This window comes from Natrix helvetica (assembly GCF_964273705.1).
Source record: "Natrix helvetica genome assembly, chromosome: 5".
In the NCBI taxonomy this organism is placed as follows: domain Eukaryota; kingdom Metazoa; phylum Chordata; class Lepidosauria; order Squamata; family Natricidae; genus Natrix; species Natrix helvetica.
In genome coordinates this window covers 3,891,676-3,962,945 of record NC_138551.1, presented here as the reverse complement: position 1 = coordinate 3,962,945, position 71,270 = coordinate 3,891,676, and the positions used below count along the sequence as shown (strand labels likewise).

General features: G+C 44.6%; 2 protein-coding genes across 4 annotated transcripts; one reads left to right on the top strand and one right to left on the bottom strand.

Moving 5' to 3' along the window:
- Positions 1-359: 359 nt before the first annotated feature.
- NCL (nucleolin) lies at positions 360-20,206 on the top strand. Of its 2 annotated transcripts, none has more exons than XM_081956059.1 (15): positions 360-519; positions 3,299-3,409; positions 4,243-4,492; positions 5,117-5,260; positions 6,924-7,121; positions 7,366-7,443; positions 8,952-9,081; positions 11,666-11,802; positions 12,443-12,566; positions 13,767-13,918; positions 15,591-15,717; positions 15,841-15,992; positions 17,162-17,288; positions 18,240-18,463; positions 19,709-20,206. In XM_081956059.1, the coding sequence occupies exons 1-15, from the start codon at positions 502-504 to the stop codon at positions 19,789-19,791; spliced, it is 2,055 nt and encodes a 684-aa protein (XP_081812185.1). In that variant the 5' UTR covers positions 360-501; the 3' UTR covers positions 19,792-20,206. The 2 variants fall into 2 exon arrangements, with proteins under 2 accessions (XP_081812185.1, XP_081812184.1); XM_081956058.1 differs by having other exon boundaries at positions 7,366-7,449.
- Positions 20,207-31,457: 11,251 nt separating this feature from the next.
- Positions 31,458-61,569, bottom strand: B3GNT7 (UDP-GlcNAc:betaGal beta-1,3-N-acetylglucosaminyltransferase 7). Of its 2 annotated transcripts, none has more exons than XM_081956127.1 (2): positions 61,440-61,569; positions 31,458-35,696 (listed from the first exon to the last, which is right to left on the bottom strand). In XM_081956127.1, exons 1-2 carry the CDS (start codon positions 61,448-61,450, stop codon positions 34,505-34,507), a joined length of 1,203 nt encoding a protein of 400 aa, XP_081812253.1. In that variant the 5' UTR covers positions 61,451-61,569; the 3' UTR covers positions 31,458-34,504. The 2 variants fall into 2 exon arrangements, with proteins under 2 accessions (XP_081812253.1, XP_081812252.1); XM_081956126.1 differs by lacking the exon at positions 61,440-61,569 and adding an exon at positions 58,396-58,505.
- Positions 61,570-71,270: the final 9,701 nt, after the last annotated feature.

Sequence of the window (71,270 nt, the reverse complement as noted above, 5' to 3'; positions counted from 1 at the left end):
CGGCTGCGTTCACACGATCCCCTCCCCAATCTAGCCAACCACGTTTTGGCGATGCTGATCAGTGCATGGGACAGCACAGAACCCAGCGCCACGTGCAGCCTCACTTCCTCCACCCCGCCGCTTCCGCCCAAGGAGAGCGCACCAATCGGGGAGCCTCGTCTCGCCAGCTCGGTCTCTCCATTGGCTAATGTTTCCTCCGCCCGCCTCCGAAAGAGGCGCGGCTTCTGATAGGATGAGGCGGGGACGGCGCTCATTGGTCCCCCGTGCCCTGTCCGCGAAAGCTCGAACGGCGGGCTGTCCATCCTACCGAGAGGGCGGAGCCTGAGGCTGCGCGGATCCCCGATTGGCCAGAGCAGCCCAGCGGGGGCGGGGAAAAGAGCGAAGAGCTCCCTCAGCCTCCCTCTTTTCGGCTCAGGCGGAGACTCGAGCCAGGCGCTGGGAGCGTGAGGTGGGTTTTTTTTTCGCGCTGCAGCTGAACATCCGGACAACTCCGTCGCCATTATGGTGAAGCTCGCTAAGGTGAGACGCGCGGCCTAGCCTGAGAGGATGATGGCGGCGGCGGCGGCCTTAAAACAGCCAGGCTATTGAAGGGGCGGGGGGGGGCGGGTTGACGAGGGCGGGCAACACCCGCGGCCTTGCGCGCGCGCGTGGCGGTTTCTAGGCCTCCCCCGCGCGCAATCCGTGAAAGAAAGCAAAGCGGGGACGAGGGTAATTAGAAACGGTTTAAGCCCCCCCCCCTTTTTCCCCCTATTCCTTCCCTCGCGCTTTGAAGCCCTCACACGCGCTCGGCGGTCGAACGTTCGGCGGTTTCTAGGCACCCCCCCCTCGCGCGCGTTTCGGACCGGCATTGAGAGAGAGCGAGCGAGCGCGCGCGCCTGCTTGCCGCGAACGGTTTCTAGGCGCCCAGCCTGCCTCGCGCCGCCCGACGTCGCTCCTGCTGCGCGCGTGCGTAGAGAGAGAAAAAAAGACAGACAAGACCTCCCGTTCCCGGGCGCGCGGGTTTTCCCGTCGCGCGCGGGCACGCGCACCCGACCACGTGACAGCGACTCCTTTCCCGAGAGCACGTGAAGGGGGGGGAAAGAAAGCCGCGCTTCCTCGTGGATGGGTGGACGGAGCGGGATGGCGGGTTCCCACGTGGTGCCTCCGCGGTGCTTTCGCCCGGCTATGGATCTCCCCGCCCCACCTGGAACTTCGGGGGCCCTCCCGATCTGGCCTTAGGCCGGGCGGGAAGCCGGATGGCTGCCCACGAGGCCTCGAGTGGGAGATTCTCCGGTCCCTCCTGGGTGTCATAAATGGGCCTCCCAGTGGAGGGGGGGAGTTTATGCACACCCTAACCCAGTGATTCCCAATATTTTTTGGCCATGCCCCATCTAAGCACCTCTAAAATTCTGATCCCCCCCCTCTGACATATAATTTCTACTTTGCTCAAAAAGTGAACTCCACTTAGGCGGAGGAAGCCTAAAAGGCCATTGGCTTGGTTTAAACAAGGTTCCAGTTGCCCCCATTAAGAAATCAAATTGCCCCCCCCCCACCTGGGAACCACTGGCCTAACCTTAAGTCAACTCAAAAGGGGGGGGTGCCCTCAAGGGAGGCTGGATGGTAGGCTTGCCTCCAATTTTGCGATTGAAGCAGGCCCCAGAAAAGGATCCCCCTCACCCTGACCCCTAAAAACCTTTTTCTGAGGTGGTGTGTAAAGCATGTGGTCTGCCACATGTCAGGGTGATGGAACAACAGGGCTGTTGAAGGCGCCTTGGAGGTCGTCTAGTCCAACCCCCGGTTCAAGCAGGTGCTCCTACACCACTTGAGATAAATGATTGTCCAATTGCTTCTTAAAAGCCTCCAGGGATGGAGCACCCTCTAAGTTGCTTCTCTCCTTGATTTTCATCCATGGCTTCTTGTCCTGCCTTCTGGTGGTTTGAAGAATAGTTCGATTCCCTCTTCTTTGGGGCAGGCCCTCAAATATTGGAAGGCTCCTATGTCGACCCTAATCCTTCTCTTTGTTAAACTACAGATACCCAATTCCTGCAACCGTTTGCCTTCAGTCCCCTAATTATCTTTGTTGCTCTTCTAGGTCTTCTAGTCCAACCCTCTGCTCAAGCCAGGACACCTTGTACCATTTCAGACAATTGTCCAATCTTGTAAAAACCTCCAGGGTTGGATCACCCACAAGACTGCTCCCCAAGGGGGTTATTCCTTATCCTATAAATACGGTTGGCTCAAGGGAAGGTTACTCTTACCTTTAGCAGATTTCAACGCATTTGATCAAGGTTTTATTTTTTGTATCGACATTTGTGCTTTTAAAAATCGCCATCCCTGTACAGCCCCCTGAAACCATCCAAATCAGGGACTCTTGAACAGCAAAAAGTGATTTGTTTAGAAATGAACTGTAGTAAAAATGCAGAACATTTCATTTTGAGCCGTTTCAGGTGGTGAATCCTGCAAAAATCCCATTTCTAGTATGAAATTGAGTGTTTTGAGCATTTTGGGATTTGGACTTTGAAACTGAGTGTCTCGTGGAACCATTTTGAGATTAAACTTTTTCACACGTCTGCAGTGCATCGTTTTTGATTTCTAATCTTTATTTCAGCAGGTTGATTGATACACATGCTGCCAAATAGACACCCAGCTATTTTTCACTAATACTATGAAGCACTTAGGTGATTGAAAAAGAAAATAACTTCAGTGGTTTAGATTTTAAGGATGAGGCGGCCCAGCAAATTCAAATCATGAAAAGTCCTTCATGATAGTATGACAAATAAAACTACCTAATCATTGCAGAGCGAAATGCTGATGGAAGACTCATTTATGAACAAAACTCATTTGCAATTCCAAATACTTACAAATAATTATAAGATTGTGCAATAAATATACAAGTAGTCTTATCCTGGGACACACATATTTGCCTTGATTTGTGAAAACCAGTGATGCTGGCTGGAAGTTACAAATCATGGTTGCATATTACACCATGGTGATTCACTTTATGGCTGCTGCTGGAATTGACAGTAAGTGGGCCCAGTTACGTTTCGCTTACTTAATTACTCAGTAAGGACTGTAACATCTGGCTAGCTGTAGATATTTTAGATCATGTGTGTCCAACCTTTTGGCTTGCTTGGGCCTCATTGAGTCAAGAATTGCCTTGTGCTACCTATAAAATATATACTTTGTGCATATAAAAATATAAACTCTACCCAATTTTGTGTGGTTGCAGTTGTCCAGGGTTTCATGTGGGCCGTGGGCTGGAACCGCCTATTCTAGATGGTGAGAAAAATTAAGACCCCACATATTTTTTGTTTCACAGAACGTTAAAAATCAGCCCAAACAAAAGAAAATGACTACCCTTCCCCCAAAGGAAATTGATGACAGTGAAGAAGAAGAGTCATCAGAAGAAGAGGAGAGCAGCGAGGAAGAGGTGAGAACCACTGTGGTGTGGTGAAGGTGCTGTGCTGGGAGCAGAGATCTGAGTTCTGTTTCAGCCTCAGCCATGGAAGTCATTTGGGAGACTTGCTGTGTTTCCCAATTCAATCTTTTGCACAAGAGGCATTAATGTGACAATAATAAGACAGAGTGCTCTGAACACAACTTTGAGCTTCCAAACGATCTTTGCCTTAAATCATCCATTTCACATTATATTAGAAACACAGTTAGAATGGAAAGCTACTCCTGTTTTCATTGTGCCTCCTCCCCATGTAACTTGAACATATGGAATCTGATAAAAGCACATAGGTAGTTCTCAAGGATCATAAGTGGGATTGGAAGTCCAGGCATCCAAATAGCCTGAAGTAATTTTCTGGCTTTTTTTGTGATGGTCTTTAGCCCCGCCCATTCATTTGCTGGAAATTGGCAAAAGTGCCATAATTGGCAAGAAAACAAACAAACCAACATAAAACATCATGTGACCACATGCTTCCACAATGGATAACGGTGGTCACATGGTGGGGGTGATAGGGGGCTTTTCTAGCCGTAAGCCCCCATTATGTGACCATTGCAAGTTCACACTGTTGCAAAACAGGGTGTTATCATTCAAGAACTGCCTGTAAATGAAAATATTCAGTTTATACATGAGTGATGACTCTTCCCCAAATTGAATTATGACTGCACAGTAGCTTTTTCCTGCTGGGCTATAATTTTTGACTTAAAAACAATTACTGAAACTATTTCCTTAGTGGATTTTTATAGCAATTTCCCTTATATTGGGGGCTGCTAGATAGCTCTGCCTATCATAGTAATGTGTTTTCCCTGCAGATGCTTGCTCCTAAGAAAGCCGCTACCCCAGCAAAAGCAGCTACTCCCAACAAAAAGGCAGCCACTCCTGCGAAGAAGACAGTAGCTACTCCTGCCAAGAAAGCAGCTGCTCCTCCTCCTGCAAAGAAGACACCGGTCCCTGCCAAAGGAGCAAAAAATGGGAAGAATGCAAAGAAGGAAGAAAGTGAGGAGGAAGATGAGGAGGATGAGGACGAGGAGGAGGATGAGGAGGAAGATGATAGTGAGGAAGGTAAATTGGACCGGGTAAACAAGGATGTTGTAAATGTTGTATATTGCTGTATATTGCAGTTGAGTGGTTAATAGATTCATACATACATATTAAATAAATGAATGATAATACAAATAGTCCTCGACTTACAACGAGACCAGAATTTCTGTTGCTAAGTCAGACACTTGTTAAGTGAGTTTTGCCCCATTTTTTGAACCTTTTTGCCACGGTTGATAAGTGAATCTGGCTTTCCCCTTGGCTTTACATGTGAGAGGGTCGCAAAAGGGGATCACGTAACCCCCAGGGACATGGCAATTGTCGTAAATATGAAACAGTTGAGTAAGTCACATGACTATGGGAATGCTGTAATGGTCATAAGTATAAACAAAGTTCCTTTTTCCAGTGCTGTTTTAACTTTGAACAGTCACTAAACGAGCTGTTGTAAGCCGAGGACTACCTGTATCAATATTCCTTACATTTGGCACTCCAAGCTACATGGGCACGTAGAAAGGATCTTCCCCGCTCATCTCAGTAGGGCCCCCCTGTTTTTTTCTTACTCCATCATTTTTCAAAAGGAGAGTTAATTTATTAAATATAAACTGATTGGTTGATTGATTAAGAACTAACCTAAGTAAACTGCTACAGATGAATCTGAGGAGGAACCTGCTGTGCCAGTGAAGAAACGGGGTGCCCAGGCACCTCAAAAGAAGCCTACTGTAGCCCCTGTCAACCTGAAGCAACTGGACGAGGACGAGGAGGAAGAGGAAGAGGAGGACAGTGAAGATGAAGGTACGTCTCCTTGAGAGAAGTGCAGCTTTTACTTAAAAAGAAGGGCTAGGTAGCAAAAGCGTAGCGATTCTGTGAGGGTGTAGATCAGAGGTGGGTTGCTCCCAGTTTGGCCGTGATCGAGCGAACTGGTAGTGGTGGGAGGCTCCGCCCAGACGCTTCTCCCATGTGCAGAAGCGTTACGAGCGAACGAGTAGTAAAAAAAATGGAAACCCACCACTGGTGTAGATGCCTTCACTCCTTGCAACAAACTCAGGTACAACTGAGTTGGGTTTAACAAGGAGGAGAGCAGTTAAACGTAAGGAATTAGCAGAGAGGAAGCGGGCGGGGTTATTGTGAGAAGGGGTGGTAGGAAAGCATCAGCACAAATGATGAGTTTTGGGACTTAATACTGATCTGGTGATGTCTTCTGCAAGTTCTGATGTGTTGATTCCACTCCTAAGTCCAATTACAGAAGAAGAGTAGCTCTTAAACAGCATTTTTTTTAAAATGGTCTGAGTTGAGGGGGATTTTAGAATGGCAGGTGACCCTACAGGTAGTCAGTCCTCAGTTCATTTAGTGACCATTCAAAGTTACAACGGCACAGAAAAAAGTAACTTATTACCGTTTTTCACACATACGACCGTTGCAGCATCCCCATGGTCAGGTGATTAAAATCTGGGTTCTTGGCAACGGACACCATGGCTTGACCTAACAAACCATGGCGAATCCAGATTCACTTAACAACTGTGTTGCTACCTTAACCACTGCCATTTTTGCTTCAACAGCTGTGGCGAGAAAGATGGTACAAAGGGGCAAAACGCAACTCAGCAACAGAAATTGTGGGCTCAATTGTGGTCGTACGTTGAGGGCTACCTGTATGTTGTTCTGTTTATGGAGATTCCCAGTCATTCACGTCATTGGCCCAAAGGTCCTTTTTTTTTTTTTTTCAAGAGGCAACTGGACTTTTTCCATTGAAGACATTTCGCTTCTCATCCAAGGAGCTTCTTCAGCTCTGACGGGATGGTAAGGAATAGAAGGATGTATACTCCTGTAAGTATATATGGGACACAGTGGCTAAGATGCTGAGCTTGTCAATCAGAAAGGTCAGCGGTTCGAATCCCTAGCACCGTGTAACGGAGTGAGCTCCCGTGACTTGTCCCAGCTTCTGCCAACCTAGCAGTTCGAAAGCACATAAAAATGCAAGTAGAAAAATAGGCACCACCTTTGGTGGGAAGGGAACAGTTCTCCGTGCTCCTTCAGCATTGAGTCATGCCGGCCACATGACCACGGAGACATCTTCGGACAGCGCTGGCTCTTTGGCTTTGAAACAGATGAGCACCGCCTCCTAGAGTCGGGAACGACTAGCACATATGTGCAAAGGGAACCTTCACCTTTACTAAGTATAAAGGAGTATAAATCCTTCCATTTCCCACCATCCAATCAGAGTTGAAGAAGCTTGGAGAAGAAGCAAAACATCTTCAAGGAAAAACCAGAAAGTCCAGTTGCCTCTTGGAAAAAAAACACCTTTGGGACATCTCTCTTTACATTGATTAGGACTAGTAGAGCATTTTCAGTAGAGATGGGGAGAGGTGAAGAGAAGGTGCTTCTTGGGAGTTTGTCTTGGGCCAACACCTGCGGACCGCGGGAGTTAACTCAGGATGGCTATCCTGTTAATTGGCTTTAGAGTCCGAAGATGAGCCCATGGAAATCACTCCAGCAAAAGGAAAGAAAGCTGTTCCGGCTAAAGCAACCCCTGCCAAGGCAGCCCCAGCCAAGGAGGATTCGGAGGAAGAAGACGAAGACTCTGAGGAGGAGGAGGAAGACGAGGAGGAGGAGGAAGGGGATGAAGAGGAAGATGACGAGGATGACGACGAGGATGAAGGTGAGTTAACCTGTCCCGCTGCTTTTGCATTAGGTCCACCGTAGGGTCCCAACGCTGGAAATGATGATTTCTCGCTGAACTGATGTGATCCAAAATCACACATGAGCAAATCCTCAAGATAGTCAAGTCCTGATCCAGCGTTACTTTGGGGCACTCTTGTCTCGCAGGCTTTTTTCCCCTGTTATGTGCATTTTCTTTTCTTTTTTTTTTTAAAAAAAATCTGTTTCCCCTTTTAACTCCCCAGACGCTCTTCCTGGAAAACGCAAGAAGGAATTAGCCAAGCAAAAAGGTGCCCCAGATGCCAAGAAGAAGAAAACGGAAGGTGAAGGCAAGGCGTCCCAACAAAATTGCTAATAATTACTACTTCTCTCTCCATGTCCCTTAACTTGGCTTCAAATAATTTAATCATCCAATTCTGAAAATTTCAAACAGGTGATAAGATAGTCTAAGCCAGGGGTGTCCAAACTTGGGAACTTTAAGACTTGTGGACTTCAACTCCCAGAATTCCCCAGCCAGTTGAAGTCCACAAGTCTTAAAGTTCCCAAGTTTGGACACCCCTGGTCTAAGCTCAAGAATAGCAATAGCATTTTAGGCTTATATCCCGCCCCGTAGCCGTTTACAGCACCCTCTGGGCAGTTTACAATGGAGAAGCATCATTTGCTTATTGTCCCCAACAATCTGGGTCCTCATTCGACCGACCTCGGATGGTTGGAAGGCTGAGTCAACCTTAAGCCCCATCAGGATCAAACTCCTGGCAGTGGGCAGAGTCAACCTGCGACACTGCAGTATGACCACTGCGCCATCAGGGCTCCTGTAAAGGTAGCAGGGCGAAGCCAATCGTTAAGATCTTGTTAGTCTGCCCCCAGAATATGAATTGTTATCCCTAACCTGTGAGCCATGGCCCATTACCAATCCACAGCCTATTTGTAACTGGGCCCCATGAGAGATTGTTGCGTGCCCGCAAAGCCCTACTCACAAACATTGGGGGGGCTCGGGGCCCCACTTGTGCGAGCATTGCGGGCACTCACACAAAGCGACAGGGCCTCACACACGTACTTGCCCTTTCCAGAAAACCATCCCCCCCCCCTCCCGCTCCGGCCACCAACACAGAAAGGTTGGGGAACTCTGCCTTAGAGGATAATACAGGTAGTCCTTCAATTACTGCAGTTCATTTGGTGACTGTTCAGAGTTACAACAACACTGGAAAAAGTGACTTTTGGCCATTTTTCACATTTATGACCATAGCAGCATCCCCAGGGACATGTGATTTACATTCAGAGGCTTGGCAACTGACTCTCACTTATGATGGTTGTTGCACTGCCCGGGGGTGGGTGGGTCATCTGCTCCCCTTTGGTGACCTTCTGATAAGCAGAATCAATTGGGGAGCAGAGTCACTTAACAATTGCAATGAATTCACTTAATAAATGTGGTGAGAAAAATCGTAAAATGGGTCAAAATCACTCATTCTGGTCTCAGATACAGTGGTAAGTTGAGGACTACCAGTAGTTCTGCATTACTATCCTACTTTTCCCCAAAATTGCAGTTGAATAAGATAGGCCAGGGGTGTCCAAAGTTGGGGACTTTAAGACTTGTGGACTTCAACTCCCAGAATTCCCCAGCCAGCCATGCTGGCTGGGGAATTCTGGGAGTTGAAGTCCACAAGTCTTAAAGTCCCCAACTTTGGACACCCCTGAGATAGGCCAAAGTAGCAAGGAACTGAGGGTTAGGTTTGGTTTTTTTTTTAACTTTCTGTGCATCTTTCCACCAGCACTTCCTGCTGATCCTGGGAATAATTTACCAGATGTCTTCATCTCTCCTTTACCTTTGCAGAGGCTGCCTTCTCTCTCTTTATGAGTAATCTCAATTCAAGCAAGAACTTTGAAGAACTCAAGGCTGCCATCAGAGATTTCTTTGCCAAAAAGGATCTTCAAGTCCAAGAAGTCAGACTTGGCAATTCAAGGTAAGAACTTCGCTAGGTTGGAAATATGAGGTGAGGGGGAGAGGAAAGGGAGATTTTTCTTTCTAAAAAATAATAATAGAAGAATTTAACTTGAAAGCTACCTTTCCCAACCTCATGGATCCTAGAGGTGAGGGGATTGTACCTTGGGATTTGTAGACATTCAGTTGCTGAATGAAAAATTGTTTATACATTTGTAAAAGCCACAAACCTAAGGGAGATGGCTAATCCAAGCCGAAAATAAACTTGGACCTTACCAAAGAGTACAAAACTGAGCAGAATGAACTAATAAAAACGAGAAATGTGTTAGGACTGGGTTAGAGGTTAAAATGAACCTATAGTTATAGTTGATTGCAAACTGAACATGAGTGAATGGTACATTATGACTGCTTTCAAAAGCTAATATAGTTTAAGCTGTATCCATAAAATGCACCTTCCAAATAATGAGAAATAATAATTTCATTATATTCTGCAGACGGTCAGAATCATAGAATCCTAAGGCTGGAAGGGATCCTGGAGGTCTTCTAGTCCAACCCCCTTCCCAAGGCGGGAGTCCTTATACCATCCTGGCCAAATGATCGCTCAGTCTTTTCTTGAAAACCTTCAGCAATGGAATGGCCACAACTCTTGGGAGGCAAACTGTCCCATTGCTAAACCGTTCTCACTTGTTAGAAAATTCCTCTTTAGTTCCAGGTAGCATCTGATGAGCTTTTTTCACCCATTGCTTCGTGACCTGCCCTTGGGTGCTTTGGAGAATAAATCAACCACTACTTCTCTCATGCAAGCACTAGAAGACAGCGATCATGTATTCCCCCCACCCCCCCCAAATCCTTATTTTTGTTAGGGTAGACATATCTCCCTTAGCTGTTCATCACATGGTTTAGCCTCCAGATTCCTGATCATCTGGTCGCCACAATGTAAAAAAGATGTGGAGACTCTAGAAAGAGTGCAGAGAAGAAGAGCAACAAAGAGGATTAGGGGACTAGAGACTAAAACATATGAAGAACAGTTGCAGGAACTGGGTATGTCTAGTGTGATGAAAAGAAGGACTAGGGGAGACAGGATAGCAGTCTTCCAATATCTCAGGGGTTGCCACAAAGAAGAGGGAGTCAAACTATTCTCCAAAGCACCTGAACAAGAAGCAATGGGTGGAAACTAATCAAGGAGAGAAGCAACTTAGAACTGAGGAGAAACTTCCTGACAGTGAGAACAATTAATCAGTGGAACAGAAGTTGCCTCCAGAATTTGTGAATGCCCCAACACTGGAAGTCTTTAAGAAGATGTCGGATAGCCATTTGTCTGAAACGGTCTAGGGTTTCCTGCCTAGGCAGGGGGTTGGACTAGAAGACCTCCAAGGTCCCTTCCAACTCTGCTATTGTATTGTATTATCTTTGTCTCATTTCTCTGCACTCTTCCTAGAGCTTCGATATTTTTTTTGTATGATACAGTCCTGGGGCCTCATTGCAAATTCGTCTTTTATCATTGGGATGTTTCTGTGTTTATACAGATGTTATGTCCCTTTTGAAAGTGTCTACTTGTTGATGGGGTAATCTGGGAATGGAGCTTTGAGTAAAGTAGCAGGCATTGAACAAATGAGTGGGCCAATGAGAGAGCCATCCTGCAGCCCCCCCCCCTCCCCCACCACTTGTGTACAAGAGACAATAAATGATGCTGCATGTTATTGCAAAGCTGCTAAGATAATCTTGGTTTGATTGCTCTACTGAGTTTATGAATTAATGTGTGTACCTTACAGTCTTGAATCCTGCCAGCATTCAGATTTAGGAATACTGTTTTAAATGCTATGAGCTTCTACTGCTTCACAGTGCTTTTACAGCCCTCTCTAAGCGGTTTAGAGTCAGCCTCTTGCCCCCAACAATCTGGGTCCTCATTTTACCCACCTCGGAAGGATGGAAGGCTGAAAGGCTGAGTCAACCTTGAGCCTGGTGAGATTCGAACGGCCAAATTGCAAGCAGCCGTCAGTCAGCAGAAGTAGCCTGTAGTACTGCACTCTAACCACTGCACCACCGGGCTCATAATAGCTTTCTGAAGGCTTCCTGATTAGCAGTATGAGTACATGTTTTGGCTTGAAAAGCCTCGAACACTTTTTCACAAAATTTTCCGAGCTGATTACTTTCCTCGGTTTGAATGGCTGTTCAGGAATACTCTTGCTGCACTTCAGAGGGCAAAAAACAATTCCACTTGGATCAGCTTGGTTTAGTTTTGGTGGGCCCATGCTTGCATTCTGCCCAGTCTCTTGTGGGCCCCTTTTGTGGAGATGGAGTACATTTAGAAGCTTATGGTCTGGTAAGATACAGTATGTATGTGTATACCCTTGTGGGCTGTAGGTGCATATTGTGGCCTGTTGAGGATTTTTTGTGTCTATCTCTTTAGCACTTCAAGTAAAAGAACATTTCAAACAACAAGAATGATAGAACTAAATAACAAAAGGGAGGGAGGGAATCATCTCAGTAAAGATCCAGCTATCTTCGTTTCCTTGAAATTGGATGGCAGTTGAACTTGAGAAAGCAATCGTGTGCTTAATGCTTTTTGTTTTTTAAAGACTGAATTTTTTCCCTCTGTCATGCAGGAAGTTTGGCTATGTAGATTTCTCCTCTGAAGCCGAACTGGATAAAGCCCTCAAATTAAATGGGAAAAAACTGATGGGCCTGGAAATGAAACTAGAAAAAGCAAAGAGTAAAGAGAGCATGTGGGAGAATAAAAAAGGTGAGTAACATTACACTTCCACATATTTTGTTTGGCAGCACTTTATATATACACAACCATGTCCCTGATGCAGCAATTAGGCTATAGTAATTAAGGCATCAGGTGAAAAACTGGGAGAAGGTGAGTTCTAGTCCTACCTTGGTCTGGATCCCAGCTGGATGACCTTAAAGCCAATCACATTCTAGGGGGGAGGAGGGAGGCAAGGGCAACCACTTCTTATAAAACGTTGTCAAGGTAACATTCCGGGGCCATCCGGACAGTTGCTAACAGGCAAACACCAACTCAAAGGTGTGTCTACAACAGAAAGACACACACGTAAGGCTAGTTAACTCTTAAATATTCCTCCAAAAGCTTTTTATGAAAGCAAGTCCTCCCCTCGCGTGCCAGATTAGAGCTGAAGTTCTAAAAAGAACAGAGGAAAATGTATTCACCGGGCAGGAAAACTTATCTTTCCAGCTCAGTGATGCCTATTCTGATAGCTACTAAGCCCTGAAGAAATCCGTGGGTGTCCAGCTGAAGTTCTGTATGGTTGTGACCTTTCCCCCCCCCCCTCTAATCAGTTGCACTTTTGATTGACTGGTTGGCCAGCAGGGTGCAAGTGAAGTTGTAATATGTGGGCTTTTTTTCTCTCTCTCTCTAGAGAGGGAATCCAGGACCATTTTCGTGAAGAACCTTGCTTACAGTGTCACCCAGGATGAGCTGCGTGCCGCATTTGAGGATGCCGTCGAGGTCAGGCTGGTCTCCAAGGATGGGAATAGCAAAGGGTGCGTTGCTCTTAAGAACCCCAGTCTGGTTTTATTTCTTTGTCGTAAGATTTGTGCTGCTTTCCTTTTTAAACAGTTTAAGGAAATTCTCTCATTGTCATCACATCCCTGTAACAAAGAAAGTCTTTGTGTTTAAAATCTCCATGTAGGTGTCATCTATTTTGCAGTTCTTGTGCCCATTCGGCTAAAGATTAACGCTGCAAAAACAAGCTAGGAGAGAAACTACACCACCCGGCAAATTAGCCAGTCATGAATTTGTACCAAAGTGAACATTTATTTATTTAGCATATGGCAGGGGTGTCCAAACTTGGCAACTTTAAGACTTGTGGACTTCAACTTCCAGAATTCCCCAGCCAGCTGGGGAATTCTGGAAGTTGAAGTCCACAAGTCTTAAAGTTGCCAAGTTTGGACACCCCTGCCATATGGCATAGAGCACACGTATAGCAGTAATAAAATTATATGGAACGAGCACATCATAATAGGGTACATTTATGATAGAAATATATAGTCAATGTTGTAAGGTTTGGAGAATTCAAGGAATTATACATTGGTTATAGGTTACGTTTTAAAATACGTTGATTCATAAGCGTTCTATATATTCATATCTAGGCCAAAATGAACAAAAAAAAGTTCAGGGGAACCCCCCCCCCCCAAAAAAAATTACCCTTTTGGTTGAATTAGTTAATAAAAGCCAAACCTGAAGGAATGGACTGAATTAACAGCTTCTCTGGGAAGCTAGCTAGGAATACAGGTAGTCCTTGACTTATAACAGTATGCTTAGTGACCAAAGTTTTACAACGGCAGTGGAAAAAAGGGACTTTTTCATACTTGCAACTGCTGCAGCTTTCCCGTGACCGTGTGATCAAAATTCATGGTGCTTGGCAACTGACTCATACCTATGACCGTTGCGGTGTCCCCTTTTGCGACCTTCCAACAAGCAAAGTCAGTGGGGAAGCCAGATTCACTGAACGACCGTGTTACTAACTTGACAGTTGTGATGATTCACTTAACAACAGTGGCAAGGAAGGTCACGAAAGGAGGCAAAACTCCCTTAACGAATGTCTCACTTTTGAATGTTGGGCTCGGTTGTGGTCGTAAGCCGAGGACGAGCGGCATGAGCAGTCAAGTAGCTTGTCGGAACGGCTTCCCAGACAAACCTTGGGCAAAAGCCGTAACGCTGCTCCCTCCCTTTCACTCCAGGATTGCCTACATCGAATTCAAAAGCGAGGCCGATGCGGAGAAAGCTTTGGAGAAGCAGGGGATGGAGATAGACGGGCGTCCCATTGTCCTTGACTACGTAGGTGAAAAGAGCCAGCAGGATAGCAGGAAACCTGGCAAGGGAGCCCCCTCAGGTAAGGTGCCCAGGTGGATCCACTTGGGTTGACGAAAACTGCCTCTGCTGCAAAGAGGCCTCCAGAATTAACCAGGCATGGAGACTCTTTGGTTTTCATTAACACAAGGAGAACTCTTGGTTTAGCAATAGCACTTAAGACTTAAATTCCGCTCCACAGTGCTTTTACCGCCCTCTCTAAGCGGTTTACAGAATCAGCCTCTTGCCCCCAACAATCTGGGTCCTCGTTTTACTGACCTCAGAAGGATGGAGGGCTGAGTCAACCTTGAGCCAGTCAGGATCAAACTCCTGGCTGTGGGCAGAGGTAGCTCGCAATGCTTCAAACGAAGGATTAGCAATAGAACTTAGACTTATATACCACTTCACAGTGCTTTGCGATTTTACAGAGTCAGCATATTTGCCCCCAACAATCTGGGTCCTTATTTTACGGATGTGGGAAGGATGGAAGGCTGAGTCAACCTTGAGCTGGTCAGGATTGAACTCTTGACTCTGGGAAGAATCAGACTGCCTTTTAACCACTGCCTCCACGGGAGGGAGGGAGGGCAATAGCACTTAAGACTTATATACCGCTTCACAGTGCTTTCCAGCCCTTTCTAAGCGGTTTACAGGGTCAGCCTCTTGCCCCCAACAATCTGGGTCCTCATTTTACCCACCTCGGAAGGACGGAAGGCCCAGTCAACCTTGAGCCAGTCAGGATCGAACTGCTATGGTAGTTGGCAGTCAGCAGAATTAGCCTGCAGTACTGCATATCGATTCACTGTACAGTCAGTCCTCATTTAGCAACCGTTCACAGTTTCAACCATGATGAAAAAAATCCATCCAGTTCTTGCATTTATTGTATTTTTCAAAGTATAAGACGCACCAAGGTTTTGAAGAGGCAATTTTTTTTAAAAAAAGGGTTTTGCACTCTGCAGACCTCGCAAAAATGGCCCACTTTTCGTGAAAACGGGCCCATTCCCCCCCCCCCAAAAGACATAAATAGCCTTTAGGGGGCTTGCAGAGTGCTCCTGGGAGGTGCCCCCCCAAAAAACGAGCAAAAACTGGCCCATTATTTGTCAAAAATTAGGAGGTTTATAGAGTAAGACTCGTTTTTCGCTCATTTCTGCCCTCCCCAGCCCTCAGGAGCACTCTGGAAGCGTCCTAACGGCTCTGCACGGCCATTTTGATGAAGGGGACGGGGTTTTGGGAGGCAAAAAATGCTGTCCTCAGTGTATAAGATGCACCCAGATTTTCAGCCTCTTTTTTGAGGGAAAAAGGTGCATCTTATACTCCAAAGAATTCAGTAAACCTTTGCAAGTCTGTAATGCCAAAGTAAGATCAAAATGAGCCCCAGTAGTTAAACTGCGGAATGGCAGCCAAACTCTGCCCACTGCCAGGAGTTTGATCCTGACCGGCTCAAGGTTGACTCAGCCTTCCATCCTTCTCAGGTCGGTAAACTGAGGACCCAGATTGTTGGGGGGGCAAGATGCAAAACATGCTTCTGCATTGTTTAACCTTAACCACCCAGAGAGGTCTGTAAAGCGCTATGGTATATAAACCTGAGTGCTTACAAGCACGGTGGTTTCACTTAGTGACCACTTAATGAACAAAAGCGAAGATTGCCTGCATTCATTCTCAAATGCAACGACTCCGTGACGGGCCGCTCTCAATGGGAAGTGTGGTTTTTTGCACAGGGGGAGAATCCAAGACGCTGGTGGTGAACAACCTGTCTTACGATGCGACCGAGGAAAGCCTCCAGGAGGTCTTTGAGAAAGCATCGGCCATCAGGATTCCCCAGAACAACCAGGGACGGCCCAAAGGGTGAGTAGGGGCCGAGATGAGCCACCCCCAGGCGGAAGGGAGAGGCTGGCCATAGAGGGGAGAGGAGCTGGCACCCTTGCGCCCCACAGTTCCTCTGGTGACCCCCGGCTTCTCTTGGGACAGGTACGCCTTTGTCGACTTCGCCACAGCTGAGGACGCAAAGGAAGCCATGAACTCCTGCAATAACACAGAGATTGAAGGCCGCACAGTCAGACTAGAATTCAGCAACTCTGGCGGACAGAACAGAAATGCCAACGTTAAAGGAGGCTTCAGTCGTAAGTAAAGCCCTGCTAACCCACCTGGAGCATGAAGGGGGGGGGGGGGCTTCATTTCTCTCCTGGCCGGTGCTGATTATAGATGCACGCTGGCTTAAAAGACACTGGAGAAGGTCAGTTGTCCCACAGTTCAAGTCCCACTGCCTGTCCTCCCCCTGTGTCTCTGAAGGCAGGTAGTTAACCGGCCGGTCGACCAAATCCCCCAATGCCCCAGGGGCCTGGGACAGCATCGTCCTCAGCCCTGGCCTTTCTAAACATTGATAACAGATTAACAGCCTTGGAAGGGACCTTGGAAGTCATCTAGTCCAATCCCCCCCACCCAAGCAGGAGACCCTACACCATTTCTGACCGATGGCAGTCCAGTCTCTTCTCTTGAAGCCCCCACAACTTCCGAAGGCAACTTTGGTTCCATTGGTGTCAGAAAATGTCTCCTTATTTCCAGGTTGAATCTCTCCTTGATCCGTTTCCATCCATTATTCCTTGTCTGGCCTTTGGGTGCCTTTGGAAAATAGCTTGACCCCCCTCCTCTCTGTGGCAGCCCCTCCAATATTAGAAGATGCTCTCCTGTCTCCCCTGGTCCTTCTCTTCCCTAGACCAGCCATGCCCAGTTCCTGCAACCGTTCATCGTAGGTTTTAGCCTCCAGTCCCCTCATCATCCTGGTTGCTCTTCTCTGCACTCCTTTTACAGAGTCTCCACATTCTTTTTTTATAGTGTGGTGACCAAAACTGGCTGCAATATCCTAAGTGTGGCCTTACTTAGGCTTTATAGAGTGGTATTAGTACCTCTCTTGATCTTGATTCAATCCCTCTATCAATGCAACTGACCCCCTCTTCTTCTGCAGCCCCTCAAATATTGGAAGACTGCTATCCTGTCTCCCCTGGACCTTCTCTTCACTAGACTAGCCAGGCCCAGTTCCTGCAACCGTTCATCGTAGGTTTTAGCCTCCAGTCCCCTCATCATCCTGGTTGCTCTTCTCTGCACTCCTTTTACAGAGTCTCAGCATCTTTTTTAGAGTGTGTTGACATGCCAGAGGAGACGTACCATCCCCACCGGACAGTCCCGGTTCCAGCTCCTCCTCCAAACTGGGCTCCGAGGGGGCCATGACCCAGGACTCCTTTTATCTTACTTTCACCAGTACTGACTCCCGGCATTTTCTCCTGTCATTCAGAGCAGAGCAAAACCCTGTTTGTCAAAGGGCTGTCAGAGGAAACCACCGAAGAGACATTGAAAGAGTCCTTCGATAGCTGCATCGGGGCGAGAATAGTGACCGACAGGGACACCGGCTCCTCCAAAGGGTAGGTGCAGCGGGACATGCGAGGCGGGCAGAGAACACGTGACGCCAACTGCTAGCTGCCCTCAACCAAGAGGCCTCCTCCATGGCTTTTCCTTCTCAATGAGCTCCGTCCTGCCGTGCATTCAGTGGCAGACCACGGATTCGCACGAGAAGAAGAGTAAACCCACAGCCCTGATACCCACCCACCCCAAGTCTCCAACTCCTTTGGGTGAATTAACTCTCACGGCTGCGGGACAACTTTGCACGAGGGCCTCTCACCAATGCGTAGCTTGGCAGGGAAACTCTTAGGGATTTTGGCCCACAATTCTCGGGTCTGGCTGGGCCCCTGAGCTCCAATAAAGCTTCCACCTCCCTCAACAAACGGGGCCACCGGTGATGCCTACCTGGAGGTTTAGAAGATGTGGCAAGCCAGGTGCTTTGATCTCCCCATGCTTTCTGGGGAGAACTTGTTTACAGGTAGTCCTCGACTTAACGTTTCATTTAGTGTCCATTCAAAGTTAACAATGGCACTGAAAAAAGTGACTTATGACCATTTTTTTCACGCTTAAGACCATTGCAACAACCCCAAGAACGGCTGATCAAAATTTGGATCCTTGGCAACCGACTCACTTATGACGGTTTCAATCTCCCAGCCTCACGTGGTCCCCTTTTGTGACCGTCCGACAAGCAAAATCAATGGGGAAGCCAGATTCCTTTAATAACCGTGTTACTAAAAGCACTATGGCAAGAGAGGTCATAAAGCGAGGGAAAACTCACTGAAATATTTCACAGTAGAAATGCTGGGCTCAATTGTGGTCGTAAGACGAGAATTACCTGTAGTCACAGTGCCATTCTCGTTTGTCTCCATGGGTTCCTGGCCTTCAGGACAACAATTGAAGAAGAACAACAACTTGCCTCTCCTAGGGGTGTGTGTGTGTGTGTGTTTCCTGACTTGACTCTCTCTCTCTCTCAGCTTTGGCTTTGTGGACTTCAGCTCCACAGAAGATGCCAAAGCAGCCAAGGAAGCCATGGAGGACGGAGAGATTGATGGAAACAAAGTGACCCTTGATTTTGCCAAGCCCAAGGGGGGCACTCCCCGTGGGGGAGGTGGCGGTGGAGGATTCGGCCGGGGCAGCAGAGGCGGACGCGGCGGCAGAGGTGGATTTGGAGGCCGGGGAGGAGGCAGAGGCTTCGGAGGTGAGTATCCTTCACTCTTGTACGATTCAATGATACGTAGGCAGCTACCCTCAACATGTATTCATTCATTTAGCGACCGTTTAAAGTTACAGCGGTCCTGAAAAGAATGATGGACAACCAGTCCTTGCACTTCCCAACTGTTGCGCCATCCCCGTGATCACATGATCAAAATTGGGGTATTTGGTTGCCGGCCTCTGTTTACGACCGTTGCAGCGTCCTGGGTTAGTGACCACCATTTGCGACCTTCCACGGCTGCCCTCCAACAAGCTCCATGGGGGAAGTTGTATTCACTTTGATAGACTTCATGATTCACTTAACAATTGCAGTGACCCACTTAACAACCGTGGCTGTTAGATTCAACTGATAGTTAGGACTGCAGGAAAAAAAGCAATTGGGACCACCTGCCTCCCACTGAGGACCTTCATAGAGTCGGTCAGAAGGAGGGCAGAGAAAATATCTACAGATCCCTTCGCACCCAGGACATAAACTCTTTCAGCTCCTCCCCTCTGGACACACCACCCCTAGGGCCCTGCACACCAAAACAACTAGACACAGGGACAGTTTTTTCCCCTTTGAGCCATCACTGCCGAACGCCTAATTCCCACAGCTCTAGCCTTACCCTAAGGATACCTACCCATGTAGTAGAGCCGTGTTATTGTTATCCTTCTCATCTTCCCTATTAAACTTTTTCCTCCTGGTCTCTGATGATTATATCACTTTTGTTGTTTGTATCTACACCGAGAGCTTCTGCACTGGAGACAAATTCCTTGTGTGTCCAATCAAGGCCAATAAAGAATGTTCAATATACTATTCTTTTCTATTTTCTGTTCTTTGTGTTCTATGCTTTCGTTTCCATTCTTTCATTTCTCTTACAATTTGTTCTTTTCTATTCATCCTATTCTATTCGTTCTGTTCTTTCTGTTCTATTCTTTCTATTTGTTCTGTTCTATATTTTCTGTTCTATTTGTCCTGTTCTTCTATTTCATTTCCATTCTATTTCTATTTATGCTTTCTGTTCTATTTCGCTTCTATTCTATTCATATTCTATGCTTTCTGTTCTTTCATTTCTATTATTTCTATTTGTTCTGTTCTTTCTGGTCTAATCTACATTCTAATGGGTCACAATTCTCTTTAACACCCACTTTGCTCAGCGACAGAAATCGTGGTCCTAATTCGAGCACCACCTGTAGCTTTGAAGGTTTGCCAAAATTTAATCCACCCTCCTTTCTTCCTTCGTCCTTCCAGGCAGAGGAGGCGGCTTCAGGGGAGGCCGAGGAGGAGGCGGTGACCACAAACCACAAGGGAAAAAGATCAAATTTGACGACTGAAGCGGCGTGCGTTCCTTTGCATCCGAAAGGACTCTGGGGTTTTAATTGGGTCACCTTGAAATGACAGAGCCTTCCGAGGACATTCCAAGACACGCCACAGTCCCCGGGGGGCTCCTCCGAGGGGCCCCCTCCACAAAGAAAACAGCCAATCGACTGCCTGTGGCCGCGCATAAGAACTTTTTAAAAAGCAACAAGAAATGTGGGAGTTGACCCTGTGTCCATGTATTTCCCCCCTGAATTTATAACGTTTTACCCATGTACAAAAATTTAACTTCCTTATACATTTCTGTAGGCTTTTTCTTGGTTTTTTTTTTCCAACCCCCCCCCCAACCCCCCCTTGCTGTAAAAATGCAAAAATGTTTTATCATTTGTGTCTCGGCAAACTGTCTAGGACAGATTAAAGGGCCTAAATGGAGTCTGGTGTGTGTTTGTATCCTGGGCTCGTGTGATTTCAGCTGAGCCTCTTGGGCAATTTTAAAGCAACGGGTGCGGTGCAATCGTGCTCTGCCTACTTCAGATTTACTCCCACAAAGGAGAAGAGTTGTAGCTCAGGGTTGAGAGGAGGGGTCCTTGGTGGTCTCTCTGAGCTGGGTGGTTTTCTTGCAGACCTTTCGTTGCCCATCTAGGTAACATCATCAGGGCCAGAAAGGATGGAGATTTGCAAAGAGGAGGAGAGAGAACTCTGCGGTCCTTGGTGCGCGCTCGTGGTTTTTTTGCAGACGTTTCATTACCCAACTAGGTAACACATTCATCATACTGGCCTGATGTTACCTAGTTTGCGTAATGAAACATCTGGAAAACTTCTCCAGAAAAAAAATTACAGACTAAAGGAACCATTTGCACCACTCAGGTGTCCCTGAGGACACAGGTAAAACAGTTGGCCTCAAGGGCCCTCTGAAAGGATGGAAATGACCAGCTGTCTGCAAGGAATGTCAACCCTTCCGTTCCCCTCCAGCTGGTCAGAGCTGAAGAAGCTGCTTGGATAAGAAGCAAAACGTCTTCAAAGGAAAAGCAGAAACTCCAGTTGCTTCCTAAAAAAGGACAACTCCGATCTGGATGACCGAGAACCTCCGTAGACTTCCACCTCCTAAAAGTCCAAGGACCTCTTCGGATATTCGTCTTTATTCTACGACCAGAGAATAACAGGAAAACAGCTTTAAAGATTGCTAGTACCTTGTAATGCCTCTGTCCTTTTAAGATTCCAACTACAGGTAGTCCTCGACTTAACAACACTTCATTTAGTGACCGTTCAAAATTGCAATGGCACCCAAAAAAGCAACGTGACCGTTTTTCACACAACTGCTGCATTATCCCCATAGTTGCGTGATCAAAATCCTGCCATTTGGCAACTGGCTCATATTTATGACTCGCAGTGTCCTGACAAGCAAAGTTGATGGGGAAGCCGGATTTTCTTTTAACAACCAGGTTACTAACAACAACGGTGGCACGAAAGGTGGTAAAATGGGGCGAAGTTCCCTTAACGAATGTTTCACTTGCCAACAAAAAAAATGGCTTCAATTGTCCGACGTCAAGGATTACCCGTAGTTCTTGAGTTATGACCTGTAACGGATCCTGCCCACTAGGGTCAAAGCAGCTATAAAACGGATCAGTCCTGCGACTGATTTGCTTTTATGACATTTTTGTGGTGGTTAAGGAAAGCCATGGTTTACTATGGCATGGTTTTGGTGAAAACTGGACAAAAATGCTGGTCTTTTCACCATAAATCTCATGTTTAGCATGTAGCTAAGCAACCAGTTGTAGATAAGGTAAGTAAGCAAGAAGCGAAGAGAATCTAGAATAGAAATTAGAAGAGCAAGAAAGAGGATTAGACTGGAGACTAAAACATATGAAGAACGGTTGCAGGAACTGGGTATGTCTAGTTTAATGAAAAGAAGGACTAGGGGAGACATGATAGCAGTCTTCCAATATCTCAGGGGTTGCCCCAAAGAAGAGGGAGTCAAGCTGTTCTCCAAGGCACCTGAGGGTAGAACAAGAAGCAATGGGTGGAAACTAATCTAGGAGAGAAGCAACTTAGAACTGAGGAGAAACTTCCTGACAGTTAGAACAATTAATCAGTGGAACAGAAATTGCCTCCAGAAGTTGTGAATGCCCCAACACTGGAAGTCTTTAAGAAGATGTTGGATAGACATTTGTCTGAAACGGTATAGGGTTTCCTGCCTAGGCTGAGGGTTGGACTAGAAGACCTCCAAGGTCCCTTCCAACTCTGCTATTGTATTAAATTCTACAGAATAGAAATTAGAATACAATAGGGTAGAGTAGAATAGAATAGAATTAATAGAACAGAAATTAGAATACAATAGGTAGAATAGAATAGAACAGATAGAATAGAATTAATAGAATCGAACATTTAGAATACAATAGAATAACAGAGTTTGAAGGGACCTTGGAGGTCTCCTAGTCCAACCCCCTGCTTAGGCAGGAAACCCTACATCATTTCAGACAAATCTCTGAAAAACTTCCTGTGTTGGAGCATCCACAACTTCTGGAGGGAAGGACAGAGGTGGGTTTTTCCCTGTTTGGCCCGGATCGAGAGAACCGGTAGTGGTGGCGGAGGGAGGCTGAGTGCCTGCGCAGAAGCATCGTGGGCGCACGAGCGAACCGGCAGTAAAAAATAAATGGAAACCCATCACTTGTCAAATTGTTCCACTGCTTAATTGTTCTAACTCCGGAAATTCCTCCTTAATTCCAGGTTGCTTCTCTCCTTGGTTAGTTTCCATCCGTTGCTTCTTGTCCTGCCCTCCGGTGCTTTGGGGGAGAATATGTGTAGCTCAGGGTTGAAATGAGGGGTCCCTAGGTGCTCTTTGAGCTTGGTGGTTTTTTGCAGACGTTTCATTGCCCAACTACATAACATCATCAGTGTTAGAAGGGAGTGTTGTGTGTGGAAAGGAGGAAGGAGAAGAGGAGGAGGAAAACTCTGAGGTCCTTGGTGCTCTCTGAGCTTTATCCTTTTCTTTTAACATACTAAACTAGGGGGAAAATATTAATCCAGATTAATATTTTAATTCTGTCTAGTTTGATCCATCCTGTGAAATCAGCCAATATAAAAAGCCGGCTGTCTGTGAAAGAAATGAGAAATGCATGCAGTGGTTTCTTCTCTGGTTCGTGTCTCCAGAGGTTGGTGCCTCCATTCCTTCAGCAACTGGCTGGGAATCATGGCGGTTGTAGTTGAATTCTGGAGAGAGAGAAAAGGTTTAGTGAAAAGTCAGCTTTATGTGGACGGTGCAGAAAAATGCTCTATTTCCCCACAAGGTGGCAGCAGAGCACTGAGGAAGCAATGGCCCTGAGCTGCAGCGCCTCCTGGTGGTTCTCAGTGTAAGAGAAAAACAGATTTGGAGTCCACATTTATCTCGTTCACTCTTTAGAGAATGGAAGGAAGGAAGGAGGGAGGGAAGAGAAAGAAAGGAAGGGAGGAAAGAAGAAAGGAAGAAAAAAGAAAAGGAGGCGAAGGAAGAATAATAGGAAGAAGGAGAAGAAAAGAAAAGATCAGAAAAAGATGAAAAGAAAAGAAAATGAATATTCTAAAGATTAGATTCATGTATACGCCAACATTCCATTACATCATTATTGATCTATTTAGTAATAATATGTCTTTATAGTATCACCTATCTCATTCTATTGTTCTTACCATATGAAAAAATTCTCCAACATTTTATACTTGGGCATCACCATTTTCAATTGTATATAAAGTCACGAATTGTCCATCAAATATTGTTTTTTCTTTGGAAGACGTTTCGCTTCTCATCCAAGCAGCTTCTTCAGCTCTGACAGGATAGTGGAGAACGGAATCCTGCCAGAGTTGAAGAAGCTTTTTGAGGAGAAGCGAAATGTCTTCCAAAGAAAAAAAACACAAGAAAGTCCATTTGCCTCCCGAGAAAAGCACTACTGGGACAGCCAGGAAGTGGATGACTGTGAATCTCTACAGACTTGAAGAAGGAAAAGAAAGAAGAGAAGAAATAAAAAAAATAGAAAAGAAAAGAATAGGAAGGAGGCGGAGGAAAAAAGAAGAAAAGAAGAAGAAGGAAGAGGAGAAGGAAGAAGAATAGAAAGAAGGTGAAGAAAACAGAAGAAAAAGAAAGAAAAAATTTGAAAAGAAGAAGGAGAAAAAGTAGTAGTGTGTTTTCGCGAAAATAAGACAGGGTCTTATTTTATTTTGGCCCCCGAAATAAGTGCTTGGACTTATTTTCAAAAATATTATTTTTGAGGTGCAGGAAGCGGGGAGCGTGGTCACTTCATGGCTGCTGCTTTGTTGCAATATTTTTGGGAGGGCTTATTTTTGGGGGAGGGGTTATTAGCCCATGCGCTCAAAAGCCCATTTGTGCACATTATCCAGGGAGGTCTTATTTTGGGGAAAATCAGATAGTAGTAGTAGCAGTAGCAGTAGGGAGGAGGAGAAGGAGAAGGAGAAGGAGGACAAGAGGAGGAGAAGGAGGAGGAAGAAAGAGCTGGAAGTTGCAAAATGTGTCAGAAGAAAACTCTAGTAAACTTGAATGAGGGCCTGGGGAAGGCTTCCTTTATGGGGCAGCCCATCCTTCTGAGCCATAGGAGGTAGTCAACTTATGACTGGTCACCTAGCAACCATTCAAAGTTATAATGGATTCCTCCCCCGCCCCCCACGATCCACCTGATTTCAAAACCTGCATCCAGAGTCTAAAAGGGCCAGCATCTTTCCCTGGGCTCCAGTTGAGGGTACTTTTAATTCTACTGGGATGATATCCTTTCTGAAGGAGGGCCGAATGTCAGCCTCTACTTTCAGTGCTTGCTGTCGGCTGCCATAGAAATGGGGAGGGAGGAGGCTTGAGATATTTGGGAGGGGGAATTACTGGTCCTGGAGAAGTTATGGACAAGGGAGTTTTGTTCTCACCATCTTCTGCGCATGCTGATGGCCTGTGTTTGGACTTGGTCAAGGCCAACCGCCTCGCTTACCAACTTGATGAGGCCTTTTGAAGATGCACCCCACATGACACCTTAGGGAGTTGCAAATTGGACATTGGGTTGGGGAATTGGGGGGAGGGTGCTGGGTAAACGTTTGATATGTACTTGTTCGTGCCTTTTTGGCTCAGATCTTGCTTTTCTTTTCGCTGCTTTCAATTCATATCTAGTAAAAGTACTTTATGTCTATTCAAATGGAGTTGAGGTTTTTCTTTCTTGGATACTGAAGGAGGCATGCCTGATACCAGGTTTCAGAATGCCAATAAGGCAGCTCCTTGGGGATGCCCTGGCTCACTCCACCATCCTAGGGCCATGATTTAGAATTGGTTTCATATGAACTGGAAGGGACTGTTGTGTGACTAACTTAACAACTTCAGTGACTCACTTAACAAGCTGGGGCAAGAAAGATCGTAAAACGCGGCAAAAACTCACTTGACAAATGTCACACTTTGCAACAGAAATGTTGTGCTCGGTTGTAAGTTGAGGGCTACCTATAATATGATACAACCACCTTATCTCTCAATATCTGTGCTCAGAATCTGTTCTTGCACACTCCAATATTTTTCTTGCTTTGCCTAATAGATTGAATCATAGATTACTCAGCGCTAGGAGACTAGAATGAATGAGATGGAAGGGACTTTGGAGGTCTTCTAGTCCAGCCCCCTGCTCAAGCAGGGGATCCTGTACCATTTCAGGTAAAGAATATAATATAATATAATGGAATGGAATGGAAAATAGATTAGAAAATAGAATAGAATAGAAAATAGAATAGAATAGAAAATAGAATAGAATAGAAAATAGAATGGAATGGAATAGGAAATAGAAAAGAATGGAATGGAATAGGAATAGAATAGGAAATAGAAAAGAATGGAATGGAATGGAATAGAAAATAGAATAGAATAGAATAGAATGGAATGGAATAGAAAATAGAATAGAATAAGGAATGGAATGGAAAATAGAATAGAATGGAATGGAATAGAAAATAGAATAGAATAGAATAGAATGGAATGGAATAGAAAATAGAATAGAATAAGGAATGGAATGGAAAATAGAATAGAATGGAATGGAATAGAAAAGAAAAGAAAATAGAATGGAATGGAATAGGAAATAGAATAGAAAATAAAATAAGAATAGAATGGGAAATAGACAAGAATGGAATGGAATAGGAAATAGAATAGGAAATAGAATAGAATGGAATGGAATAGAAAATAGAATGGAATGGAATAGAAAAGAAAAGAAAATAGAATAGAATAGAATAAGGAATGGAATGGAATAGAAAACAGAATAGAATAGAAAATGGAATGGAATGGAATAGGAAATAGAATAGGAAATAGAATGGAATGGAATGGAATAGGAAATAGAATAGGAAATAGAATGGAATGGAGTGGAATAGAAAATAGAATAGAATGGAGTGGAGTGGAGTGGAATGGAATGGAATAGGAAATAGAATAGAATAAAATAAAATGGAATGGAAAATAGAATAGAATAAGGAATGGAATGGAATAGAAAGAATAGAATAGAATGGAATGGAATAGAAAATAGAATAGAATAACAGAGTTGGAAGAGACCTTGGAGGTCTTCTAGTCCAATCCCCTGCTTAAGCAGTATCCCCCTTGCAGAAAAGTGACTGTCTAGACTCTCCTTAAAAACCTCCAGTGATGAAGCACCCACAACGTCTTGTGGCAAGTTCCACTGGTTAATTGTCCTGACTGTTAGCAAGTTTCTCCTTAATTCCAGGTTGCTTCTCTCCTTGATTTTCAAACCATGGCTTCTTGTCCTACCCTCAGGTGCTTTGGAGATTAGCTTGGCCCCCTCTTCTTTGTAGCTGCAGATGCCAATACCAACTGGGAAACAAGAAACAAAAACCCACCTAATATAGTCAAACGTGTGGAAATACAGCTGCATAATGCAGGAATTCTCCAGCCATGATCATTTTAATATTCTCATCTTTCTCTTTCTTTCTTTCTTTCTTTCTTTCTTTCTTTCTTTCTTTCTTTCTTTCTTTCTTTCTTCTTTCTTTCTTTCTTTCTCTCTCTCTCTCTCTTTCTCTCTCTCTCTCCCTTCCTTCCTTCCTTCCTTCCTTCCTTCCTTCCTTCCTGGTGGATTGAAACAAGCAACTTCTTGTTTCTTTAAAGTAAAAGAAAGAACTGAGGTTTATCTAGCATGCTATTCCGACTCTCTGGAGTTTGTCAAATGGTTTGCTGAATAGAAAACCGCTTCTGCTCACCATAGAATCCATTTTTGCCATCAAGCTCGAAATTTTGGGCCTGGACAATCTGGAACTGCACTGGCTGCAGTCTGACCTAAGCAGAGTACACAGAATTATCTGCTATAACGTCCTACCTGTCAACGACTACTTCAGCTTCAACCACAATAATACCGGGGCAAACAATAGATGCAAACTCAAGGTAAATTGCTCCAAACTCGATTGCAGAAAATGCGACTTCAGCCACAGAGTGGTCAACGCCTGGAATGCTCTACCCGACTCCGTTGTTACACCCCCAAACCCCCAAAACTTCAACCTTAAACTGCCTAATGTGGACCTCACCCCTTAAGAGGTCCGTAAAGGGGGCCTGCATAAGTGCACCAGGGTGCCTACCGTCCCTGTCCTACTGTCCCCAATTATTTGTACCCATGTCCTGTGTTCTTGTCCATGTTTATACTCATAGCTGTTATCTCGTACATATTTGACAAACTAAATAAATAAAGTAAATCAAGACGTATTACTTCTCCGCAATACCCCTGATCTACTAAGGAAATGGTTCAGAACAGCGGAGGGAGGAAGTCTGGTAAAACTTGTTCTTGACAAATTCATAACGGCACCTGGTAATTAAGTGTGATTGTGGAAAGGTTTACACTCGTCCACCTCATCATCTGCCCTGCAATCTTTCCTGGTATTGACGTCAGATTTGTAATTCCTCCATTGCTTTCTTTGTGGAGAATGGAACATTTGTCCTGCAAATTGTAAGCATTTCACCTTTTCTCCAGATAAGGTGAGGCCTTTCTCAACCTTAGCCATTTTAAGAGTCCACATTTATCTCATTCGCTACTTAGAGAATGGAAGGAAGGGAGGGAGGGAGGGAGGGGGGAGGGAAGAAAAGGAAGAAAGGAGGGAAGGAGGGGGGGGAGAAAAAAGAAAGAATGAAAGAAAGAAGATAGGGAGAGGGAGAAAGAAAGAGAAAGAAGGAAAGAAGGAGGGATGGAGGAAGGGAGGGAGGGAAAGAAAGGAAGGAGGGAAGGAGGGAGGGAAAGTGGGAGGGGGAAAGAAAGAAGGAAAGAAAGAGACGATAGGAAGGAAGGGAGAGAGAAAGAAAGAGAAAGAAGGAAGGAGGGAGGGATGAATGGAGGGAGGGAAGAAAAGGAAGGAAGGAGGGAAAGAGGGGGAGGGAAGAAAAGAAAGGAAGGAGGAAGGGAAAGAGGGAGGCAGGAAAGAAAAATGGAAGGAAGGAAGGAAAGGAGATAGGAAGGGAGAGGGAGAGAGAATGAAAGAAAGAGAAAGAATGAAGGAAGGAGGGAGGGAGGAAGGAAGGAAGGAGAGAGCAGGGAGGGAAGAAAAGGAAGGAAGGAAGGAAGAAGGAAGGAGGGAGGGAGGAAACAAAAAAGAAAGGAAGGGAAGAAAGAAAGAAGATAGGAAGGAAGTGAGAGGGAGAGAGAAAGAAAAAGAAAGAAAGAAAGAAAAGAAAAGAAATATTTTGCTTAATTTTTCCTCCAGCCAGCATTTCTTCACTGGGTGTATAAGTCAGATTTCCATTGGCAAATTTTGGTTTACAACAGCGTTTCTCAATCTTGAACGGCTTGAAGGCAGGTGGACTTCAACTCCCAGAATTCAGTGCTGGCTGGGGAATTCTGGGAGTTGAAATCCACACACATTCAGCCCAGTGAAATACAGGGAGTCCTCGACAATTGGCCACCCTGATTTCTGTTGCTAAGAGAGACATTTGTTAAATGAGCTTTGCCCCATTTAACAACCTTTCCTGCCACTCTTATTAAGTGACTCACTGCAATTTAGAATTAAATAGAATATAAATTAGAATAGAATATAAATTAGAATAGAATAAAATAGAAATTAGAATGGAGTACAGTAGTGTAGAGTGAACAGAACAGAACAGAAATAGAAAGCAGAGTTGGAAGTGACCTTAGAGATCTTGTAGTCCAACCCCTTGCTTAGGAAAATGGTTGTCCAATCTCTTCATAAAAACTTCCAGTGTTAGAGCATTCACAACTTCTGGTGACAAGTTGTTCTACTGATTAATCGTTCTGTCAGGAAATTCCTCCTTAATTCTAGGTTGCTTCTCTCCTTGATTAGTTTCCATCCATTGCTTCTTGTTCTACCCTCAGGGGCTTTGGAGAATAGTTGTTCAGTTAGCAACATGATTGTTAATCCGACTTCCCCCTTGACTTCATTCCTCAGGTCACAAAAGTTGACCACATGACCCCGGGACACTGTCATAAATATGAGTCAGTGGCCAACTATCTGATTTTTGATCACGAGACCATGGGGACGCTGCAACGGTCGTAAAGTGTGAAAAACGGCCATCAGTCCCTTTTTTGAGTTGTAACTCCAAACAGTCACTAAACAAACTGTTGTAAGTCGAGGACCACCTGTACCAAGGGGCTATGTAACCATGGTGGGAGAGAAGGAGGAATTGGAATGTGGATTTTAAACATCAAGCATTCAAGCTGTGAGAACCAAGGTCACCTCAGCAAGTGTTTGCCAGACTTTCAAGACATCTCAAAACAAGGTTGCGACAATTAATTGGACAATGTGACCTGCACACATAGGAAGCAGGGAGGATTCCACACATTATACTGAAGGGTGGGGAATTAGCCAGAGCTGGTTTGGCTTTCGTGCTGTGCCGAAATGATGTACTCAATAAAGTTTAGCGCAAAGAGAGCCGGTCGTCTCGTCAGTGCTTGCCGAGTTGAGTTCGTCAATCAGATCCTTGACATCACGACATTAAGACTTGTTTTTTTTAAAACATCATTTTTTATTAAGAAACCAAAATATTAATAAATCCAGTTGTGTTCGTATATGCATCTTCACCACATCAAAGCAACACAGATCTTGTCACATATACACGGTACCCGCTATAAATAACATTCTTGTTGGTCGCAGATAGCTGTCAATTTAAAAAATAATGATGAGGATGATGAGGATGAAAGAACAAAGCAAATATGTGAATGTTTTCATAAATAGAGACCTCTGACCTGGTCAAATTAGCCTCTCAAACAAAATGGGGCCGTTCTGAAGAACGGAGTGAGAAAGGGGGTGGGGGGGGGAATCACAAATTAAAATTTCACAGTTGTGCACACCAATTGACCCAGAGAACTTGGGGGTTTCTTTTAAAGGTCAGCCCTGCAGTTGGGTCATTGAAACCATCCATTCAGAGAAAAATATTGTATTCCATACTCATCACACAATGCAATACCGAAATCAGGTACTAAAAGTGGTTCCATGTCAGGGTTTTGGGGTTTTTTTGCACACACAAGTGTGTAAGCACCGGTGGCTCTGCCACATTCGAGAGCCTCACGTTCTTTGCATGCCGTTCACAATCACACATGTGGGATCCACCTCCCCCCCTCCCCCAATGTTCAGTAAGGTCAGCTTGCTGATAGGTGGGGGAGATCCAAGCACCGGCTGACTCATCCAAACTTCAAAAAATTACCTGCAGAGTGAGTGAGTCTGTCTGTCTGTCTGTCTGAAATACAGAAGTTGGGCTTTGCGGAACAATGATTGAAATCAGTTAAGATTTCAACGATTGAAATCAGTTAAGATTTCAACGATTGAAATCATTTAAGATTTCAACGATTGAAATCATTTAAGATTTCAACGATTGAAATCATTTAAGATTTCAACGATTGAAATCATTTAAGATTTCAACGATTGAAATCATTTAAGATTTCAACGATTGAAATCATTTAAGATTTCAACGATTGAAATCATTTAAGATTTCAACGATTGAAATCATTTAAGATTTCAACGATTGAAATCATTTAAGATTTCAACGATTGAAATCATTTAAGATTTCAACGATTGAAATCATTTAAGATTTCAACGATTGAAATCATTTAAGATTTCAACGATTGAAATCATTTAAGATTTCAAATGGCCTTAATTTTAAAGCGAGGGTGTTCGACTTGGCAACTTTGAAGATATGTGGACTTCAACTCCCAGGATTCCCCAGCCAGCTTTGCCTGATTCTTTTTCTCCTAAAGTGGGAAGCGATTGCAGAGGAAAGGATTGCAAGAGAGTAAGCTATACCGGCTGGGGAATTCTGGGAGTTGAAGTCCACAGGGCTTACAGATGCCAAAGATGGACATCCCTGCTTTAAAATTAAGGCCGTTTGAAATCTTAAGGGATACTCTTCAACACCGTCATGAATTGTCCACCTGTCAAATGTGAATCTTCTTTTGGGGGAACAAAACACCAACACATTTTCAGACCCATCTCAATTGTCACAAGAGCAAACGGTGCCAGGGTTGATTCTAGCAAAAGAAGTTTGCAATTTGTGTCCTTTAATTGTGGATATTCAGAATATTTTAATGGCTCAAAATACTGAGCATAGCAAGATCTGAGAAAGAATCAGCTACGGAAGTCAAACAACCGATAAGCGGGCATGAAGTAAGTATGTGTCGCAGACAGAATACACTTCAACCGAGTCAGGACATATACAATCAATCATTGGAACAGCTCAATTAGTCTTAGCCTTAATTAGTTTTGGGAGGCTAAAGGGGTGGGGTGGCCCCAATGTTTACACCAAGGAATACTTCACTTATTTGGGGGGTGGGGATATGCAAAACCGATCTGCTTCTATTCCCACCTCTCTAAGACACCTTTGGGGAAAATAAAATATGTGCAGTTTTTCTGAAAGAAGAAAGAAAGAAAAAGAAAGAGAGAGAGAGAGAAAGAAAAAACATAGGAAGGGAAGGAGAGGGAGAGAGAAAGAAAAAGAAGGAAATAAGATAGATGATAGATAGATGATAGATCGATAGATAGATAGATGATAGATAGATAGACAAAAAGAAAGAAAGAAAGAAAGAAAGAAAGAAAGAAAGAAAGAAAGAAAGAAAGAAAGAAAGAAAGAAAGAAAATTGTAGGCATTTCACCTTTTCTCCAGATAAGGTGAGTTCTTTCTCAGCCTTAGCAATTTTAAGTCCATATTTATCTCATTTGCTAGTTAGAGAATGGAAGGAAGGAATAAAGAAAGGAGGGAGGGAGGGAGGGAGGGAGGGAGGGAGAAAGGAAGGAAGGAAGGAAGGAAGGAAGGAAGGAAGGAAGGAAGGAAGGAAGGAAGGAAGGAAGGAAGGAAGGAAAGATTTTGCTTAATTTTTCCTCCAGCCAGCATTTCTTTACTGGGTGTATAAGTCAGATTTCCATTAGCAAATTTTCTTTTACAACAGCGTTTCTCAACCTTGAAGGGCTTGAAGGTAGGTGGACTCCAACTCCCAGAATTCCATGCTGGCTGGGGAATTCTGGGAGTTGAAAGCCACACACCTTCAGGCTGCTTTCAGACAGCAGCAGGGTGACCATTAATATCAACAGAAAGGCTGGCCTTCTTGGGGACTCTTTGAACCCGGGGGCAGGGAGGGTGGAATTAAAGATTGCAAAGAGATCAAGAGGCTGCCACGGGTTAGCCCCCTCCCCATTTTCAACCTTGAAACCCCCCTCCCCACCAATCCCACAACTGCACCTCGGGGGTGTTTCCCAGCAATATGACTCCAAGAATTCTTTAGAAAGAGGGGAGGGGGAGGTCACTTGATCCTTGCAGGCAGCCCCTCCCCACCCATTTTTGCAATTCCAGAAAGCAAAGCCCCTCCCCACCCATTTCTGCAATGCCTACAAGGTCACTCCTCTGAGACACACACACAACACACACCATCCATCTTCTGGCCAACAGCTGTCCCCCATCGGCTGCGTTCAGAAACTCCTTTCACAAGATCGGGAAACGCCCGGCCTTTCAGACACACCTCAACCATGAAACTTGCCTTTGTAACACTATCAATAATGTCTCTCTTTGTGCCCGGGCTTCTCCGTCAGCCAGTCTGGCCCCCTTTGCAGGAGGAGGCCAGGAAGAGGAAGCATTTATCAGCTTGCGCCCATCAATCAGCGGCTGCCTTTCAGGGAGCTAAGGTTTATTTGCAGGAGGTGTGGCGGTGAAAGGGGGACAGGACGCTCCAAATTCTTTGTCCTCAAAACGGGGCAGCCCCGTTTGCGTCTGCGGGCCTCTAACCATGTCGTTCTGGACCAAGCAGGGATCGGGGCCCCACCTGAGAAGCAGTCCAGTCACAGGACCCAGAGTTTCACTCAACGACCAATGCAGCCATTTCTGAATTCGAAATGGTTGGGGATTCCACCATAGCTGACTGTGGCAGAATGGGAACAGCTCGCCGCGGCCAACTTGCCACAGCCAACTCGCCGCGGCCAACTCGCTGTGGGACAATTTAACAATTCGTGTATTTAAAGTAAATCAATAAATGTTTTGATTGCTATCGTTCACATGTCTTTCTATCCCTCTTTCCGAATCCTTTCTCTGACGATTCTATTCCACCATTTCTTCAGTATTAGTGTAACTCTTGTCCCGCGGCAAATTGGCCAAGGCGAAACGGCTGTGGCCGCAGCAGGTTGGCTCTGGTGAATTGTCAGAGACCCCACTGATTTAGGAGCCCGCTCCCACAAGATACTATGACAGGGATGGCGAACCTTTTCGGTACCGAGTGCCCAAACAGAACACACACAGGCTCCAGAGTGCCTCTGCCAGCCAAAACGGGCCATGGGGGAGACACATGAGGGTGCACTGTGGCCCATTTTCGGCCTCTCCAGCCTCCAGCAACACTTTGCCAGCCAAAAATGAGCTGCCTAGAAGCCTCGCAAGGCTCGTTTTTGGCCAGACGAGTGTTGCAGGAGGCCATGGAAGCCGAAAACAAGGCATGGAGACACCCCGTTTTGGCCAGCAGGGTGCTGCAAGAGGTGTCCATCCTCTCCCCTCCACCGGCCCGCGAAGGAGAATTACAATTTTGATCCGGCCCTCGAAGAAATCCAGTTTGACACCCTTGACCGAGAATTTTACCAACAGAAGAGATTTAGCTACTGTACCTTATTTTTTGTCAACAAAACAAATGTAGCAAAGCATACAGACTGGGGGTCCTCAACCCCTGCGCCACAACCTGTGTGGAACCGGGATGTGCAAGCGGCAGGCAAGCATATTTCCGCTTGCTCAAATGGAGCTGGACACATAGAACCACACCCTCTCCCCCTCGCCCACAGGTTTTTTTAAATCAGCTTTGGAAACACACACATACATTCTCCCCCCTCTCTCCTCCCTCCCCACTCTCTTTCTCACTCACACAAACATACACACACACAGAGCTAGAAATAAATGTCTTAGCTTTAGGACCAGCCTCTAGCTGTAAAGCACACCACAAAAAAGGGCACAAATAAAGGTGTGATTTTGCTCAACTGCCCAACGTGGGGTAGTCATCCTTCATCTCTCCCGGAATAGTCAATTCCCTTTCTGGCCATCGACTCCCCATCTCTTTGAGTTTTTTTCCAAACATCCTTCAAAAGTCCCACAGGGGAACAAATAAAATATGAAAAAAAAAAAAGACCTCCCTCCCCCCACTTTTCCAATTATTTCAACAAACCCCTCCCCTCCCCTCCAACACCATCGGTCGTTGTCGTCCTGCTTTCTTTCAACTTCATTAGAAAGGGGAGGTGGGGAAATTGGAGATTTTCCCCCAGGGTCTTTGGCCAAAATCGGGTGAGCTAAAGGATGTTGGCTTTCTGGGAGCAGGACAAATGTTTATGGACCAAATCCCACATGGTGAGCAGGTCAACTGGATGAAGTTTATGGACCACCAACATGCTTTTGTAGAAGCAAGGTTCGCGGTTCATTTTGCTGTTCTTGTTTTTCACCAGGCCAAAGGTTTTGAAGCCGGTGTGAGCTACGGGCGTCACCTTGAGGTCCTCCAGACACATCCCCAAGTAGACATCGTCGATGGGGTAGAGCTCCCGGTTTTCGGAGGCTTTGTGGAGACGCTTGGCCAAGGGCCCGTCCATCACGAAGCCCCCTCCGCCCGCGTAGGGTGGGTAGTAGGTCTTGCCATACAGAGAGTTGGGGATGTAGTATTTGTTTTCCTTCCTACGAATGGGCTTCGCTTTGAACAGCACGTCGCCCACAAAGAGGTCCCCTCCTTTCTGATCCTTGAGGAACTCCAAGATGTTCTCAGGACTCATGAAGACATCATCGTCGCCCTTGAAGATGTACTGGACCTGGTTACAGTAGATGTTGAACCACTTGAGGAAATGGACTTCCTTCAAGGTGAGGTTGAAAAAGGTATCCAAGAAGTCCCACTGCAGGATGTCCCCGTAGATCCGATCCTCGTACTCCAAGAGCTTTTGGTAGTTGGACCTCTCTTCTTCTTTGGAGGCAATGCCCAGGAGGAAGAGGGTCTTGATTTTTTTCCCCTCCAACACGCGCTCTTGACCCCACGTCCTCCGGATGGCTTCACGGCGGTCGTGTTGAGTGATGACCGACTTCACCACAATCAGCAGGTCAATCTCGCCGCGGCATTTCTCCGGGTGGTTGATGATGATGGGGAAGTAGCGACAGTGTCGGTAAAAGAGAAACTGTTGGAAGTGGGGCTCTAGGTTTCTGAACCACTCGTCCTTGGTGAAGTTCAGGTTGGCCGTGCAGTTGGTGGCGGTGACGTCCCAGGACGTCACCTCTTTCTTGGTGGCTACGACGGGCGGAGGAACCTCGCCTCCCTTTTTCCAGAAGTTGTTGGCGAGGGGCAGCACGTCATTCCTCTTCTGCGTTTTGAGCGGCTCTTGGGAGAGGACAGACTTCTGCGGCTGGGTCTGGAAGAACTGGTTGGGAACGCTGCCCTTTTGCAAGAGCGTCACGGTTACGATCAGGGCGAAGGAGAGAAAGACGGTCTTGTAGATGGTCTTCTTCCTGGAGGACAAACAGAGAGAAAAGAATCAAGGAAAAGGTCTACCAAAAACGTCACTGCAAACGCAGAATCCTAAGGATGGAAGGGAGCTCAGAGGTCATCTAGTCCAACCCCCTGCTCAAGGCAGAAGACCATATTATAAGATCCCCGGGTCTCTGCCGCACATGGGGGTGGGGCACATGCGTGCGCATGCAAGGGGGCATTTGGGGCCTCGCACAGCGCCCCTATGCCCTGTTTTGGCTTCCAGGTTGGTGCGGGAGGCCTTCCAGGCCCAAAAGGGGGCACAGGGACGCCGCACAAGGCCCCCCTGTATCCGTTTTGGGCCTGGAGAGCCTCCCGCACCAATCTGGAAGCCAAAAATGGGCGGGGGCGGTGGTGGTATCGCGAGCGCATGCGCAGGAGGGTCACATGCATGGGGGGCGGGGCACACATGGGGGTCACATGTGCATGCACCGGGGCGGGTACCCAATGCCAAAAAGGTTAGCCATTACTGGTACAGGGTCTCCTGCTTGAGGAGGGGCTGGACTAGATGACCTCCAAGATCTGAAATGGTCCAGAGACTCCTTGGCTTACAACAATTGGCTTAGTAACTATTCGAAGTTACAACAGCACTGCAAAAAGTGACTTACGAATGTTTTTTCACACTTAACAACCGTTGCATCAGTCCCACAGTCTCGTGTTCAAAATTCAGGTGCTTGGCCACTGACTCATCTTTATGTTTAAGTTAAGTTAAATTAAATTAGAAATTCAAGTAAAAGAGGGCAGATATGATATTATTGCCATTACAGAAACTTGGTGGGATGAAACTGACAAATGGAACATACAGCTAGAAGGATTTAAATTATTTAAAAGAAATAGACCAAATAAAAGAGGAGGTGGAGTTGCACTATATATAAGAAATAACTATGTCTCTACAGAAATAGAGCACAACAATAATGAGAACTATCTTGAATGCATTTGGGTCAATATTAAAGGTTGTGGGGGAAATGACATTGCCATAGGTCTATACTACAGGCCACCCAACCAAGCAGAGGAAGAAGATGAACTCTTTGCTAGTCAGCTAACTAAGGTATGTAGGAAGCACACCACAATAGTAATGGGAGATTTTAACTACCCTGACATCAACTGGGAAACAAACTCTGCACCAAGTGGAAGATCCAACAGGTTCCTAACAAACCTAGCAGACAACTTTGTTTTCCAAAAAGTAGAGAAGGAAACAAGGGGATCAGCCATACTGGACTTAATTCTCACTAACAGAGAGGAAATGATAGAAGGTGTTGAAGTCATAGGAACCCTGGGGGCAAGTGACCATGCAATATTGGAATTCAACATTATCCAAACACAAGTAGTAGAACAAAGTCAAACTAGAGTCTTGGACTTTAAGAAAGCTAATTTCAATAAACTTAGAGAGAGCTTGGGAAAAATTCCATGGATGAGAATCCTCGAGGGGAAAACAACTCAAGAAGCTTGGGAAATTTTGAAAAATGAGATTAGAAAAGCCCAGTCTAACACAATACCAATGAAGAAGAAAAACAACAGCTCCCAAAAGAAACCAGCATGGCTGCATAAACAACTATCTGACAAACTGAAAGACAAAAAAAGTAAGTATAAAAAGTGGAAGGAGGGGGACATAACTAAGGCAGAATATCAGCAAATAGCCCGAGCCTGTAAAGATGAAGTGAGGAAAGCTAAGGCTCACAATGAAGAAAGGCTTGCCACAAAAGTAAAAATTAACAAAAAAAGCTTCTTCCAACATGTTAAAAACAAGAAAAAAGTTAAGGAAACAATTGGTCCATTGCTAGGAGAAAGTGGCAAGAAGGTGACAAGCAACAGGGAGAAAGCAGAACTATTTAACTCATGTTTTGCATCTGTCTTTACACAAAGGGATAAAACAGTCCAACCTATCAAAAGCAGCACCACAAAATTAGGAACACAAATTGAAATAGGGAAGAAAATGGTAAGTGAGCACCTGTCTACCCTAGATGAGTTCAAATCACCAGGACCGGATGGATTACACCCCAGAGTTCTGAAGGAACTAGCAGACGAGATCTCAGAACCACTGAATTATATCTTTCAGAGATCCTGGAACACCGGGGAACTACCAGAGGACTGGAAAAGAGCTGATGTGGTTCCCATCTTCAAAAAAGGGAAAAAATTAGATCCAGGAAACTACAGACCTATCAGCCTAACCTCAATACCAGGAAAGATTCTGGAAAAAATAATCAAGCAACGAATTTGCGAACACCTAGAAGCAAACAAAGTAATAGCCAAAAGCCAACATGGATTTGTCAAAAACAGATCATGCCAGACTAATCTTATTGCATTCTTTGATAATGTGACAAAATTAGTGGACCAGAGGAATGCCGTTGATATAGTTTACTTGGACTTCAGTAAGGCTTTTGATAAGGTAGACCATAACCTACTACTAGATAAAGTAGAAGAATGTGGGTTAGACAGCATCACCACCAGATGGTTGGTAACTGGCTGACCAACCGCACTCAACGTGTAGTTCTCAATGGAACTGCATCTACATGGAGGGAAGTATGCAGTGGAGTACCCCAAGGCTCTGTTTTAGGCCCAGTACTCTTCAACATCTTCATCAATGATTTGGATGAGGGAATAAATGGGGAACTCATCAAATTTGCAGATGATACCAAGCTGGCAGGAATAGCCAACACTCCAGAAGATAGGCTTAAGATACAGAAGGATCTTGACAAACTTGAACATTGGGCACTATCTAATAAAATGAAATTCAATGGTGAAAAGAGTAAGGTTCTACATTTAGGCAACAAAAACGGAATGCACAGGTACAGTATAGGTGATACCTTACTCAGTAGTAGTAACTGTGAAAGGGATCTTGGAGTCCTAGTGGACAACCATTTAAATATGAGCCAGCAGTGTGCAGCAGCTGCCAAAAAAGCCAACACAGTTCTAGGCTGCATCAACAGAGGGATAGAATCAAGATCACGTGAAGTGTTAATACCACTTTATAATGCCTTGGTAAGGCCACACTTGGAATACTGCATTCAGTTCTGGTCGCCACGATGTAAAAAAGATGTGGAGACTCTAGAAAGAGTGCAGAGAAGAGCAACAAAGATGATTAGGGGACTGGAGACTAAAACATATGAAGAACGGTTGCAGGAACTGGGTATGTTTAGCTTAAGAGAAAGAAGGACTAGGGGAGACATGATAGCATTATTCCAATATCTCAGAGGTTGCCACAAAGAAGAGGGAGTCAAACTATTCTCCAAAGCACCTGAGGGTAGAACAAGAAGCAATGGGTGGAAACTAATCAAGGAGAGAAGCAACTTAGAACTGAGGAGAAATTTCCTGACAGTGAGAACAATTAATCAGTGGAACAGCTTGCCTCCAGAAGTTGTGAATGCCCCAACACTGGAAGTCTTTAAGAAGATGTTGGATAGCTATTTGTCTGAAACGGTATAGGGTTTCCTGCCTAGGCAGGGGGTTGGACTAGAAGACCTCCAAGGTCCCTTCCAACTCTACTATTGTATTGTATTGTATTGTAAGTTAAGTTAAGTTTATTAGATTTATAGACCGCCCCCTCTCCCCGAAGGGACTCGGGGCGGTGTACAGACATCTCAATAAAAAACCGTATACAAAAATAAATACCCATTAAATTCCCATAAAATCGAATTAAACAATAGGCTGTACAAAGTGATAAAAATTAAAAACAACCTAAAAACCCACCCCTAAAAATTTAAAATACAGACTTGAGGGACTAAACTGCGATTAGGCCAGGCCAGCTAAATTGAACAGGTGGGTCTTAAGCTTCTTACGGAAGGAGCGGAGGTCGGTGGTAGTTCTGATGTCCAGGGGGAGGTCATTCCAGAGGGTCGGGCCCATCACAGAGAAGACCCTACTCCTGGGCACCGCCCGCTGGCACTGCCTAGTGGACGGCACCCGGAGGAGTCCCTCTCTGTGAGAGCGGATCGGCCGAAGGGATGTATGGGGCAGGATGCGATCCCGCAAATAACTAGGTCCTGTGCCATGGAGCGCTTTAAAGATGATAGTCAGCACCTTGAAACGCACCCGAAAAGCCACAGGTAGCCAGTGCAGCCCGCGCAGGAGAGGTATTACGTGGGAGTACCTAGTAACTCCCACAATTGCCCGCACGGCCGCATTCTGAACCAACTCCCGAGTCCCTTTCGGGAGAGGGGGCGGTCTATAAGCGCTAAGAATAAATAAATAAATAAATAAATAAATAAATAAATAAATAAATAAATAAATAAACAAACTGCAGCCTTCGGGTGCATCTCAAGGGGAGCCCCATGTAGAGAGCATTACAGTAGTCCAGTCGGGACGTCACAAGCGCATGGGTGACTGTGTGGAGGGTGTTCCGGTCCAATAGGGGACGCAATTGGCGCACCAGGCGAACCTGGTGGAACGCCCCCCTGGCTACTCACCCCTCCTTGCCTGCCCCCCTGGGCTCTTTAGAGCCCCAACAGGAAGCAGTTGCTGGAGCTGAGCAGCCCCCAGGAGAAAGAGTTGGCAAAACAGCTCAGTTCAAACGGGATCTGACCGAGGAGGAGGCTCAGCGGAAGCACCTCACTGAGGACTAGGAGCATGGGCTTTCCAAGCAGAGGGAAGACCTGCGGAAGTGCAAGGCCAGGTGTCAGCACTTGGAGGCTCAGGTGGCTGAGATGATCAGCCAGTGCCAGGCCATGATGCAGCCCCACTGGAACGAGGCCCTCTGGCTCTTCCCCACCAGTGGCTCTTCCCTCCAGCCTTCGCCCAAAGCCCCCCACCAGGAGGCTGAAGCAGACCCCAAGTGGGAATTTCTGCCCCCCTCCGACCCCCACAAAAAGACCCCAAAGGGGGAGACTCTCTGCAGCCACACAAGCGTTCATTGCACGTATCCGTCCCAGGGGACGTAGTTTGGGGACCCCTGATTGAGTGCAATATAAAAAATGCAAATACTTTTTCTGCAGACCACCAAAATTTTCTCACAGACCACCAGTTGGCGACCGGTGGACTAAAAGGCCTCCAAGGTCCCTTCTCATTCTGTCATTCTGTTACACCGATAAATGAAATGCAGCATGGCAGGAGAAACCGACAGGCTACAAGGCCAACGTCCCTGCTTTGCAAGACACAACAGCCGTGGCAGAAGCTGTCCTCGGCAGGCTGCGATTTATGCCCTTCACCAAGCTGGCATCTTGCCCGAGCCGGTCCAATTTCCTCCCCGATTCCAGCTCGCTCCGCCATCAATTGCAAAGGGGTCGAAAAACAGTCAGGTTTCTGTTTGCAGACTGGGGCCTTTCCGCAAATAGAAGGGGGCCTGTTTCCAAGCAGGCAGCCCCCACCCCTCGCCACCCTCACCGTGCCCGGCAACAGGAAGGGGGGGGGGAAACTCACAGGGAAAGGGGTTTCCAGGCACCCAACCAGATTGTGCGGGGAAAATTAGCCGGGGAAGCCAGCCAGCCAACCCAGCAAAGAGCATTTCGCCTTTCATTCAGGAACACAGAATCGTAGGCCTGGAAGGGGCTCCAGAGGTCTTCTAGTCCAGCCCCCTGCTCAAGCAGAAGACCCTAGACCGAGGGTGTCCAAACTTGGGAACTTTTAAGACTTGTGGACTACAACAAGTTGTAGTCCACAAGTCTTAAAGTTCCCAAGTTTGGACACCCCTGCCCTACCATTATGCTACTTTTAAATAATGTTTTCCCCCCAAATTTTATCTCCAAAGTTAAAATACAAAATCCAAAAAGAGAAACACAAAACAAAGCAAAGCCAGGAAAAAAATGCGCAGAAAGACCAAGTAACAAATAGACAACTAGATTATCCCTCCAAGCTGCATATTGATAAATAGGCGGTATTTCAACACTACTGTTGAACCGTTATACAGGTAGTCCTCGACTTACAACAGTTCACTTTTAGTGACCACTAACTGATAACCCGGCATTGCACGGGTATTTATTTATAGGGGGAAAATGTCCGGACTGTACATAGTTTCTAAGGTTGGATTTTCCCCCTTACCAGAGGGAGCCCCCCCTTGTGGAGTAGTGTGAAGCCGTTACCATGTCAACTGCACTGCGCTGTACAGTAGAAGCCATTTTACGGCAGTACAGTAGAAGCTATTTTGAGGCACAACAGGCTGTATCTTAACAGAACACACACAGCAAAGGGTTTTAGGGGTGTCTTAACCCCCACAGTATTTGTTTCCAGAGGGTAAGTCATCTGTGTACCAAGTTTGGTTGAAATTGCTCGAGGCGTTCCAGAGTTATGCTAGAATGAACACACACACACACACACACACACACACACACACACACACACACTTTTAGATAGATATATAGATTTGAAGTTACTGAAAAAAGCGACAGGATAGTTTTTCGCAGTTATGGCCACATGATGACGTGAGCAAAATTCGGATGCTTGGAAACTGGTTCATACTTATGACTACCCAACTAGGTAACATCGCATGACAGTCATCATACTAGGATAATGTTACTTAGTTTGGTTAATGAAGCATCTGCCAGAAGACATCTCCGTAGACTTTTAGCTATCCAATTTGGGATGGACACCTTCGAATGGTGTGGGAGTGTGAATGGGTTTCCAGTAAAATTGCAGACTACATGAACCATTTTGCACCACTCAGGTGACTCTAAGGACATAGAGAAAACCTCCAAGTGGCCTCAACGACCCTCTAAAAAGGATGCAAATGACTTTCCTTCCCCTGCCTTCCTTTTTACTATTTAGTAAGTCTGCATTGCTATTACTATTAGCTTTCTCATCACCCATCTCCTCCCACTTATGACCGCAGGACTGTCGCTTTGTGGCCTGTATCCTTATGAGCACAACAATGATGAGAACTATCTTGAAGGCAAATGGAACATACAGCTGGAAGGATTTAAATTATTTAAAAGAAATAGACCAAATAAAAGAGGAGGTGGAGTTGCACTATATATAAGAAATAACTACGTCTCTACAGAAATAGAGCACAACAATAATGAGAACTATCTTGAATGCATTTGGGTCAATATTAAAGGTTGTGGGGGAAATGACATTGCCCTAGGTCTATACTACAGGCCACCCAACCAAGCAGAGGAAGTAGATGAACATTTTGCTAGTCAGCTAACTAAGGTATGTAGGAAGCACACCACAATAGTAATGGGAGATTTTAACTACCCTGACATCAACTGGGAAACAAACTCTGCACCAAGTGGAAGATCCAACAGGTTCCTAACAAACCTAGCAGACAACTTTGTTTCCCAAAAAGTAGAGAAGGGAACAAGGGGATCGGCCATATTGGACTTAATTCTCACTAACAGAGAGGAAATGATAGAAGGTGTTGAAGCCACAGGATCCCTGGGGACAAGTGACCATGCAATATTGGAATTCAACATTATGCAAACACAAGTAGTAGAACAAAGTCAAACTAGAGCCTTGGACTTTAAGAGAGCTAATTTCAATAAACTTAGAGAGAGTTTGGGAAGAATTCCATGGATGAGAATCCTATTCTATTCTATTCTATTATTCTATTCTATTCTATTTTCTATTCTATTCCCTATTCTATTCTATTCTTCTAATTCTATTCCTATTCCAAATCCTATTCCTATTCCTTATTCTATTCGATTCCTTATTCTATTCTATTCTATTCTATTCTATTCTATTCTTCTAATTCTATTTCTAGTCCTAATCCTATTCTTATTTATGATTCTATTCTATTTTCTTTCTATATTCTATTCTATTCCTTATTCTATTCTATTTTCTATTCTATTCTATTCTATTCTACTCTACTCTATTCTACTCTATTCTATTCCTTATTCTATTCTATTCTATTTTATTCTATTCTATTCTTTTAATTCTATTCCTATTCCTTATTCTATTCTCTTATTCTATTCTATTTTCTTTCTATATTCTATTCTATTCTATTCTATTCTATTCTATTCTATTCTATTCTATTCTATTCTATTCTTTCCCTTCCTTCCTTCGTTGAGGCACTTGGAGGTTTGCACCACTCAGGAGACTCTGAAGACACAGAGAAACCTCCAAGTGGCCTCAACGACTCTCTAAAAAGGCTGCAAATGACCAGCTTTCTCTGGAATGAGCACAAATCCTTCCATTCCCCACCATCCAAATCAGAGCCGAAGAAGCTTCGGGGATGAGAATCAAAACGTCTTCAAAAGAAAAAAACAAACAAGAAAGTCCAGTTGCCTCTTGGAAAAAAAAAGGCACCTTTGGGACTTTTATGCAATCAATCATTGTGCAAAGTTGGGAGTTTCGTTGTTCTGCCAACTTTGATAGCAATTTACTTCCTTTTATTCTAGATGTCTGAGGCCAGATAAAAGCCCTAATAAAAAGATAAGCGGTATTTCGCAGATTGGTGAAATTCTCCTTCCATCACCTTAATTCAGGATAATTGATTATTCTTGCTGTGTACCGAGACACAAAGGGAAATTAAGATACACCTGCAGGACATTTGCAGAGAGAAACTCAGATAAGGAATCCAGGTTAAGCATGTCACCAGTCTCAAAGGCCGTAAAATAGATTAAGCAGACTGACCTAGAGTTAATTAAAGCATATTTTATTACACTAATTGTTACAAAGGTAGCAAAGAGATTCAAGGAAATAATTTGAGGGGAAGCACCTAGAAGACCGGTACAAAGTCAGAAAAAAGTGCAATGAAAGAAAAACGCTTAATCACTCAAACTAATATAGGTAGTCCTCGATTCGAGCTTAAAATTGGTGTTGTTAAGTGAGATGTTTGTTAAGCATGCTCTGCCCCGTGCTATGATCTTCCTTGCCACTGTTGTTAAGTGAATCACGGCAGTTGTTAAAGCAGTCACACCGTTGTTAAGTGAATCCGGCTTCCCTCATTGACTTGGCTTGACAGAAGCATTTTTTTAAAAGGAGCTTTGAGTCTTTCTGAGCTGGTGTAACTATCACATCTGGAAAAGGCCAGGAGGAGGACAGGGAGGGGTATAATGGAAGTAAGGAAACACATTCCCCCCCCCCATTTGATTAGCCATCTTATTTATTGTGCGGTAGCTGCTAAAAAAAAAGCTAATACTACCCTTGGTTGTATCAACAGAGGCATAGAATCAAAATCATGTGAAGTGTTAGTTGTTGTTGCTAATTGCAAAGTCATGTCCAACCCATCGCGACCCTGTGAACAACATTCCTCCAGGCCTTCCTGTCCTCTACTATCTTCTGAAGTCCATTTAAGCCAGGGTTGTCCAAACTTGGGAACTTTAAGACTTGTGGACTTCAACTCCCAGAATTCCACAAGTCTTAAAGTTCCCAAGTTTGGACACCCCTGATTTAAGCTCACACCAACTGCTTTGGTGACTCCCAACAGCCACCTCATTCTCTGTCGTCCCCTTCTTCTTTTGCCCTCCATCGTTCCCAGCATGAGGCTCTTCTCCAGGGAGTCCTTCCTTCTCCTTAGGTGGCCAAAGTATTTAATACAATACAATAGCAGAGTTGGAAGGGACCTTGGAAGGGACCTTGCCTAGCCAGGAAACCCTGTATCGTTCCAGACAAATGGCTATCCAACATCTTCTTAAAGACTTCCAGTGTTGGGGCATTCACAACTTCTGTTCCACTGATTAATTGTTCTAACTGTCAGGAAGTTTCTCCTCAGTTCTAAGTTGCTTCTCTCCTTGATAGGAGTAACTGTGAGTGGGATCTTGGAGTCCTAGTGGATAACCATTTAAAGAGGAGCCAGCCGTGTGCAGCAGCTGCCAAAAAAGCCAACAGTTCTAGGCTGCATCAACAGAGGGATAGAATCAAAATCACGTGAAGGGTTAATACCACTTTATAATGCCTTGGAAAGGCCACACTTGGAATACGGCATCCAGTTTTGGTCGCTACGATGTAGAAAAGATGTGGAGACTCTAGAAAGAGTGCAGAGAAGAGCAACAAAGAGGATTAGGGGACTGGAGGCTAAAACATATGAGGAACGGTTGCAGAAACTGGGTATGTCTCGTTTAATGAAAAGAAGGACCAGGGGAGACATGATAGCAGTCTTCCAATATCTCAGGGGTTGCCACAAAGAAGGGGGAGTCAAACTATTCTCCAAGGCACCTGAGGGCAGGACAAGAAGCAATGGGTGGAAACTAATCAAGGAGAGAAGCAACTTAAAACTGAGGAGAAATTTCCTGACTGTGAGAACAATGAATCAGTGGAACAGAAGTTCCAAGGTCCCTTCCAACTCTGCTATTGTACTGTATTGATTAGTTTCCACCCATTGCTTCTTGTTCTGCCCTACTCTAGATTACTACTCTAGAATAAAGAAGAAATAAGGAAGATGTGATAGCAGTCTTCCAATATCTCAGGGGTTGCCACAAAGTAGAGGGAGTCAAGCTATTCTCCAAGGCACCTGAAGGCAGGACAAGAAGCAACGGATGGAAACTAATCAAGGAGAAAAGCAACTTAGAACCAAGGAGAGTTTTACTTATAGTGAGAACAATTAATCAATAGACGGGGTTTCCTTCAAAGGTTGTAGGTGCTTCATCACTGGATGCTTTTAAGAAGAGTTTGGACAGTCTGAAATGGTATAGGTAGGGTCTCCTGCTTGAACAGGGGGTTGGACTAGAAGACCTCCAAGGTCCCTTCCAGCTCTGTTCTGTAATTATATTTATTTGTGACTTCACCATCTCATCAATTTCCAATGGAAACCACCATGACATGGCTCGATTCCTTCAATCTCATTAGCCCAGGGGGACTTCTGGTTTGTGTAGAGCAGGGGTCTCCAACTTTGGCCACTTTAAGACTTGTGGACTTCAACTCCCACAAGTCTTAAAGTGGACAAGGTTGGAGACGCCTGGCATAGAAAAAGGCCCAGCTGAACGACAGGCCACCTACAAAACCTTCATTTCTTCAGTCTCTGCATCCGTGGTTCTCTCCAAGACAGGCGGGGGGGGGGGGTGGTCTCAGAGCTTCTTCCTCCATGCCTTTGGATGGACCGGGTCAAGAAAAGAAAAATCTCACGCTCTTAGGACAACTCTCCGGAGATTGTCAAGTTCCAGCTGTCATCACCCTCCCTGGGGATCCCACCAAAATAACTATAATTTATGACTCTTCCTCAGCCCCAATGTTGAAAAACATGGATTAGCTGGGTGGGAGTTTTAGGCCTGCATCAAACTATATCTCGGAGGAGAAATTAGTTTAATTCCTCAGTTCAAGCACTTAGAAATGTTAAATGTTCTTTGGAAGAAATTATATGCACAGGACGTCCTAAACAAAAATAGAATTTTCTTCTTTCTTTCTTTCTTTCTTTCTTTCTTTCTTTCTTTCTTTCTTTCTTCTTTCTTTCCTTCCTTCCTTCTTCCTTTTTTCTTTTTCTCTGATCTTTTTTCCTTTCTTTCTCTCTTCCTTTTTCTCTCTTCCTTTTTCTTCTTTTCTCTCTGCCCTTCCTTCCTTCCTTTCTTTTTCTCTTTCCTTTCTTTCTTTTTCTTTCTTTCTCTCTGTCTTTCCTTCCTTCTCTTTCTTTTCTTTTTCTTTTTCTCTTTCTTTTTCTTTCTTCCTTTTTCTTTCTTTCTCTCTTTCTCCCTTTCTCCCTTCCTTCCTCTTTTTTCTTTCTTTCTTTTTCTTTTTTTTCTTTTAGGTTTAGGTTTAGGTTTATTTGGATTTATATGCCGCCCTTCTCCAAAGGACTCAGGGCGGCGTACAACATTAAAAACACACATCACAAAAGTTAAAAAAAGATTAAACCCAATTCCAAAAAGACCAAACCTTTTTTTTTTTTTTTTTTAAAGAAACAGTACATTTAAAATAAATTAACATTAACATTAACAGGCCAGGCCGGCTTGTTGGAAAAGCCAACTTTTTAGGGCGCGTCGGAAGGATCGGAGGTCAGGGGTTATGCGGAGCTCCGGGGGCAACTCATTCCAGAGGGAAGGCGCTCCCACAGAGAAGGCTCTCCCCCTGGGGGTCACCAATATGCTGATGATACCCAACTTTTCATCTCTACCCCAAACCACCCAAACGATGCCCTCGACGTGATGTCCCGATGCCTGGAGGCTGTGCAGATCTGGATGGGGAGGAACAGGCTCAAGCTCAATCCCTCCAAGACTGAGTGGCTGTGGTTTCCGTCATCCCGATTTGTACATCTTGTTCCATCTTTGATGATAGGGGGAGAAATTTTAGCCCCCTCAGAGAAGGCTCGCAATCTGGCAGTCCTCCTGGACACGCGGCTTAGTTTAGAAGAACATCTGACGGCCGTGACCAGGGGGGCCTTTTACCAGGTTCGCCTGGTACGCCAGTTGCGCCCCTTCCTGGATCGGGATTCTCTGTGCGTCAGAAGGTCGCAAAAGAGAATCACGTGACCCCCCCCTCCCCAGGGACACTGCGACCGTCATAAATAAGAGTCGGTTGCCAAGCGCCTGAATTTTCATCACATGATCAGGGAATTGCTGCAATGGTTGTGTGAAAAACGGCCACGGGTCACTTTTCTCACTGATGTGGTAACTTTCAACAGTCACTAAATGAACGGTTGTATGTCGAGGACTCCCTGTAGGGCAGCCAGAGGTGAAAAGGGCTTTGGAAATCTTAGAAACGACACCAGGAGTGGATAAGAAAGAAAATAAGTAGATTCCCGCCTGCCTTTAAGACCCTCAGAGCAAGAAAAGGACAATGGATCCGGTAGAGTTTTATGTTTATATAGAGCTTAAAGAAAATCAACTAGCATTGCTCACCAGCGGTTTAGCTGTCTCTTAGAACAAGTGAAATACATTTAGAGGGAAGAAAACGTCCCTCATTGCATTGAGGGATAAAAAAACACTGAGCCTTTGGCTTAACATACCGTATTTTTCGGAGTATAAGACGCACCTTCCCCCCCCCCCCAAAAAAAAGATGGTGAAAATTTGGGTACGTTTTATACACCGAATGTAGCCCCGCCCACCCACTGGCCCCCCACCATTTCGCCTCTGCCTCCCAGCAATTTACCTCCTTGCAGCAAAGGGAGAAAATGGGGCTTGCGGGGGCGGGGGAGGGTGAAAAGAGCCTCCCCCGCCCCCCCAGAGGCCCTCCGGAGGCCCTCCGGATGGTCCCTGAAGCCTTCGGAGCGTTCAAAATGACCCTCCAAGCAAACCGGAAGTCACTTCCAGTTTGCTCGAAGGGTCGTTTTAAGCATTCCGAAGGCTTTAGGTAAGCCTCCGGACGGTTCCTGAAGCCTCCGAAGGGCCTCCGGGGGAGCATGGGAGGTTCTTTTCACCCTCCCCAGGCTCCTATAAAGCCTCTGGAGCCTGGGGAGGGCGAAAAAAGCATGTAAAAATGGGGGATTGAGCCTGTTGTGCACGCATGTGCACTGGGGGGGTTGCACATTGCATTATGGGTGCAGCACGCCCGCACACGACCCCTCTGCGCTCCCCCCACTTGTGGCACGTGAGCCAAAAAAGGTTCGCCATCGCTGGCCTATGGCAATCCCTGCAGCCTGAAACAGTTGATCATCAGGAGGCCAATGCTGAAACTGAAACTGAAAGGGGCTGTTAGCTGTTTGCTGCAAGGAGGCAAATTGCGAGGAGGCAGAGGCAGATTTTTTTTCTTGTGCTAATCAGGCTAAACTGAAATGGCTGTTTGCTGTTTGCTGCAGAGGTAAGTCAATAACTATAAATGCCTATAGAATGTTCAAATTATTAGACTTATTTTTTAAAGACCGCTTTATTATTGTTCTAGACAGTATTTAATACAATACAATAGCAGAGTTGGAAGGGACCTTGGAAGGGACCTTGCCTAGCCAGGAAACCCTATACCGTTTCAGACAAATGGCTATCCAACATCTTCTTAAAGACTTCCAGTGTTGGGGCATTCACAACTTCTGGAGGCAACTTCTGTTCCACTGATTCATTGTTCTCACTGTCAGGAAGTTTCTCCTCAGTTCTAAGTTGCTTCTCTCCTTGATTAGTTTCCACCCATTGCTTCTTGTTCTACCCTCAGGAGCCTTGGAGAATAGTTTGACTCCCTCTTCTTTGGGGCAACCCCTGAGATATTGGAAGACTGCTATCATGTCTCCCCTAGTCCTTCTTTTCATTCAACTAAACATACCCAGTTCCTCCAACCGTTCTTCATATGTTTTAGTCCCCAGTCCCCTAATCCTCTTTGTTGCTCTTCTCTGCCCTCTTTCTAGAGTTTCCACATCTTTTCTACATCGTGGTGACCAGAACTGAATGCAGTATTCCAAGTGTAGCCTTACCAAGGCCTTATAAAGTGGTATTAAGACTTCACGTGATTTTGAAGATCAGAACATAAAGTGATCAGCAGCAAGAAACATCTCCTATAAAGTATATTTGTCCCTGTGCTATGTTACCAGGGCCAAACATGGACACTTACAACAAAACATAAAAGAACATTAGTCACCGAGGTGATGAGATGTTTGAGGCAAGCTCAAGATGTTTGAGTGACCAGAAGTGATAAAATCAGAAATGCGACCGTAAGAGAAAGAATTGGCATTGAATTGATCTTCAACCACGTACAAAAGCCACAGAAAAGTGGCTTGCTCACCTGGAAGGGGATCTTGTCAGATTTCTTACTTTATACATATACAAAAAGAGGCAAGTGCAAAAAGAGGAAAAGGTCAAAGAATACCAGGCAGAGGAAGAGGAGGAGGAGGAGAAAGAGGAGGGAAAGAAGAAGAAGAGGAGGAGACGAAGAACAAGAGGAGGAAGAGGAGAAAGAAAAGGAGAAGAAGAGGAGGAGAAGAGGAGGACGTGGAGGCGGTGAATGAGAAGAGAAGGAGGAGAAGATGAAGACAAAGATGAAGTACAAGAAGAGGAGGAGGAGGTGGAGAAGGAGGAAAAAGAAAAAGAGAAGGAGGAGGAGAAGAAAAAGAGGGGGAGGAGGTGGTGGAGGAGGAGAAGGAGGACAAAGAACAACAACAATAAGAGGAGGAGGTGTAGGAGAAGGAGAAAGAGAAGAGGAGGAGGAGGTAGAGGAGGTGAAGGAGAAGATGAAGACGAAAATGAAGAACAAGAGGTGGAGAAGGAGAAAGAGAAGAAGAAGTGGAGGAGGAGGAGGAGGAAAAGGTGAAGAACAAGAGGAGGAAGAGATGGAGGAGGAAGGAGGAGGAGGAGGAGGAGGAGGAGGAGGAGGAGGAGGAGGAGAAGAAGAAGAAGAAGAAGAAGAAGAAGAAGAAGAAGAAGAAGAAGAAGAAGAAGAAGAAGAAGAAGAAGAAGAAGAATTTGGCCTTTGACCTCCAATGGTTGGCCAATGCCACCAAGTCCACTCTTACCCTCATACCCTCTTTGTGGCTTTGTCGTCCACTTCTAGTTGGCCAACGTGGGAAGCAAAGCCGGGCCAGATATTTCTTGGGCCAGACCTGACCCTTCCTTTGACTTGGGTCCTTTTCATAAACACCTCCAGCAATCTCCGTTGCTATTTGCTCCTTACCCTTTGGAGGGAAGTCAAAACAGAGCCAGCCTGGTCCATCGCAGGACTTATGCACGGGAGGCACATAGTAGCCTTTACTCCTCCCAACCTTCCCGAGACTCTCTTAGAATACCAGAGACAAATTCCTCAGGTGCCTAATCACGCTTCGCCAAATAAAGTATCCACTTCCATTCAAGCCAGGGAGAAACCCACAGAGACCCACGGACGATATTCAACATCCACCGTGATGCTTCCTACTCACACCAAACCCAGAGGAGACCTTGGTGACATAAAAAACCAGGTTTAGAAATGGTGAGCTGAGGATCTGCGGTCTTAAAAGAGTCGAGGAGAGAAGCAACTTAAAGAGAGACATTTTCTGCCAGGAAGAAATTTTTGCTTATTCTCCAAAGCCCCAGAAGGCAGGAGAAGAAGCCATGAATCCAGGAGAGAAGCAACCTAGAACTAAGGAGAAACTTCCTAACAGTGAGAACAATTAATCAGTGGAACAACTTGCCACTGGAAGATGTGAATGCTCTAACACTGGAGGTTTTTAAGAAGATGTTGGATAACTATTTGCCTGAAGTGGTGTAGGGTCTCCTGCCTGAGCAGGGGGTTGGACTAGAAGACCTCCAAGGTCCCTTCCAACTATGTATTCTGTATCCCTGGTCCAGAGCATAAGGGAGGTGACAGAAACAGGCATGAATTGTTTCCTGGGCAAACAGAGGGAGAAATGATGGACACTTACAGACTCTAGAAAGAGTGCAGAGAAGAGCAACGAAGAGGATCAGGAGTCTGGAGGTTAAACATAGGAAGAATGATGGAGGGAACGGGTTATGTCTAATCTAACAACGAAGAGAAGAATTGGGCTGACATAATAGCATGTTCCAATATTTGAGGGGCTGCCACAGGAGAAGAGGGGGGTCAACTTATTCTCCGAAGACTTGAGGTCAGGATGAGAAGCAATGGATAGATAGATCATTAAAGAAGATCAAGCCTAGAATTAAGGAGAAATTTGGTATGTCTATCTAAATGAAAAGAAGGACCGGGGGGGGGGGAACATGATAGCAATTTCCCAATATCCGAGGGGTTGCCCCAAAGAAGAGGGGGTCCACCTTTTCTCCAAACCACCCCAAGGCAAGAGAAGAGGCAACAGATGGAAACTCATCAAGGAGAGAAGCTAAACTGGAACTAAACTTCCTAACAGTGAGGACAATTCACCAGTGGAACAACTTGCCACGAGAAGCTATGGTGCCCCATCCCAGGAGGCCTTTAAGAAGAGATTGGACAACCATTTGTCTGAAACGGTAGAGGGTCTCCTGCCTGAGGAGGGGGTTGGGCTAGAAGACCTCCAAGGTCCCTTCCAACTCAGTTATTCTGCCCTAATACAGAATATTAGATATTCTGCAAAATATTAGATAATATTGTTCTGTCCATTCCAGAAGGCAGGACAATAGCTTCATTTCTGCTGGCCGACATCTCTTAACGGAGACCAAAACGCGACGATAAATCGCAACCGCGTTGAAACTTGAGGTTGATCATCTAGAACAGGGCAGGGTCTACAAACTTGGGCGCTTTTAAGACTTGTGGAGTTAATTCTTCATCCAACTGAGGAATGCCTGAAACGGTATAGGGTTTCCTGCCTAGGCAGGGGGTTGGACTAGAAGGCCTCCAAGGTCCCTTCCAACTCTACTATTGTATTGAATTCTGGGAGTTGAACTCCATAAGTCTTAAAGCACTCACGTTTGGAGACCCTGCCCTGTTCTAGAAGGTTAAATCATAGTTGAGTCCCATATTCCACCTACGTCTAGAACAGTACTCACCACAGCTTTGACTGGAAGGCCAACATCTCCATGTTTTAATTCAGAAGAAGTCCAAGCGTCGTAAAACCACCAAGTTGGGCGATGTTGGCTAATGGATACCCGGCCTGAATGGTCCTCAACAAACCCGTGTCTGAAATCCACCCTGGTTAATCCAAGGGTGGTTTGCTGACTCAACACTGTTTGCGCCTACGGTGCAAATTCATCTGGGAAACCGTCATAAATGTAGATAGAGATATTGGTGGAATGCAAAACGTCATACCAAGCGGGGAGGGGCGTCCAACTCTGCGCATGGCCAGAGGCACGCCCAGCTTTTGCATAACCGTATAAAGTTCTCCCACCCTCTGACAAGCAGAAGCTGGAGATAATTTGGCTCCGATTCAACCAGGTCATTTTATCGTTGATTTTATACGGTTGCAGCTGGGGAAAAAAAATTGAGATGTGGCCGTTGGTAGTTTTGAGAGTTCAAAACTTACCAATGGCCACATCTCAATTTTTTTTCCAGCTGCAACCGTATAAAATCCCCTCTTTGCCCTCCGAAACATTTCATGAAATCAAACGAGGGATTGAGGAGTTTTCTACAGTTAAAAGACCAACAACCCGGAGAAATAAATACCTCAGAAATTACTCCGAGAAAAGATTTAGGTAAACTGTCAAAGGTCACCACAATCCAGATAAAGAACATCAAACAAACTCATATCACTTAAGAACATTGTCTTAATTTCACTTTTCCGTCCGTTTAAACTGCACCAAGAAGTTTGACCGCCTGTCACGGCAAGTCCTCGACTTACGACCAAAATGGAGCCCCCACATTTCCGTTTGCTAAGCGAGACAGCGAAGGGAGCTTTGCTCCAATTGTACAACCGTCCTTTCCACGGTGGTCAAGTTGAATCCCGGCAGTTAACTTAGTAACACGGTCGTTAAGTGACTCTGGCTTCCCCATCCACTTTGCTTGTCTGAAGGTCGCAAGAGGGTGTTTTACATACACACACACACACACACACACACACACACACACACACACACAAACACGATATTACGACCGTCGTAAATAGGAGTCCGTTGACGAGCGTCTGAATTTTGATCACGTGCAACGGTTGTAAGGGTGGAAAACAGTGATAAATCACTTTTTTCCAGTGCCATTGTTCAAACGGTCACTAAACGGACAGTTGTAAGTCGAGGCCTACTTGCATCAGGAAATAAGGAGATGCTTGAGGGGAGGAACGTAAAATGAAAGTTAAATTGTGGTTTAAGGGAAGGGGGGCGGGAAAACCCCTCCGTGTTTGGGAAATTGTGTGAAAAACATTTCCCCCTTAAACCACACAATTTAAGTTTCGTTTCACACACTCTTCGTCTGTTTCTACCTTGATAAATTTAAAGTCTTCAAATGCACAAAACGTCCGTTGTGTTATTTTGGGCCTGAAATTCAAATACAGGTGATCCTCAACTTACAACCGTTCGTTTAGTGAGTGCTCGAAGTCACAACAGCACTGGGAAAAGTGACACGGCCGTTTTTCACCCTTACGGCCGTTGTTAGCATCCCCACGGTGACGGAATAAAAATTGGCAAGGGCCTCACATTTATGACGGTTGCAATGTCCTGAGGTCATGTGGTCCCCTTTTGAGACCTTCTGGCGAGCCAAGTCCACGAGGAAGCCAGATTCACTTAATGGCCGTGTTACTAACATAACACACGCAGTGATTCACTGAACGACAGTGGCGCGAAAGGTTGTAAAATGGGGCAAAATTCACTTTAACAAAGGTTTCGCTCTTAGCCATTGAAATTTTGGGGCTCGATTGGGGTCATAAGTTGAAGACTACCTGCAATTAAAATTATTCTGGACTTTTATTACTTTAACCTGAATTTGAGGTCAAAGAAGACTTACCCTTAAGTATAGTGGCCATTTCTTTAGATTTTATACAAATTGTTATCTTTGCAAATTCCAGTTATCAAATTTTGAAAATCTGCATTATTTCCGTTTACAGACAGACATCATAATTGCATTAAATTATCCTTCAGATCCATATTTCTAAAGAAGCCCAAGGAATTGCTTTCCTCGCCAGTAGAGGCAGTCCTCAACTTACGACAGTTCATTTAGTGACCGCTCAAAGTTACAACAGCATGGAAATGAGTGACTTATGACCATTTTTCACACTTATGACCATTGCAGCGTCCCATGTCATCAAAATTCAGACACTTGACAACTGACTCATACTTGGGACGGTTGTCGTGTCACGGGGTCAGGGGATCCCCTTTTGCGACCTTCTCGCAAACCAAGTCAAGGGGGAAACCGAGTCACTGATTTAACAATTGCAGTGATTCACTTAACGAGGGTGGCAAGAAAGGTTGTAAAAGGGGGCAAAACTCACTTAACAAATGTGTCACTTAGCAACAGAAATTTCGGGCTCCATTGTAGTCGTAACACGAGGACTTCCTATACTTCTCTGTTACATACACAGATTATACAAATATATATATGTATGTATATATGTGTGTAGGTATTTATGTATGTATGTATATGTATATACAATAATACAATAATACAATAGTAGAGTTGGAAGGGGCCTTGGAGGTCTTCTAGTCCAACCCCCTGCCTAGGCAGGAAACCCTATACCGTTCCAGACAAATGGCTATCCAACATCTTCTTAAAGACTTCCAGTGTTGGGGCATTCACAACTTCTGGAGGCAACTTCTGTTCCACTGATTAATTGTTCTCACTGTCAGGAAATTTCTCCTCAGTTCTAAGTTGCTTCTCTCCTTGATTAGTTTCCACCCATTGCTTCTTGTTCTGCCCTCAGGTGCCTTGGAGAATAGCTTGACTCCCTCTTCTTTGGGGCAACCCCTGAGATATTGGAACAATGCTATCATGTCTCCCCTAGTCCTTCTTTCTCTTAAGCTAGACATACCCAGTTCCTGCAACCGTTCTTCATATGTTTTAGTCTCCAGTCCCCTAATCATCTTTGTTGTTCTTCTCTGCACTCTTTCTAGAGTCTCCACATCTTTTCTACATCATGGCGAACAGAACTGGATGCCGTATTCCAAGTGTGGCCTTCCCAAGGCCTTATAAAGGGGCATTAACACTTCACGTGATCTTGATTCTCTCCCTCTGTTGATGCAGCCTAGAACAGTGTTGGCTTTTTTAGCAGCTGCTGCACACGGCTGGCTCATATTTAAATGGTTGTCCCCTAGGACTCCAAGATCCCACTCATAGTTACTACTATTGAGTAGTAGTAGTATATGTATGTGTATATATGTATTTGTTTTCGCATATTTCGTAGATTTCGTATATATGTATGTATGTATATATGTATATGTATGTATATGTATGTACATGTATATGTATGTATGTGTATGTCTGTATGTATATACACATACATACATACACACATATACATACATACAGATATATGCATACACACACACACACACACTGCAGAGACGACATAAAGAGTCACTTTTTGGTGAGATTGGTGGCAAATAAATTTAATAAAACAAAGAAATATACAAATCAGTATTTCTCAAGATGAGCAGCTCTAAGACAGACAGACTTCAACTCCCAGAATTCCCCAGCCAGCCAGCATGAAGTCCACCTGTCTTAAAAGTGCTCACCTTGAGAAATACTGATTTAAACCCTCCCCGATGCCATGAAGGTGCATTGATAATCTCTTACGTTTGTATCAGAAATTGCAAAATATTTGCTTAAACAACGGGATGCAAAACAGACAGAAATCCTATCCTTTTACACACGGTTGCATTGTGCACAAGCCGCCTTCTCAAAGCCGAAACTTAGAAAAAGGGAACAGAAAATCTACGTGTTTCATTAAGGAGCAACGTAGCTTGTTCTGTGTCATGTGTGAATCCGGGATTTTGTGGCACTTCAACCCTCTTGATGGCTTGGGGCCCTTTGCAAAGCCAGCAAGCCGTGATTCCTTCATGGTTAAATCAAGTGGCTATGAATCAGTTGTCAACCATGGCTTAGAGAGCCATGCATGGATGCAAGGATTTGCCGAATGCCCCCACGAAGTAGCTATTTGGAAGGACCGTTCCCCAGTTTAGCCGCGTGAAGTACCGCAAGTGATTAAAAAATTGAAATTAGGGGTATTGAATTAAATAGAAAGGGTTTCGCTAGGGATTAAAACAAAATTTCAGCCTTTCTCCAGGTCTGTTTTAAAAAAAAAAAGATTCTGGGACATTCATTCACACAACCTGAGCTTCCTCCAGATTAACCAGGATAAATTTGATTTTACTTTTGGCTTAACTGCTTGTGCGAATAGGCCGGTCTGCTTAACGTCACCCGCTCTCATCCCCGTCTTTTTGCAAACCCAGGAAAGGGATTAACGGGAAGGTGTTGTGTGAACACAGCCAAATTGCCTCTCCCTGTTCTTTCAGGCTTTTTTTCCCCCAGGTCAGAAGTTTCAGAAGAGAATTTCAGCTGAAAGCCCTACCTTTAAATTTCCCCGTCCCTCCCCTCCTTCCATGGCAAACAGAGGCGACCCTCACCTATGGCAGGAGGGAGGAAGAAAAGGAAGGGAGGGAGGAGGGGGAAGAATGGAGAGAAGGAAGGAAGGAAGGACAGAGGGAGAGAAAGGGAGAGAAAGAGAATAACACAGTTGGAAGGGACTTGGAGGTCTTTTAATCCAACCCCCTGCCTAGGAGAGAGAAAGAGTGGGGGAAAGGAAGGCAGGGAGGAATTCAGAAAAGGAAGGAAGGAAGAGAGGGAGGAGGAAGGGAAGGGAAGGAAGGAAGGAAAGAAAAAAAGACAGAGAGGGAAAGACCCACCTGTTCCAACTAGCCGGCCTGGCTTGAATTATAACTACATTCTCTAATCCCCCTGGACAATTTTAAATTACTTCTGACTTTTTGGGTATTTTAATTGTTTTAATCTTACTGTGTTGTTTTAACTTATGATTATTTATTTGTATTGTAAAATGTTTTGTATATACCTCCTCCTCGTCATTTGTTTGTATATTTAATTGTACGCCGCCCCAGTCCCTTTGGGGAGAGGGAGCGGCCTATAAATTGAATTAATAAATAAAATAAATAAAAAGAAAGATAGAGAGAGGGGGGGGGAAAGGAAGGCAGGGAGGAATTTGGAAAAGGGAGGGAGGGAGGGGGAGAAGGAAGGAAGGCAGAAAAGAAAGAAAAGAAAGGAAAAAAGAAGAAAGGAAAAGAGGAGGGAGGGTGGAAGGAAAAAGAGAAAGAGAGAGTGAGAAAGAAAGAAAGAAAGAAAGAAAGAAAGAAAGAAAGAAAGAAAGAAAGAAAGAAAGAAAGAAAGAAAGCGAGGTTAAGGACCGTCCGGACGAGCGTCTTCCCCCAGAATGAAAGAAAGGGGGGACGACCCCTCCTCTCCCCTGGAGACCCTTCCCCAGTCCCGGGCGAAGCGCTGGCACCAAACCCTCGGGGCGTTGTCGGCATCCAGGGACCCCCAGGCTTTTCCCCAACCCCGCAGGAGCCGCCTTCCCGGACTGGGCCCCCTAGAGGAGCCCCCGAGGGTCCCGGCCTTGCAAGCCCCCCACCCTCCTCCCCTCCAGGGGGCCCCGATCCCCGCGGGGCCACTCACCAGGGGCTCATGGTGGCTGAGCGCTGCAGGATGCGCGGCGGAGGCGCAGTGGCGGCTCAGCTTCGGCTTGCAAGTGCGGCTCCCTCCGGCCGGCGCTGCAGGGCGGGCGGGCGGCTTGGCCGGCGGGCTCTCCTCCCCTGGCCGAGGGAAAGGGCGGGGCCCGGCCCGGCCCCAACGCCTTGGCCGGCCACCTCCAGCCCCCGCCCGGCCCGGCCCTTCTTAACCCCTCGGAGGCCGCCAGGGAGGGATGCGCCCGCGGGCGCCGCCGCCGCCAACCCAGCCGCTGCGAAGTGGAAAGAGAGCCGCGTTTCCTCCCCAGCGGAGCCGATTCAGTCCGCTGCCTCGAGATCTCCGCTCCGTTGCCTCGCTGAGCGGGATCCCCGGGGCTCAGTCTGGCCGGGGAGAGGCAGCTGGTCCCGCAGGTGGTCCTTTTTATCGTATTTTTTTTAAAGCAGTCACCGAGTTGGAAGGGATCTTGGAGGTCATCTAGTCCAACCCCCCTCCCCCGCGCTCACGCAGGGGACCTGCACCAGGGATTCGAACCGCCGACCTTTCTTTTTAATTTTTAAGAAGGTTTTTTTTAATTATCTATATATAGTTACAGATATACATTCACATAGCTATTGTCCTTATTTATCTTTATCATTTTTACATATTCGTTTTTCCGTACAAAAGGTTGAAATATACATTCTGGGATGCTTTCCTTCCTTCCTTCCTTCTTTCCTCCCTCCCTCCTCCCTCCCTTCCTTCTTGACACCTTCCCTCCTTCCTTTCTTCCTTCTTTCCTCCCTCTCTCCCTTCTTCCTTCCTTCTTCTTGTCTTCCTCCCTCCTTCCTTCCTTTTTCCTTCTTTCTTCCCTCCCTACTTCCTTCTTTCTTCCCTCCCTCCATCCCTGCCTTCCTTCTTTCCTCCCCCTCTCTTTCCTCCCTTCCTCCTTTCCTCATCCTCCCTCCATCCCTCCTTCCTTCCTTCCTTCCTTCCTTCCTTCCTCCCTCCCTCCCTCCCTCCTCCCTCCCTTCCTTCTTGCCTCCTTCCCTCCTTCCTTTCTTCCTTCTTTCCTCCCTCCCTCCCTTCTTCCTTCCTTCTTTCCTTCTTGTCTTCCTCCCTCCTTCCTTCCTTTCTTCCTTCTTTTCTCCCTCCCTCCTTCCTCCCTTTTTCCTTCTTTCTTCCCTCCCTCCTTCCTTCTTTCTTTCCTCCCTCCATCCCTCCCTTCCTTCTTTCCTCCCCCTCTCTTTCCTCCCTTCCTCCTTTCCTTCACCCTCCCTCCTTCCTTCCTTCCTTCTTTCTTCCCCCTCTCCTTTCCCTTTCCTTCTTGCCTTGCCTCTCCCCTACTCCTCTAGCTAACCCTTATTAGTTTCCTTTGCTTGGGGTTGAATGCAGGGCAGAACAGGGGATGCGGGGGAGGGGGGAAGGTTAACCTAGATAGGGTAACCACCCTTTCAGGGTGAGACATGGGGGTTCCCTTGGGCACTAACACACACACACACACACACACACACCTGTTGTGTCAAATGCTTGTGACCTGATTTGCAAGGTTGTATGAATGCAGCTGGACTGACGGAACTGGTTTTGCTCCTCTCTCTCTCTCTTTCCCCCCTGGGGGAAAGGCAGGGTGTGAATGCATCTCCAGGAATGCCATGATTTAACCAGGTTATATTCTGTCCTCCTGGATTAATGGAACTACGTTGGCACCCAGGGTTCACACACACACCCCCGCATAGCAGCTTCATTCACACAACTCCAAAGTACAGTGTTCAAAAATAACCTGGCTTATTTAAAAGGTTTCTTTCCCTGGTTGGGGTAGATGTGGGCTTAAAAATGGCTTGTAGAGCACCAGAGAGAAAGATTGGGAAGGAAAATCCTCCTGTTCGAAAGAATGAAAAAAGAGGGAATTCTTAGGAAATCTGGGTGATCCACCCAGGATCTTATGGTTAAGTCAGGGGTGTTCAAACTTGGGAACTTTAAGACTTGTGGACTTCAACTTCCAGAATTCCCCAGCCAGCCATGCTGGCTGGGGAATTCTGGGAGTTGAAGTCCACAAGTCTTAAAAGTTCCCAAGTTTGAACACCCCTGGGTTAAGTGAAATGTAGGTGGGTTTTTTTTTTTTTACAATGACTACATGTAGTAAGGTAGTAGTAAGTTGCTCAACAGGTGGCTAGAGATGTTGGCAGGCGACAGGTAGCCCTCGACTTAAAACCATAATTGAGCCCAAAACTTCCCTTGCTAAGCAAAATACTTGTGTGTTTTGCCCCATTTTACAACCTTTCTCACCACGTTGTTAAGTGAGTCATTGCAGTTTGTCAAGTTAGTAACATGGTTAACAGAGTAACAAGAACAACAGAGTTGGAAGGGACCTTAGAGGTCTTCTAGTCCAACCCTCCGCTCAAGCAGGAGACCCTAAAACATTTCGGACAAACGGTCGTTAAGTGAATAGCTTCCTCATTGACTTGACATGTCGGAAGGTCGCAATGACCTCCGGACACCATAACCGTCATAAATACATGCCAGCTGTTAAGAATCTTGTAGGAAGAACTTATAAATTTATATAACTGAGTTAGAAATATTGCATCGGAAGCCATACGTTAACCAACCCAAAAGCTCCAACAAAGTTACTGATTAACAGTCTCAAAATCCTTTAAACTCTCAACAAAAATTAGAATTAAACTCTTATTTCATGTTTCAATGTGGAAACCTCTTCTGGACTTTATGCTTGGGGTAAGAAAAAATATGAAACTTTGATTTTGGGTTTTATGGATTAGATGGATTTGTTGTTATAGAAATGGCTAGTTTAAACTATTATGTAAAAGTAAAAAGTTTGAGGTTGGATGTTAAAGCTAATTCTACTTCATCAAAGGCAGTCAGAAGTGAATGTCGTTTCTTTCTTTTCCTCCCTTCTTCTCTCCATTTCCCCCTTCCTCTTCCCTTTCTCTATTTCTCTCCTTTTTGCTTCTGGTTTGTTTTTGTTTTTTTGGTATGTTATATCATTAATAAAGTTGTTTTAAACAGAAAAATAAATAAATGAAATAAAAGAATTAAACACTTACCGGCATTTCATGTTCCTATCTGGAAACCTCTTCTGGACTTTATGCTTGAGGTGGAAAAAAAATATGAAACTTTGATTTTGGGTTTCACGGATTAGATAGATGTGTCGTTATAGAAATGGCTAGTTTAAACTATTACGTAAAAGTAAAAAGTTGAGGTCAAATGTTAATAATTTATTCTACTACACCAAAGGGAGTAAAAAATCAATTCCTCCTCTTTCTCCCCCCCCCCTTTCTCTGACACTTTCCCCTTCCCTTTTTCCTCCCCTATTTTTCCTACTATTTTCTTTTGTATTTTGGGGGTATGTTAAAATTTTTTTGGTATGTTTTGTATGATAAGCTAACTGATAACTCAGCATTGCCCAGTTATTTATTGATAGGGGGAAAATTTTCTGACCAAACGTAATTTATAAGGTTGGATTTTCTCCCTTACTCGAGGGAGCCCCCTTGTGGAGTACTGTGAAGCCGTTACCATGGCAACTCCACTGCGCTGCACAGAAGAAGCCATTTTGCGGCAGTACAGTAGAAGCCATTTTAAAGCACAAAAGGCTGTATCTTAACAGAACATATACCACAAAGGGTTTTAGAGGTATCTTACCCCCATATTGTTTGTTTCCAGAGAGTAAGTCATCTGTATACCAAGTTTGGTTGAAATTGCTCAAGGCGTTCCAGAGTTATGCTGGAACATACACGCACACGCACACAGTCATTTTTATATATATAGATTAATAAAATTGTTATAAATAGGAAAAAATAAAAGAATTAAACCCTTATTTCAGATTGTATATATGAACAAGCGAAAACAGAAAATCCAATCAACACAATGCAATCAAAACAATAACGCTCACAGTTCAAAGAGATTCATCCCACCTCCCTTGATTTAATCAAACCTCACCCCCCCTCCTTTAAGCCTTCATGGCCTTCAAGCCCACCCCAAGGTCTTGTCCCCCTATAAAACAATGTCTCTGCAGCCCCATTTTCTCAAGTCTCTTTGCTTTGGGGAATAAATAAAGTTTTTTTTCATCACAACCGTCTGGATGTTACTTTGATTTAGCCTTGCGCCCTCCTGACTCAAGTTGGAACCCAAAAATTATCCTTCCGCCCATCCAAATTTTGATCCCATGATCGGGGGGGAATGCTACAATGGTCCTAAGAGTGGATGCTGGTCATCAGTGACTTTTTTCCAGTGCCATCGTAACTTGGAACAGTCATTAATGAATGGTTGTAAGTAAAGAATTATCTCTATTGGTGCTGCAAGAAGGAATGACTTCAGAAAAGATGTTTAAGCACCTTGTACTGTAAATATGTATATGTATACGATGTAAGAATGTCATTATCAATAAGCAATTACTAGTATTTTAATTATGGTTGTTAGTACTAATATTATTCTCATTATCAGCTTATTAATACTTTGTATGAACAAATGGATCCAGACAGTAGACTGTTCATTAAGCATTATGTATTTTAAAGAAGAAGAAAAAAAAGATATAAAGAAAGAAAAGAAAAGAAAAGAAAAGAGATTTTGGAGGGGTTTGGTCAACAATTGTTGTGTGTGTATGTGTGTGTTATGTAAGATGTGACTCATTATTTGTGGTTTCTTTTTCGCAAGAGGGGGTATGAAGTTACAGCAGGAAAACAAAACACCGTCAAAAACTGGCAACCCCCGAGGTTTTTTCCTTTGTTCCCGAAGGTATCAAATTTGTCTTGAGGGCTAGAAACTTGCATTTCAGGTAAGCGGCCCCAGAGGAATGCTATTGGTGCACTGTTTATGCCAAGCTGCAGGTGTGCAAGGAAGTAGCCTAGACTTTTCGGCTGCAACTTCTGAGCCACGATTCGGCAAACATCCGATCAATAGCAAAACTTGGAAGAACCAGCTGGTTTTATGCTCTGCAGAATAAACAGTAAAATAAATATAAGTGGCACCGATTTAACTACAATAATGTGTCTATAAATAAATAGATGGGGGGGGTGGAAATTACCCCAGTGCGGAGCCAAACGTAACCTCAGAAGAATGGTGCAAACACCCCCCCCTGTCCAGATGTTAAGAATGGCAGAGTTTTGAAATGACAAATTTAAATGCTTGACAAACTGTTCCCTACTTGGGGACAATTGATGTCTCATCACCATACCCTTATATGTCACAAGCATTATGCCTTTTTTTATTCTTCTTCTGCATAAACATTTTGAATATTTTGAATTGCCAGGGCATATCATTTACAAAAAAGCAAAGAAAGAACCAAAAGCAGTATTAACACAGACACTAAAAAGATTCGATACAAAATATTCTATCCGAAACATTAACACGTACACATATAGAACGATAATAATTGTGCAATAGAATAATCTTAACTAGATTTCTCTTTGATGTTACCTTATTTGTAATTCTGTTAATTATATTAGCATATTTATAATTATAAACCACCTTCCCATGTAATTCATACCTAGCAATAGTCTTTTTTCATCTAATTTCTACCTCTTATCTCTAACCACTCATAAAGTCTATATTCCACGTTAAGTCATATCCTGTGCCTTCTTTGTCCTTCATTTTTAATGTCAATCTGTCCATCTCTGCCCAGTCTAATATTTTCCGAATTACATCCGCATCTAATGGAGTGTTCTCATTTTTTCCAATATTGTGCAAATGCAATCCTTGCAATGCATACAAAGCTAAATATATAGTCAGCGTTATGTCTTTTAATGGAGGGTGTGTAAGCCATGATTTAAAAATTATTTTTTAAAAAAAGTCAAAATAACCACAAAACCCCCTTTTTTTGCTTGTTTTTTAATGCATGTCACACTGTCAGCCTAACCCAAAAATCACCAAACATTTTTTTGGCTGTTGCTTTTCCAGAAAAAAAACCTTCTGGAACTCTGCACGTTATACATAGATCTCGGCTTACAACTGTTTGTTTGCAGGTAGTCCTTGGCTTACGACCACAATTGAGCCCCAGATTTTGGTTGCTAAGTGAGATAAGTGAGTTTGGGCCCCATTTTGCAACCTGTCTTGCCATCGTTGTTAAGTGAGTCACTGCAGTTGTTCCCTTTGTAACCCGGTTGTTAAGTGAATCTGGCTTCCCTGTGGACTTTGCACATTGGAAGAAAATCCTTCTATTTTCTTGGTTTAGCTGTAGGAATTTAATCCAGAATAATTGATAGCTGTGAAAAACTTTCAGAAAGGATAAAAGCCTTTATAAAGCTAATATATTGATGAGGATTTTCAATATTAGACAATTTAAATATTAATGAATGATCTTTCTAATCAATTCATGTTGTCCTCATATTCTTATTAATATTTTAGTTTTCCCTTTATTAATTTTATATCCAGCTAACACACCAAATTCTTTCAACTTTTTCATTAATATCCATCTAAGCGATTTTCAGCCATTAAAACCAAATAATCTGCAAATGGCCTTCATATATTTCTTTCTCCTCCTTAACCTACACACTATTTTCTCTTCTTCTCTTTTATCTCTGTTCAGAAGACCAATACTAAAATAAACAACAGAACAGAAAGCAAAATAACAGAAGAAAATAACAGAATAACAGACCTGGAAGGGACCTTGGAGGTGTTCTAGTCCAACCCCCTGCTTAGGCAGGAAGCCCTACACCACTTCAGTCAAATGGTTCTCCAACATCTTCTTAAAATCCTCCAGTGTTGGGGCATTCACAACTTATGGAGGCAACTTCTGTTCCACTGATTACCGGTAATTGTCCTCCCTGTCAGGAAATTTCTCCTCAGTTCTAAGTTGCTTCTCTCCTTGATTAGTTTCCACCCATTGCTTCTTGTTCTGCCCTCAGATGCTTTGGAGAATAGCTTGACTCCCTCTTCTTTGGGGCAACCCCTGAGATAGTGGAAGACTTCTATCATGTCTCCCCTAGTCCTTCTTTCTCTTAAGCTAAACATACCCAGTTCCTGCAATCGTTCTTCATATGTTTTATCCTACAATCCCCTAATCCTCTTTGTTGCTCTTCTCTGCACTCTTTCTAGAGTCTCCACATCTTTTCTACATCGTGGTGACCAAAACTGAATGCCGTATTCCAGATCTGGCCTTATCAAGGCCTTGTAAAGTGGTATTAACCCTTCACGGGATCTTGATTCTATCCCTCTGTTGATGCAGCCTAGAACTGGATTGGCTTTTTTGGCAGCTGCTGCACACGGCTGGCTCCTATTTAAATGGTTGTCCACTAGGACTCCAAGATCCCTCTCCCAGTTACTACTACTGAGCAAGGTACCACCTATTCTGTACCTGTGCATTTCGTTTCTCTTGCCTAAATGTAGAACCTGATTTTGCTCCCCATTGATTCATATTTATGACGGTTCCAGTGTCCCGGGGGGTCATGTGATCACCTTTTGCGACCTACTGACAAACAAGGTTAATGGGGAAGCCAAGTTCACTTTAGTTTACAATCACGTTACCAATTGCACAACTTCCGTGATTCACTTAAGAACCGTGGCAAGAAAGGTCACAAAATCAGGCAAAACTCACTTAACCGTCTCACTTAACCACAGAAATATTGGGCTCAATTGTGGTCATATGTCGAGGACTACAGGTTAAAAAAAAACACCCCAAAAAAGAGCTTTAGGCTTTTTATTAGATTGAACTCGGATGTCGTTTTCCTTAACCCTTAATTCCGTTTTAATGTGTTTATTTTTACAGTTTTAGTATGCTTTAATATATTTTATATGGGAGGCGGTGGCTGAGCTTGTCGTTCAGAACTGTCAGCAGTTTGACGGTTCGAATCCCTAGCGCCGCGTAACGGAGTGAGCTCCCGTGACTTGTCCCAGCTTCTGCCAACCTAGCAGTTCGAAAGCACGTAAAAAAATGCAAGTAGAAAAATAGGGACCCCCTTTGGTGGGAAGGGAACAGCGTTCCATGCGCCTTCGACGTTGAGTCATGCCGGCCACATGACCACGGAGACGTCTTCGGACAGCGCTGGCTTTTCGGCTTTGAAATGGAGATGAGCACCGCCCCCTAGAGTCGGGAACGACTAGCACAAATGTGCGAGGGGAACTTTTATCTTTACCTGTATGTTGATTTAAGTTTAACCTTTGTTTGACAGCCACCTAGGTTTGCTTAAGATTGCGTGCTATATAAAGGTTTTAAACAAATGAATAGATTCGATAATAGTCCTTATCTTTTGTACAGGTTTCTAGTTCACCAACTAACTGATAGTCAGGAATCCACAGGGTTAGCAAAAGGTTACTCCGTTTATTATACTGCATTTCTTGGAGTCAGTGACTGTGAAACACACCTGTTTGTGAAAACTGTCCAGGTAGTCCTTGACGTACGACCATAATTGAGCCCAAAATGTATGTTGCTAAGTGAAGCATGCGTGCGGTGAGCTTGTCCCGTTTTACGGCTTTTCTTGCCCCATTTGTGAAGAGAATCACTGCAGTTGTTAAATTAGACACACCATTGTTAAGTGAATCCTGCTTCCTCCCTTGACTTGGCTTGTCAGAAGGGCGCTAAAAGAAGTTCACCGGGAAGCAGGTGCCATGCAGCCAAATTTTGATCACATGACCACGGGGATACTGCAACGGTCGTGTGAAAAATGGTCATAAGTCACTTTTTTCAATGTCGTCGTAACTTCGGACGGTCACTAAATGAACTGTTGTAAGTCGAGGACTACCTATATTTTGCTTTTAAAGAATACAGGTCGTCCTCAACTTACAACAGTTTGTTCAAAGTTACAACAACACTGAAAAAAGTGACTTATGACCATTTTCTACACTTCCGCCCGTTGTTAGCTTCCCCACCGTCACAGGATCAAAATTCCGACCCTTGGCAACGGTCTCATATTTATGACGTATGCAGCGTCCCGGGGTCACGTGATCCCCTTTTGCGACAAGCAAAATCAACGGGAAAACGAACCACACTTAACCGTTGTGTTACCAACTTCAGAACTGCAGTGATTCACTTAACAGCTGTGGCAAGAACGGGCGTAAAATGAGGCAAAACTTGCTTAACAAATGTCTCGCTTAGCAACAAAAATTGGGGGCTCCATTGTGGTCGTAAGTCAAGGACTATATCTTGAGCATCCGAAGTTGTCGCACTATTGCAGTGGGGGACCCCAAGGCTCTGTTTTGGGCCCAGTACTCTTCAACATCTTCATCAATGATTTGGATGAGGGAATAAATGGGGAACTCATCAAATTTGCAGATGACACCAAGCTGGCAGGAATAGCCAACACTCCAGAAGATAGGCTTAAGATACAGAAGGATCTTGACAAACTTGAACATTGGGCACTATCTAATAAAATGAAATTCAATGGTGAAAAGAGTAAGGTTCCACATTTAGGCAAGAAAAACGAAATGCACAGGTACAGTATAGGTGATACCTTACTCAGTAGTAGTAACTGTGAGAGGGATCTTGGAGTCCTAGTGGACAACCATTTAAATAGGAGCCAGCCGTGTGCAGCAGCTGCCAAAAAAGCCAACACAGTTCTAGGCTGCATCAACAGAGGGAGAGAATCAAGATCACGTGAAGTGTTAATACCACTTTATAAGGCCTTGGTAAGGCCACACTTGGAATAGTCGCATTCAGTTCTGGTCGCCAGAACTGGGTACGTCTAGTTTAAGAGAAAGAAGGACCAGGGGAGACATGATAGCAGTCTTCCAATATCTCAGGGGTTGCCACAAAGAAGAGGGAGTCAAGCTATTCTCCAAGGCACCTGAGGACAGAACAAGAAGCAATGGGTGGAAACTAATCAAGGAGAGAAGCAACCTAGAACTAAGTACAAATTTCCTGACACTGAGAACCAGTGGAACTACGTGCCACCAGAAGTTGTGAATGCCCCAACACTGGAAGTCTTTAAGAAGATGTCGGATAGCCATTTGTCTGGAACGGCATAGGGCTTCCTGCCTAGGCAGGGGGTTGGACTAGAAGACCTCCAAGGCCCCTTCCAACTCTCTTATTCTATTCTATTCTATTCTTGCATTCTGGGGAGAAAATTCCCACGCGATCACTAGCTTTAAAAATGGAGAACAAAATCCCAGGTATTAAAACAGCCACTTAACTTTATCGATTAGAGAGTTGTGTTTTTTTTTAAAAAAAAACGGCTCTGGAATGGCTTCATTGCATCTCATCACAAACGCAAACTCACACCAGGATACAAATCCTTCCCAATTACCTCCGTTACCCCGTGAAATATGTTTCTTTCACGCGGAATTAAATCCTCCGTCTTAGATTTCCTTGTGAGGTTTCCAAGTTTCATTTCATTTTTTTGAAGGTCAGGGTTCGCTTAAGGAGAGACGTCAAACACGTTGGGTAGGCCTTTTTTTTGTTTTTTGTTTTTTGTTTATCTAATTCAGCATTTAAAAACGAAAACAAAAAACAAAAAAAGACTCAGCAGGGCTCCCTGGATCGATGTACTTGGTAAAAGGGAATATTGAGGGCGCGCAATCAATCCGCGGTGACAAGAGAGAACAATGCTTTTTCCATTTCGGCTGACAAGCCTGAAAATTATTGATGATCACAATCTAATTTGGACTCACTCGGAGGCCAAGCGCTTAGCTGAGCCTGGAATTGCGACCAACAGGCTTCCTTCAACCTGATTTATGGGGTGAAATACAAGCCCATTAGTGGGATTTGTAAAACGGACCAAGAGTGCGCTGTGCGAGGCGCAAGGACTAGGTTCTCGAGTAATGGCCACAATTGAGCCCAGGCTTTATGCTACTAAGTGAAACAGTCACTAATATAAATGTTCTATCCAGTGATGGCTTGTGCAATGCGCGGGCAACCCAACCCAGCATGCCCACCTGTGAGAATGCGCACACTAACCTCACATGCACCCACCCCGCGCATGTGCCACCTGCATGTATGCATGACCCCAACATAGGTGCCCCAGCCGCCTGTGCATGCAGAGGCATCTCACGCATGCATCCCGGCCCCCGCAAATGCGTGGCAGAGACCTGAAAGCCAGCAGTGGAGCTGAGCTGGGGCAACGGCTCATGTGCCCACAGGGAGGGCAGCCATAGGTTCGCCATCATAGTTCTTGTCTATTCTATGACTAAAATAGGCAGAGGAACAAGACAAGAATAGGGACGGGTGGGGAAAGGAAGAGAAGGGAAGAGAAGGGAAGGGAAGGGAAGGGAACATAAAGGAAAGGAAGGGGAGAAGAGAAGAGAAAGAAAGAGAAGAGAAAGGAAGGGAAGGGAAGAGAAGAGAAGGGAATGGAAGGGAACATAAGGGAAAGGAAGGGGAGAAGAGAAAAGAAGAGAAGAGAGGGGAAGAGAAGAGAGGGGAAGAGAAGGGAAGAGAAGGGAACATAAAGGAAAGGAAGGGGAGAAGAGAAGAGAAAGGAAGAGAAGAGAAAGGAAGAGAAGAGAAGGGAAGGGAAGGGAAAGAAAGGGCAGAAGAAAAGAGAAGGGAAGTGGAAGGAAGAGAAGAGAAGGGAAGGAAAGGAAAGGGAAGAGAAGAGAAAGGAAGAGAAGAGAAAGGAAGAGAAGGGAAGAGAAGAAGAGGAGAAGAGAATTCTTTATTGGTCAAATGTGATTGGACACACAAGGGATTTGTGCAGAAGCTCTCAGTGTACCTGCAAACAACACAACAACAACAACAACATCAGAGTAATAATAATCATAATCACATGGCAATACCATGGCCTGGCAATCTCTTTTTTTTCTGCCATCTCCTCAGGACATTGCTTGCATTTTATCCCCAATCCAGACTTACAATAGAACAGAATAACAGAGTTGGAAGGGACCTTGGAGGTCTTCTAGTCCAACCCCCTGCCTACGCAGGGAACCCTATACCGTTTCAGACAAATGGCTATCCAACATCTTCTTAAAGACTTCCAGTCTTGGGGCATTCACAACTTCTGGAGGCAACTTCTGTTCCACTGATTCATTGTTCTCACTGTCAGGAAATTTCTCCTCAGTTCTAGTTTGTGACCCCAGGACACGGCAACTGTCATAAATAAGAGTCAGTTGCCAAGCATCTAATTTTTTTTAAAAGAATTTTTTATTTTTGAATAAACACAGACAAACAAAACACAAAAAACACCACAAAACCATCTTCCATTAGAAATTGTAGAAAGTGTGTCCGTTGGTTACAAAAAACTTTCGGGCATCCCTTCCACAGTCATCACCTACAATTCATATCAAGTTAAATATTTTAAATCAAATATATTTATATATATATTACTATCATCATACCTCAACCTCCATTTGACTATAATTGTTTTTATGTCCTTTTATATAAAATATTCCAAAATTGAAAGAAAAACCACATCATGGCATCCCGTTAACTGTTTCCATTATCATCCGGTAACGTTACATCTTTATGACATGTTCTAAATAAAAAATTGATTATATTTAATAACAAAGTTTCTAGACCTCCTTTCTTAATCACTGTTTGCAATTTATATCCGATTTCCTTTTATCAAACCAGTACATATATGTGCATTATTTGTAACTAAATTTGACTTAATTTTTTATTATAAGCTTTCGTACATAACAGAATTTCTAAACTTCCTTTCGTAGTCACCATTTGCAATTTATATCAAATTTCCTCTTATCAAACCAATACATATGTATAGATTGTTATCATCATCAATTATAACCAGAACTGCAAATATCCAGGCTGCCCCTAGAGGGCAGCAAAAACATTCTTTTGCATTGCATTTCCGCCACCTATTGGTTGTCCTTAGTTTTGCAGGCAGATCTGGTAACTACAAGGAAACAGGAAACAGAAAAGGCTTTGTATTCCTGCATAAAAATAAACTAGGATTTGGGCAAGTTTGCTCCTAAACCAAGCCCTAATTCGATTGGAATGATTTGGGGCGGGTTAATTGCACATGCTGAGCAAAGAATGTTCCACTTTGTGAGTTGGT

Bases quoted from the DNA above. Each gene is read 5' to 3' on its own strand.
- NCL (XM_081956058.1), top strand. The intron at 9,082-11,665 runs GTAAGAACTTCG...TCTGTCATGCAG, and splicing joins GTCAGACTTGGCAATTCAAG to GAAGTTTGGCTATGTAGATT. The intron at 11,803-12,442 runs GTGAGTAACATT...CTCTCTCTCTAG, and splicing joins CATGTGGGAGAATAAAAAAG to AGAGGGAATCCAGGACCATT.